Consider the following 72,089-nt stretch of genomic DNA (forward strand, 5'->3'; position numbering starts at 1 on the left):
CTCATATTGAACCCAAAATTTGCCAGTGCAGGCTACTGAACATTTGGCCCCTGTATGACTAACCATCCTGCGAGATGGGGACTTTTAGTATCACTGCTGCCTTATTCACTCTTGTGTTGATGATATCCTCATAATGCACCCAGAGTCTGCCAGTGCAGACTACTTATCACATGCCTCTGTATGACTAACCATCCTGTGTGATGGGGATTTTTAGCATCACGTAGCTAGCTTTTTGACACCCTACTCCCCTTCATGTAGTCTAAGGTAGCTGCACAAATGTAGATGTACCTAAATGTGTTAATAAAAAAATGGTAAGGTTCTACTCGAGAAACTAGATTCTAAAACTCGAACTAAAAATAGGATAGCCTAACCTATTTTCAGAGAATGATAAAACCTGTTATTACTATGGATGGACATATAAAACATTTGACTTTGCAACCCGTCCTCCTAATAGAACGTCGCATTTTGACGTATACTTTACCTAAGGCCTAAAATTATTGTGCTAGAAAATGGTAGCGACTCGCGAAATTGACATACTCTCTAGTTTTCTGTTTTTGGTCCTCTGGTAGGTTAAGAAAGACCACTTTAGTACGACAGTTTCTTGACGTTGGGAAATCATAGGAGGACGGGCTACTGTTGCACTAAAAAAAATCCATGATCATCACTATTAATTTTGCAGAAGGCCCGAGAATGAAGGCTACAACCAGACTTGAAACTTTAAGCCTTAAACTAGGCATAAGATGGCGTATATTAGGCTTATTTGCTTATTATTTGTATATTGCTTAGTTAAGCCTACGAAAGCTGAGGTTTGGTTTATTATTGCTGTTCAACTTTTTTATGCGCCTCTTATAGTATTTCAATAAAACAAAACGTGATTTTTGTTTTGTTTTGGGTTACAACAGTTTGGTACAATGATTCACAGTAGGTAATATTTCAATCATTGAAGAGGATGGGTTGTATAGCCTGACTGAGGGCAGTCACTGAGATCAAGCTGACGCAATACCTAGCAATGTGCCAACCCAACCAGGAAGACTGAGCCGGTGACTGGGAGGCGAGCACCAAGGCCAAGGTTAAGGCCAGTCACTGGGCTGAGTGGGAAAGTGGTCAAGCAAGAGGTGATTGTGAGAGGGAACTGGTCGGGTAACACCTCATCTTGGCCAGGGAGGAAGTACGGTATCCACTCCTATATTGGAGGTGAACCTTTACCTATTATCTTTTCTAATTCAGATTTTAATTAAACTATTTTTTCGATTAGTTTTAATAAATAACAAATTAATATAATTCGTTGGGGTTAACAATATTAAGAGAAAGAGAGAGAGCGGAATATTACGGGATTCCAAAGCGGAAATAAAACCCGATTTATACCTCCTCAAGATATTATTTTTGCGGCAGCGTGCTAACCACCCAACTCATTTCCTGTCCCTGATTTACCGTAACCCGACTGAGACGCTCCTGCCTACACAAAAACCGTTTCTCCTGTATATTCAATACACGAATGAGAATACGGAACACCTTCCTTAAACTTACGAACACTGAGCTGATGAGAGACCTCCATATTCGACTCATAACAATACGAGCGTACATCTTGGGTTATGGATATGAAGTAAGATTAGAGGGAGGCAGTAGTAGGGCATAATTAACTCAGCTGGCTGGATAGGGCACTTTACGGGGCTTCGGCCGCCATAATGGCTGCTCGAGCCGCGATAAATATCTCTTTTGCGCAGCTAATGTTTTCAGGGACGGAGCGGGGATATTATGGCTGTTGTTGTTGTTTTAGATTCAGCTACTCGGAACAAAAAGTTGCAAGTAACACGGGCTATGGTGAGCCCGTAGTGGACTTACTAGTAAATATTATCCTAGTATTTGTGTTTATTATAGGTGTACTGTGTATGGGGTGTGGTGGTAGGTCGTATACCCACCTATTTGTGCTTGCGGGGGTTGAGCTTTGGCTCTTTGAGTCTGCCCACCCCTCTCTTTCTTGTCTGATTATTGTTGCCTGATCGTAGAATTCAATTAATCCTGTGAGGCAGGACTTGCCATCCCTGAAACCATGTTGGTGTTGTGACACAAAGTTCCTTCGCTGCAGATGTTCCACTAGCTTTTTTAGCACAATTTTCTCCATTAGCTTGCATGGTATGCAAGTTAGGGACACTGGCCTGTAGTTCAGTACCTCCTGTCTATCCCCCCTTCTTGTATATCGGGACTACATTAGCAGCTTTCCAAATTCCTGGCAGTTCCCCTGTTGCCAGTTGTTACGGACCCGAGTCCAGCGTCGGAGCACGGAGCAGTGACGACAACGCCATCTGTGAGTCCGCTCCCGAAACACCCTCCAAATGGACGACGCCATCTAGTGAGGACGGGATATACCGGCCACAGGTGCTGGATTCCCGTCTTAATCAGCTCATAACATAGCCGCTGCTGACCTCTGGTGAGGTGGCGCTTAGACAGCAACGCCATCTATGGAGCAGAGAGGTGGACGTTTGTGTCTAAGCCTGTAAGTGAGGTTCCCTAGTCCCAGTATTAATGACGTGTCTGATTACAGAGTCGACCTGGGACTGCTGTATTGGACGATGGATCAGTCTACCCAAGGCAGCCAAGGTCTCTTCACGAGTTTGCTCTGAAGAAGCTGTGAGTCACCCCTGGACAAACTCTGCTGAGAGTGTTAGCCTGCCTGTGACTTGGCAGTATCAGGAATCAACCCGTTCTCGCAAATTTAATAAGTCAATATTGACTTATTAAATATGTGCATAGGTAACATACTTAACATAATAGATACCCTTAAAAAGATTCATAGAAAACACCGACCTTACCTAACCTTGTTAGTATCTTAAGATAAGCATCTTATTGCTTTGTAATTACAATTATTACCTAACCTATAATAGGTATAGGTTAAGTAATAATTGTAATTACGAAGCAATAAGATGCTTATCTTAAGATACTAACAAGGTTAGGTAAGGTCGGTGTTTTCTATGAATCTTTTTAGGGGTATCTATTATGTTTAGTATATCACCTATGCACGTAGTTAATAAGTCAATATTGACTTTACGAATTTGCGAGAACGGGTTGCAGGAATTGCTTTATCCGGGGCTGGCTGGTGGAAGAGACTAGCCACTGTGGTGCTGAGAGAGGAGAGTGATCAGTGGAATCACATGAGGCTCCTGCCTAGGGCTCGCAACCCTAGTATCGGTCGTGGAGGGGCCTACACAGCGGAGCTGATCGGAACCTGCCAGCTACAGGCTGGACTGTGGTTGAAGGCCTCCACGACGGAGCACCCAGTGGGACTGTGATTTGGCTGGCCTGTGGCCAGGGTAGATTCGCTGAGAGAATCATAGAGGATTCATCGTGGGCCACGGAGGAAGGAACCAGGGCTACCCAAAGTGCGCACCGTGGAGCATCCTGTGTCTTCAGAGGAAGACAAGCTTGTACATATTATAGTGTATTCATAAACCCCGTGTGATTGTTATATATTTATTTATGGTGGTGGTGAAATTATATATATAAATCAAAACATTTGTATCCCTCCCCCTTTAGTTTACCTTGTGTTACAGAACACACCCCTTGAAAGCCTCTACTAACTTGGGGCCGGATTCCCAAATTCTAATAACACCAGAAAAGAACCCGGTTGCGTCCCAGTAGGGCCGTAACACCAGTGATTTGTTATACACTATGGAGAGTGACAGGCACAGTGCTTTTGCTCCTACCTTTAGTATCCAAGGGGAGATTCCATCTGGGCCTAAAGCCTTTGTCACATCCAACTCTAGTAAAAGCTTCCTTACTTCCCCCACCCCCTGGTAATCTCAAACTCTTCTAGTGGTTCCTGGTTAACTATTCCCTCTCTTATCTCTGAAATTTCTCCTTGCTCTAAGGTGAAGACCTCCTGGAATTTCTTATTCAGTTCCCTCTCACACTTCCTTGTCGTTTGTAGTGAATCCTTCTGCCCCTATCCTTAATTTCGTTACCTGTTCATTTACTGTTGTTTTTCTCCTGATGTGGCTGTGCAGCAATTTAGGCTGAGTCTTTGCCTTGCTTGCGATGTCATTTTCGTATTGTCTTTCTGCCTCTCTTCTCAACCTGACATATTCCTGGCACCCTGGTATCTTTCTCTGCTTTCAAGTGTCCTCTTATTTCTATAGTTTTTCCGTGCCCTTTTACTTGGCTGCTTAGCTAGCCTACATCTCTGATTAAACTATGGGTTTCTCGTCTTCATTACATTGTTTTCCTTTTGGACTGGGACAAACTTGTTTGCTGCTTCCTTACACTTCTGTGTGATGTAGTCCATCATGTCTTGGGCCGTCTTTCCCCTGAGCTCTGTTTCCCATGTTATATCTGTTAGGAATTTTCTATAGTTCAATAAACCTTCTTCAACCAGATACTCAAACACCAGTGTACTGTGGTCGCTCATTCCTACTGGGGCCTCGAAACCGATTTCCCTTATGTCGGATTCGTTCAGAGTGAAGACTAGGTCGAGAAAAGAGGGCTTGGGGGTGGGTGAGAGGGGGAGGCTTCGGTGGGGGGGGCTTTGGGGAGTGTGGGAGAAGGGGAGGAGGGAGGGCTTGGCGGGGGAGGTTGGGGGAAAGGGAGTGCTGAGGGAGATGAGGAAGAAGGGAGGGCTTAGTAGAATGGGGGGGAGAAGGGAGGGCTCAGGAGGGTGGGGGATACTAGAGGGTTTAGGAGGGATGGAGTTGAAGGGAGGACATGAGGGATTACGGAGGGCTTGGGGGGGGGGAGAAGGGAGATCCTGGGAAGGGGGAAGTGGGGAGAGGGTGCCCTAGGAAGGCACCAGGGGTTGGGACAGGTAGGGCATCTATTGGGTAGAGGATGGGGGTGGTGCTTCTCTCACTGTCTGTTGAGCTGCTTGTGGAGGGTTCCCTGCTCCCCTCTGTGAGTAGGGCTCGGGGTTGTGGCTCCCTGATTCCTTTCTTTCTCCTTGCACTCCCTCCTCGCGGCTGCTGCCCTCATTCTCTCGTCCCTTGTCATATCCCTCTGCAGGAATACTTTTTTGAACTTCTGTACATTTGCTAGTCTGCTCTTCCTTGCTAACAAGTCCTCTTTTGTTTACATGGGGTGTGGTGGTGGGTCGCTACATACGTAAATACATAAATACACAGATTTATGTATGTCTTACATAATTGCTAGTGGCTGGGGAGGATTGATTTTGCGCAAATCCTTAACTGTAGCCTCTGTTCACCCAGCAGTAAATGGGTACCTGTTAATTTTAATTAAACAATTTAGCCGGTCGTATTCCGGGGAATATTAGGATTAAAGACCTGCCCGAAATGCTATGCCTACTAGTGGCTTTACAAGAATGTAAGAACTCTTGTATATATAACTAAATAAATAAAAATATATATATATAATGTGTGTAGATATGTAATATGAAATAATTATATATTATTTCGCTAGATTAAGTGATATTAGCTTAGATTAGGCTAAGACACGTTTTAAATTGCCTCGACTAGGTTAAGATAAAATAGGTTGGGTCAATGTCGGAAGAGATTACAACCTCTGAAGGCTTTGGCATGCTGTGGAAAGGGAGTGGGAGTCCCTGTGCTACGAATGTTATACTTGAGTACTGTAAGATCTCTTATTGATTATGCTGCACCTGTCATTTCTTGTTTTGGTAAAGGTAGGATGGGCAAGTTGGAGAAGGTACAAAATGAAGCAATGAGAATTATCTTAGGATGCCCAAGAAATTCTATGATTGAGATAATGAGGATGGAGTTGAATCTGCAGAGTATTGGGGATAGAATTTCAGAGATAAATGTAGCCTCTGCCATTAGATTAATGAGAGGTGGGGGAGCTAATGAATTAATCCTCTCGGTTCAAAAGGTGGGAAGTAGTGAACAGTGTATGATGAAGAAGAGAGTATATATGAATAAATTATGTTATAATGTTATAAAGTATGATGTTATTACAGAGTGTATTGCTGTGCCCAAGAGAAAATTTACACCACCATGGGAGGATTGTAATGTAGATGTAGTAATTACTCCCTTGCATAAGAAAAAAAGTATGTATGAAATAGGAGAGCTGAGGGCAACATATGATTGTATAATTAGAAAACTGCCTACAGAAAACACTCTACATGTATATTGTGATGGGTCAGTAGCTAGAGATGGGAAGGCAGGATGTGGAGTCTTGATCAGGGAGTACACTGACATCGGCACTGTAGATACTGTTATTGGACGCCGCTTAACTGACAATGTCTCTTCAACGCAGGCTGAACTCCAAGGAGTATTAGCCGGATTACAGGAAGTAGTCAAATGTGGTAAAAATGCTTGCTTCTTTATTGACAGCAGAGGAGCGTTAGAGTCTTTAAATAGCAGACGCCCAGTATATCAGAATATTGTGATAGAGTGTAGAGAGAATGTTAAGAGACTAGAAAAAACTGGGTATAAAGTAAGATTCGTGTGGATCCCTTCACATGTGGGAATACTGTTGAATGAGGTAGTTGATGACATAGCGAAGAGAGCCACTGAAAAAACTCTTGTTGATGTTGTATGTCAGTTAACCTTGAAACAAATAAAAACAAGAACCAAGGTGATTCAAGAGGGTGAAGAAATGATAAAGAGAATGGCAATGGTGGACAGTAGTAACACACTTAAGAATTATTCAATAATAAATACAAATTCGTCCTTCACTTATGGTAAAGGAAAGTCTACTTGGAAGGATTCAATTTACATTAGATTACGATTAGGATATAAATATATCTGGCAATACGGTGTTGATGTCAGTGAAAAAGATAAGGAGTGTAAATTATGTAGTATGCCGTACGCCCACACCTTAGAACATTATGTATTAGAGTGTCACCTTATTGAAAAATATAGAAATAAGGAAATAAATAGTGTACCACATCAAATTGTTTGGATGTGTGATAATGGTATAATAGACAGTATACTTAGGAGCTACAAGAATTTTGCCCCAAGAATGTAACAATTATATGCTGTACTTGCTGTATTACCCTGCAATGTAAAATGGGATTCTTGTACTGTTATATGTCTATTTGTACTCACTGAATTTGTGCGCCCCTTGAGGGACTTGAAGTAGAGGGGGGTAGAAATAGCCTAAGCTACTCTATCCCTTTGAGATGTATTTATTGCTTATCTCAATAAACATACTTGAACTTGAACTTGAAGGTTTGTTAAAAAAAAAGTTAATTGGTATTAAATTTTACCTTTTTGACTCACTAAAAGTTTACTTTAGTCCTGCATTGATGTTTCAAAAACTAAAATAAAACTGATGGTTAGTGAGTAAACTAAACAGTGGGATTTATTAGGGGTAAATTAATAGTCATTAAGCTTTTTGCCCGAAACGCTATATGCGTGCTAGTGGCTTTATAAAAATGTAAAATCAACTTCATTTCTATGTGCTCTCTTAACCCCCAATGTACCTTCTTGTATATAAATAAATAAATAAATAAATAAATAAATAAGTAGATAAATAAATAAATAAATAAATAAATAAATAAATAAATAAATAAGCTCAATTCCAAAGATAATTTAGTATCGTTGTCCATCGTGAGGAGAGTTGGGCCCACATGTCAACACAGCTGCGGGGGACGCTCGTCTTCCCCCCTACACAATCATCTACTATACCACCCATATATCAACAACAACAACCTTCTACTCCCACGATCGTCGTCGCCCCTAAATCAACACAACAACAACCTTCTACAATGGGTCCAAAGAAGATATTGATGGCATCCGATCCCTCGATCGTCGTCGACTCCCAAGCACCAACAGAAGAGAAGATATACTTTATTCCTGGACTCTTCAAGTAAATAGTCGTTCCCTGTATTATTATTATTAGTATTATTCTAAATAATGCTGTATTCCAGGAGCATTTCGATGAAATCCCTTGACAATACAGTGTAGGGCACCGGGTTACAACACCAAACTGTAGCTGCAATGTAACACACAAGCGAACATTTACTCCACTATAAAAACAGAAATAGATATTATAACAATGACCAACCAAACTGTGGCTGGGACACACCAATCTAGCAGCATACAGCTGTAAATATAAGGTAGACATAAATGAACTTTGTATCCATGGCCATGTTCCAGAGAAAAATGAACATTAGTCCCTTTCACTATTTCAGCCATCATAGCACCAGAATTAATTTCAGACTAGTACTTATCACTCTCAAAAGTGCCTTTTTAATATCGAGCACATATTAAGGGGAGGAGATGTCTCACTACATATAGAGTATGAAGTATACTTAAGTGAAGGAAAACTTTGCCAACTCAAAATGAAAACAAACTATACTGTAGTTTAAATATCCTCTTTCCCAAGGCTTAAACTGTTTTTTATAATATCGAGTCCATCAACATTAGTCATCAAAATAGTACAAATCCACAAGGGCCGTGACGAGGATTCGTACCTGCGTCCGAGAGCATCCCAGACGCTGCCTTAATCGACTGGGCTATGACATGGTCAAAAGGAGTTGAAACAGAAGTTCTACTGAACTTACTGGATCCTGCAGTCTCTCCGAGGCACAAACCCAGGGTTTTACATAACTCCCCATGCACTCGAGCTATGTCAATAGGCCGTTCTCCCTCTTCGCCCTTACTTCATTACACACAGAAATCACAATTGCGTGATGCATCAAATGAACAAATCCACAAGGGCCGTGACAAGGATTCGAACTAGCGTCCGAGAGCATCCCAGACGCTGCCTTAATCGACTGAGCTACGACATGGTCAAAAGGAGTTGAAACCGAACTCAGAGTTTCCAGGTAGAAATAGCTGGGAGGCAAGGCCTAAATTGCTAGATCTCGCTCCTTGTAGACATTGATGGGTACGCACCTTTAACACAGCTGCATCCCTAACCATCACACCGTCACTACAACCATAACCACAGTAACTGCAATTACCACTGGAGCCATCAACATGATTACCACTACTGCAGTAACTATCACCACTGCACTCACAACACATGAGTCACATGTCCAGGAATGAATGGTTTGTATTTTTTACATTTTAAACTAGCAGTACAGATATTTCATAATGTATTGTAAGCCTGCTTGAATCGTGAAGAATATTGACATATTGGATAAGTATTCAGGTTTATGGTATGCTATCTGAACACATTATACTGTACAGTAATTCATAATACAGTATGTATTGTTTGTACCTATTTGGGATATGGGGAGCATATTTAATTTTAAGATTAAGGATATTTTCTGTGGAGAGCCCCTCCAACTCCCCAGAGCTTACTGGGCTGATATGTATTTATTAGACCGTGGCATCAGTAAATTCAATTGAAGCGCTTGCCTCCTTGGGGACCACGAGCCAGAACCTGGCTTCCCTCAGAGTGGCATGATGAGCAAAGGCCAATAGAAACCTCCACGTGGTTGGAAGCATTCCATATCTGTTCAGACAGCGGCACGGTGGCGGTTGTAATGTCATGCTTGTTTGCTTGTTTTCGAATTGAGGAGTTCTGCTTGATAGTTCGGTTTTCGGTAGCAATGCTTAACCAGGTGGAGTTTGTTTTGGGACGCCTACCTTTCTGAATGCCTAACCTGGTCGATGGTAGACATGAAATGCTTTTAACCACATGGAGGGGTGGGGTTCCATAGACCATTGCTCCTGGTGCCTCTCTGAGGGGGGCCAGGTTCTGGCTCGTGGTACCCAGTAGGCAAGAACTCCAATCGAATTGACTGATGCCATGGTCTAATATAGTACAGTACATACATATTAGCCCGGTAAGTTCTGGGACTCGCCCAGAAAATGGCGATTCATTACATTCAATGCTGGTTATTTATTCCATTTGTCATTGGGTATGCCATTACAATACAGTATTGGTGAACCAGTGATACTTTACACAATCCCTTGACTATTGCTAATACAGTATCTAGTTATACAGCATTTTATTAATGATTATTTATATATATATATATATATATATATATATATATATATATATATATATATATATATATATATATATATAATATAATATAATTTATTCCTTTCAGGCCACCATCAAGAGTTGTTGTACCAGTTGCTGAAAATGATCCATTCATACATCTTGACATACTACGAGAACATTCAAGTCTGTTTGCCTCAGATGAATCAGGCATCCCTAACTATGTTTCTAAAGACCCCAATGTGTCTAAAATCATTAATTTTTCTGATGAAGTTTGGAATAGAATAGCAAAGGTAAGAATGATTTACAGAGATGTCCTATGGCAGTGGGAATAACTTTTTTTTTTTTTTTACATAGGTGGTATAGAAGCAAACAACTTCTGATTCCTGTTAGCAGGCTGAAAGGCTTTCCTGCCCTTAGTTCATCTTAAACCTTATCCTACAGGTTTTTCCTGGAACATGACCCACCATTCAGTTTATAACCAGGTCCCCAACTACTGCTGGGTGAGCAGGCATGAATTCCTAAGGATCAGCGCCCCCAAACAATCCTCCTTGTCCAGGGATTGAACTTGGGTGAAATATTAGATTGAAATAGGGAATACAAATGCTCAGTGCACGGCATGCACAGAACAGAACTGCACAGAAGCCATAGAGTACAAGACGAGCGGAGAGATTGTTCTCTCTCATACCCATTCGTGAACCACCCTAGGAGATAAACCACCAACTCCCATGGCTAAGAAGGGAACAGGGTGGCACTGGGAGCTACAATGTTATAAATCAGGAAGAGGCATATCATTACATTCAATGGATTTCTAGGAGGGCCTCATCAATAGCTCCCCAATGTTGTACCATTATGACACCTCAGTTAATCCTTAAATGGCTTGGCTAATTAAAAGTCCCATCTTATAGTGTGCATGATAAAAAATTATCTCACAGAAATAATGTAAAGAATTGCATTTGGCGATTCAAGCACAGGGGGTAATTGCAGATAGGGATTGAAGCCATTTAAGGGTTCAGGAAGCTAGTCATTCAGAGAGACCCACCCATAAAAGAAAACAAAGTATGACCAAGGCTGACCCATTAGTCTAGCAATGACAAAAGGATAAGCCAAAAGGCTGAAGAAGCATACCCATGCCACATTGACACTGAGCTCAGAAGCTGTCAAGCACAAAATGCAATCTTGGCCATAGAATCCTCTGAAATGCCCTCACAGCAAAAGCATTTGGCAGGAACCAGCCAAGATCACACAGCCAAGACAACAACCAGCAGTCTCCGTGGTGTAGTGGTAAGACACTCGCCTGGCGTTCCGCGAGCGCTATGTCATGGGTTCGTATCCTGGCCGGGGAGGATTTACTGGGCGCAATTCCTTAACTGTAGCCTCTGTTTAACGCAACAGTAAAATGTGTACTTGGATGAAAAAACGATTCTTCGCGGCAGGGGATCGTATTCCAGGGACCATAGGATTAAGGACTTGCCCGAAACGCTACGTGTACTAGTGGCTGTACAAGAATGTAACAACTCTTGTATATATCTCAAAAAAAAAAAAAAAAAGCCTAGCGCAACTGCCAGGGCAACACAGCTCAAAGACCAAAGACCTGCTCGGCTTAGAGATTGCTTGTTAGTACACCGTAATTACAAAAAAGAAGTAGACTAACGCAGCCTAGTAGACCAGCACGGTCTGGTTGACCAATGCAATCGCCAGAAGAGATACATTTCATTACATGCAGTAGCAGTGCAGTAGTTAGTACAATCGGCTCACAACCAATTGGAGCCACAATTGTTTTCAGGCCAGGGTGATATGTTTGGGCATGTTTTCTTACTCGTGATGCTTTAGTAAATGGGTACCTAGAAGTTAAATGACTGTTGATGTTTGCATCCTTAGGATGGTCAGTCTTTGACCTAGCTGGGCCTTTGGCCTTGATAAGACAAACAGGGAAACAATGAACAATGACAATGGGAAACCAGACCGAGTAATGCCTGCTGGGAAAGTAGGAGGGCTTCAGTTATTATCCACAATTGTGTATGTATATAATAATAAATTATAATTAAAAAATGTACAAAAGAAGATGATAGAGGTTAAATCGGTTACATAAATACATATGTAATGAAGCTATTAGTATGAAAAGAATTTCAGGCATCATGTACATTACTTTCCTTAGGCTTTATAAACAAATAGAGTTCAGTGCTGACCTATCAATGATTACAGTGAAGTGAAATTTAGCCCTTTATTACCCCTCTCAACAATAACATTTTCATCATATTTCTTTTTAAAGTTGTGGATGGAAATAGCTTTGACAACCTCTTCTTTCAATGCATTCCACTTGCCTAGAGGTATCTGGATTGTTACAAAGCTTCCAGCTTTTGTGTGGAGAGTAAGCTGCAATAACATGGCTGAAAAACACGCAATCCACAAATATCATATGAATTACTGTATATGAAAAAGGAAATGATGTTTTGATCTGTCCTGGATCATTATAGTCATTATTACACAACTTGAAAAGGATCCAGGACAGACCAAAATGTTGTCACTTCCTGTCAGTTCATATTTGTGGGTGGGTGTTTAATTTTCCAGATTTTATCATTACTGTACTGATTTCAACAAGATGATAAATGCTGTATGACTTTGCTGGAGAGGACAATCCCCTAACCTCTTCAACTAACTTTGAAAGACAAATTTAGAACTTTACAGTTTTATTAAAGAAAGAAAAAAAAAAAGGAATGAGCATCAACTTTAAATTGAAATTTGTTTAGGTTCAGTTGCAACGGGAGAAGAAAGACAAGGCGGCAGACAAGGCGGAGTCAGCAGTTGTGAAAAACCAGCAAGAAGATAAACTAAAAAGTACACGTAGTTTGGATCATAAGGTATGTTGTATACAGTATACGTATGTATCTTTATGGTATTTTACTTTTTCAAACTTAGTTTTCATAGTATCTTGAGAACATTTCTTCACATTGTAATGTGGTGTTTCCTTTTCTAATTGGATAATTCTGACTGCCAGCCATTTGAGGTTCGGGAAATGGTTGGGGTCTCACGTTACACACTTTAAACTACTTTTGGACTCTTCCTTGTGGGTTTACACTGGTGCCCATGATGTTTTTCGATGGTAGTCATTCAAGAACTTCAGCTCCTGGTGATCCACATTCTGACCCATCGTGACAACTTTGAATATAGGTTCATACATGGGTATACATGGAGGCAAAGGGAATGGGAGGAAATGGAGCAAATTAATTTGATTATAAATTTGTAATTAGAATATTTAAATGTGGTGTGAAAGATGCAAAGGTAATGAGAGAAGATTTTGTAGTCAAATCTGTATGAAGTAGTGTGCAAAATTATGATAAGTGAAAGATGTCTTTTTTCCAACTAGAGAAAGTGTTTAAATGTCGGGAAGACGGTGGATAAAATGCTTAAAATTTAATGGGAAATTTGGTAAAATATTGGTGTCTATTATTGGTGAGACAAAGCTGTAGGAAATGTACTAGTAATAACTGTAGGTAAGATGGGTCCACAATGGTTCAGTGAAAATGCCAAGCTATTGAAAAGAAATGGAATGAATAGAAAAGACTACTGCGGCAAGATCTGCCAAGTGTTGTGAGATAAAGTAGATAGAGTAGGTGTAAATAGTTAGGAATAAAAAAGGTCAAGAATGAGGAGTTTGGGAGAAAGTAGTAATGACTTTGTATAGAATAATTATTTATTTTTCAAAGGTTAAAAATATTCAGTGGAAGGTGCTAAGAAAATGTAATGTGAATGCACTTTATGATGAGCCAGTGGAACAGAAGAGGATAGATTAGGAAAATATTAAAGACACTATGAATAGGTTAAAAAGTTCCTGGTAAAAATGTAGTAACCTTATATATGTCGAGGTATGGATGTCAAATTATGATGGATATATTAGATGTACGTACCTTGTATGTTGTATGATGTGGAAGTAGAGTAACATGTCTGATGATTAGACTAATGTCTTTTGTGGTCCCTACATATCAGAAAATGTAATATGGAAAACTGGAAATTTTAAGTGAATTAGTTTTACTGCACATTTGCTGATCACAATTGTCTTCACAACTAAATGAACAGCATTCTATGGTCATAGTTCTAAGGGTCCGGGTTTGATTCCCAGTTGAAGCAGGAACAAATTGGCAGTGTGCCTTTCACTTAATGCCTTTGTTCACAGTAAATATGTACCTTGGAGTCAGACAGCTCCTATGGACTGCATCCTGAGGATGTATGTATGTGTGAGAGAGAAATATGTAGTAGATATGATAATGGAAAATAGGTCATGAGTCGGTTCATTAGACAACCGACGGTTAGAAAGGAGTCATCAAGAAGCTAACATTACGATCCTGCAGGCCCAAATAGTAAATATTTTTCTTGGCTTCCTTACCTTAGGAGCATAGTCAAGGCATGGAAGGTATTCTGTTTTTTGAAGCCTGCTTTTCTTGATTCTTTTTCTAGGCACAGCATCCTGATATTTTACAGCATAGGTTAGCCTTGCCTCCATGTTGATGTGTGTGTTTTCTTTCATTAAGAGACTACAACATACCTTTAGGAAATAAAGGTGCTTAGGAGTAACATACCTTCGGAGATATTTAAAAAACATTGTAAGGTATTACTGCCATATGTCAGTTCCGCATGATACATAGATCATGAACAAAGTGAAATTTATCTACTCGGAAAGATGCTTCTCATAAGTTTAAGTCCAACTTTTTGTTAATGTAGAGTATAGTATGCCTTTTATATGTTATGGACTAGAATATTTTGTTTGGCTGTAATTTTTTGGTTAGGGCAAAACATATAAAAAAAGTTCATGGTTTTATTATGAGATTTTGTTACTCTGGTATAAACATCTGACTGTTTTGTAGAAGCTGCTTATTGTTGTTTCATTGTGGAACCTATATTTCAGTTTCTATTGGTGATTTAGTAATGAAAAAGTGAGGATAGTCGGTGCTCAGTTGTTTTTATAATTATACTTGATATGAGTAATGCCATTATTTTAGCCCAGAAATGGTCTAGTTTGACAGGATGTGTTTTGGTAATTCTGGTGAACTTTGTACTGGAATGTTGGCAGATGGGTCATAGATAGTTTCCCCCCCACCCTTTCCCATCTAGGAACCCATCCCACCCTCTACCCAACCAGGTAGAGACTGAAGGACTGTTAGGTAGATCTTATTGAATATGTTTTTAATTACTACTGTATATTGTTTAGATCACTGGTCATATTAGTTTTGAGTATTCTCCATACTTCTCCAATAGTTGTCATTTACATTTTGTAAACATTTTACTGAATTAAAATATTTAGCAATTATATATAAGAAGCATAAGTGTACTGTGTGTGAGGATGATGTGTACATTTCATGTGATGCCCATATTTTTGTAGTATTCATTCTTACTTTTACAGGTGGACCTCTGTTTTAAGCAGCAGGGTTTTTTTCTCAAGAAGCAGTGTCCTGTTGCAATCCCATACAAGTCTAACCTTAATCACGATGAACACGAGACTTACCTTCGTGCTTTTGTCAAATTCAGGATGAGGGCCTCCGTAACTGCAGCTGATGGACTGGAATTTGAAATGTACTCGGTAAGTTCATTTCAGGGTACATAAAGACGAACTACTTAGCATGTGTGGAGCACGAACAAGGAAACACGAGTGCAAACTGAGTGCCCGAATGAGTCGCAGAAACATTATAATTTTTTTTCAGTGTCAGAATAGTTAGCAATGGAATGCACTAGGAAGTGGTGTGGTAGAGGCAGACTCCATATGCCGTTTCAAATGTTGATATGATAAAAGCCAAATAGGGTCATGAACCTTGTACACCAATTGATTGACAGTTGAAAGGTGGAACCAAAGAGCCAACAAGCACAACTAGGTGAGTACACTCGCCCACCATACCCACACTCGCCCACCATTTTACACCCACTGTAACTTACACCTGTCCACTGTATGCCTACACTGATACCTCAAATTCCAGTTTTGCCAACCTGCAGCTATGCACCCCTTCTATTCCCCCCCCCCCAACTCTTTCTCTCCTCTCATTCCTATCCCATTGTTCAATAAACCCTTGAACTATATGTTTAACACATCTCTAACCCTGTCCATGGAGGACAGAAGAAAATGTATATATGTTGGTTAGCATTGTAAATGTGTGGCCACGTCTGTGGTAGAAAATAATAATAAAAAAAAAAATCCTATCCCACCACTGACACTTGTTCTCTCCTTACCTCTGTTCATAGATTAATATATATTTACTGGACATGATGGGGAAGAGGAGAATATTTTCTTTAAGAATATTCATAATATTATTTATCAGTTATTGTGAAATATGTCTGGCTTAGGCATTGTGGATGCTGTATTTAAGACCTTAACGTTTCGACTCATTGGCATGTCTTTCCCGTCTGTAAATGTTCCTGGCATCTCGGAAACCTGCTCAACGACACTTAATAATAATAATATGTTAGGGGAGTATAAACATTTTAAGTGTCGTTGAGCAGGTTTCCGAGATGCCAGGAACATTTACAGACGGGAAAGATATGCCAATGAAGAATGTTAAGATACACTTGAGAATATTGAAATGTTCATCAAAATTTGTATATTCAGCATCATTATCGAAACTATTATAAAATTACTTTTTATTTTGCATCTATACTCTAGCAAATTAATTTGCAAACATTTTGACACAAAATTTATACAGGGTAGTAATAAAAAAAATAATAATAATAATATGTTAGGGGAGTATAAACATTTTATTTTTTTTATTACTACCCTGTATAAATTTTGTGTCAAAATGTTTGCAAATTAATTTGCTAGAGTATAGATGCAAAATAAAAAGTAATTTTATAATAGTTTCGATAATGATGCTGAATATACAAATTTTGATGAACATTTCAATATTCTCAAGTGTATCTTAACATTCTTCATTTGGTTTTCAACATCAATAAAAATAAAACATATGGAAATGTGCACACATTATTGGTGAATGTTACTGTGAAAAGAAAGAAACATACCCTTTATACTTTTCTGTTAAGTAATGTGTAAAGCATAGTGAAAATTCTTAGAAGTAGAGCAATTATTGACTTGAGTGATAGCTGGTTGAAATTATCTTTGGATGGTCCTCTGATATGCTGTGCCCCATACTGTGTTCTAAACAAAATGAAGGATGATGCATTTTTGCTTCAGCGGAACGCATAAATAAAAGTTCACGTGACTGGCTACAGCTGAAAAATATCATGTTTTACTATACGAGCAGCAGCATCGGCAGCACTGTTCCTATCATGGACCGCGGGTCCAGGAATAGTTTTCTTGATTGCTGCCGTGTGATCAAACCATTTCTAGATTTAAAGTGTTATAATTTATATGTAAATAATAATAAAAAACTAATTTATTTATTTATTTATTTTCTTTCAGAGACTGCAAAATCGTGTATATGAAGAACAAAACTGTTTCATGCAGTTCTCACAACAGGTTGCAAGGGCACAGCTACCAGCTTACAATACAGTTCCAGATATTGTGCAAAATTATGTAAATGAATATGTACAGGTGAGTAACAATATACTGTACTTATAACTTATGAAAACATCCTGTACACCAATATTTTCCAAACTTCTTTTAACATGATGCTAAATACTTTTTTTTTTTTTTGTCTGGTCTGCTGGCCCAAAGTATGTGTAGCTTTAATTGTCTATTATTGCTGTGTAAAAGTGTGGTAATTATTAAATTAATTAAATAGAATAACAGTACTAGTTTAAATAATCAGATAAATATCAAATAATTAAATAAATAATAATAAATAATTAAATAATTAATTATTAATTAAATAATAAATAATAATTTTGATCAGAATCAAAATGATGAATATTGGTAACTTTAATTAAAGTGAAATAAACAAATAACCCTTGACACATGTGGAGGGGTTGTCTTGAATGAATGCGACTTTGGATGGCTTAGTCAGGCATGAGAGAATGTGCACTTGTGGCTGACAAACATAGAAGCTCCATGTTGACCAACCACACACTAGAAGATGAAGAGACGACGACGTTTTGGTCCGTCCTGGATCATTATCAAGTCGATTGTGATGAGAGGAGGGAGGCACGGTCATTAAGTAGTGCAAGAGAGAGGCGAGGAGGAGGAGGAAATCTTAGAGGAAGGTAATAGGAAGGCGAAAGGTACGGAAAGAAAAGGTGTAAATAAGGGGGTGTAAGGGGGAAATAAAAGGAGTAAGAATGGGAATGTGAGAGAGAATGGGAATAGTTTGTGATCAAAACGTCATCGTCTTTTCCTCTTCTTGTGTGTGGTTTGGTCACCATTCTTCAGCCACGTTATTGTGACTCATCATCTATATAGAAGCCCATTATTTTTAACAATGAGTAAGCGTAATTAATAGTGGAAACAATGAAAATCACTGCATACTACCCTTCAGTGATGCAGCAAATGGTGCAAGAATCCAAAGCCCTCATGAGTTGGACATGCACTACAAATACACACTGCACTAATTACTGCAACAGCAACCAAGCTCTGCAACAATTCCTTAGATGCAGCTGGCTCAAGAGGAGTCTACCCAAAGGAGGAACCCCAAAATCCTCAGAAGATAACTCTGGTTTTTATTGAACTTCACCTGTGGCTCTAGAGAAGGGAACCCCGAAACACATGCCAAAACTGTGCAGATATCGGAGAATACTGAATGAGACTAGCTTACGCACTCATGAAACATACATATCATGTATCCCTAGTGCTAGGACTGAAGTCCAAAAGGAAGGCTATCCAACTTAATGATAAATCGGTGTCCCATGCAGGAACAGTCTGTTGAAAACCAATCCAGACAGGAAAGTAAAGGGCCCACCTTACCGAATTCTCACATGTGGCTAGGTGGCACCTGGTGGCAGGGAGGGTGACGTGTTGGTTGAGAACAGTTAACAGGTTAATTTTTTTTTAGTTTGGTAAGTTATGGTTTTCCAAAGACTTCTCTCATGAGAGTTGTTGGCAACTTATCTCAGTCGTGAGTTGATCTGTGGGCCTCATATGCTCTCCTGTTTTTTTTTTTTTTTTTTTTTTTTTTTTTTTTGAGAGAGAGAGAGAGAAAGACAATCATTGGAATGCCATTTGCAGCCAGTGGGCAGAGATTGTAATAGGAGCCTGCATGTTAAATGAGGTTATAGCAACAGTGTCACAAGCTGAGGGGAGCTACATACAGAACCTACCCAGAGAATAAAAAATGAGCTAACCATTGAAACAAATTTAAGAAAAGAAACTAGGCTTTGAAATCATCAGATGAATGCAGCAACGAAAACAAAATGGTTCTGGACACGGAACTAATAAGATATAACTTAACATGGGAAAATATCTGTAAACAAAGATCCCAGTCCCTGCACAGTGGTGAAAGGTTTATATCATAAGTTTTTGAAAGGTTATGTTCAAATCCCAAATATATTAACCTTGAGAGCTTGGAAATACTTGTTAAACCAGAGATTATAAATTTAGCAATACCCTGACCTACAACAAATGATGTATCTATACTGTACTGTACTTGCAGATCTAAGGTACAAATAAATATCCAAGAACACTGTTATCATGGAATTCATCAAAAACACACACACTAAAGGCATTGCTGATGCAACAGAGATTCCACTCCCACCAGTAGATGACAAGAAACCACTCGAGCCCAATTATTAAACTCTGGTCCTGTCATCAAATACAACATGTATCAATAAACACAAATTTTGCTTTATTGTATATAACCAAACCTTCCAATTATTTGAGTGAGTAAATTAAGATATTTAACATAGAAACACTCATATTAACTTAGAACTCCATATGCAAATTCCTGATATTGTTGCTATTTTATTTTGCTGATAGACAAATATAAATGATTAAGAAGGTCAAAGTAACTTAACTTTAAAATTATTTATCTTTATATTTATCACTCATTTATTTTTAAATTATTATAATATATTTTTAATCCATTACTATGCAAATGCCAAATGCTCTGATATGTGTTTCAGCACCGGTGTAAACGAAGCTCCAGGTACAAGAGATTTTATGTTCATGAACTTCAAATACCGATTTGCCCACAAGACACAACTGGAAGATACAGCTCTCTCTGCTTCACACATGTTGGCCACCTGCTAAGTTTGGTAAGAATACTGTAATTTTGTTTCCGAGTGCATAGCCCCCATTTGTTTGTCCAAAACTTAAATATTACTCGGTGTGTTAAGGGAGTACAGTATGTGCAATTTTTTTTTGTCATCATGTCCCATGATGACAATTTGTCATCAATTTTGAGGAAAAATTTGATTATTTAAGAGCTGAACTAAAAAAATATTATAAGAGGTCGGTTAATCACTGGATTAATGCAGAAAATTGTGGAAAATTGTTTTGAAACTCTGGAATTCCCTTCCTGAAACTTTCATGTTTGAAAATGGCAGTACAGTACTGTATTAACAGCATTATCATTGCCACATTCATGCAAGTCATTGTTTTCAGTGAAGAACTTTGTCAAGTGTAATTATAGGGGTAGACTTACTGATGAAACTAGTTGTGCATGCATAGCTTTCACAAGAACCAAATGCAGTTTTGATATAAAATAAATTGAACATATATCAGGTATCAAACATTTTTATAGAAAGCCTAATTTTTCTTTAATGGAGTGATACTCACATTTAACAGTTTATTTTGTGACATAATTAAGTCTTTAGTACTTTTTATACATTTGAAATATGTTTGACAAGTGTAGGTCTTTAAATCCTTGCCTTCCATTGTCTCTAACCTTCATAAACATTCTAATTGGCTCTGGTGATCTGTTGTTATTTGCGTTCCTTCATAATTGACCAAATTTCACTCAAATAAGGGAAGTTCTTAAAGAATCGGGTATAAAAATATAAATGGCCAAATTTTTGTTTCAATATAACTTTTACCAAAATGCATCTGATTGTGCTACAGGTAGTTGTGAAATAAAATGATACTGAACAGAAAAATGCTTTGAATAAGGTCTACTGTCATCATTAATATTATCACATTAAACTATTCTCAAGGTTTCTTTTAGGGTAGCATAAACTTGATGAAACCTCGAAGGCAATATAATGCAGTCATACTTCCACTGGATGAATCTGTATCAAAACATCAACCTCCAGCACAAGATGAAACAAGCGAGTCCAAGAACACCCTTTTCAAAACTCCAGGTTAGTTTCCATGTATTTGTTTTTTGTTTTATAATTTAACACTTTGGCGGCCCCACTCCGCCAGCCCTCAACTAGGCTGAGTGGGCCCCAGCGTTTCACGGGTGCACTCGGAAATTCTGAAAAGTGTATACTCTCTTCAACTTTGTCACCTCAATTCTCGTCCAGGGTTTTTCAATTTGGTATCATTGTCATTATCATTTTAATGCAACTAATTCTGGAATTGTGTGATACTGGAATAATGTCCATATTTGAGAACAGAAAAGTTATTAAAATGTTATATTTCAGTGAGTGAGGACCAGAATGCTAAGTATCTGGCTACAGAATATCAAGCAAATATTGTCATATCATCTGGTGCCTTGAAGATATTAGCTGACAATTATGGTCCAAGTTTTGATAAGGAGTGGGACATTCCTGTTAAAATTGAGTCACGACAAATTACAGGTAAGTTGAGAATTAGAAAATGTACTTTGTATGAAGGTAATGTGAATGTTTAAGATTAGACATATTGACTTAAGTGGCACATTGCAGAGCATCTGCACTAAAGTCAGGAAAACACACTCATTCACTCACAGTATGTTTAACTCAGGAAAATGTAAAGGAATGAAATTAGGTGAAGGGAGCAGGAGGCTGAACACAATGCACCATCTGGGAGGTGAAATCCTACAAGAGTCAAATACAAAGATCTGTTATAGAATGGAAATAGAAAAATATCACACCAAACTTGTCCCCAGAAGCCCACATCAAAGCATGTCATCAGTGGCATATGCTAGAATGGCCAACATAAGAACTGCCTTTTTGAAACTTGTGTAAGGAATCATTTGGGACCTTGTATACCACTTATGTGAGACCAATCCTAGAGTATGCAGCTCCAGCCTGGTGTCCATACCTAGTTAAACACTTGCATAAAGATCAGGTGAAGTATGGTGTACTGGCTGGTACAACATGTATTGTATCAGCCAGCCTCACTTCTTTTCTTTATAAGCGCTTGGCTTCAAGTAGCCAGTATCTTGTCACCCGTGCCTAAGAAGCTACAACATATACACCAGTGAATATAATGAAACCACAAAAATATAATGTACCTCAGAGTCTTGATCTGTGCCAGGGATACTTTCCTGGAATATTCCAAGCTGCATGAATTCGCTTGAAGTGAAGTTAACAGCAAACAAGAAGAATAAAGATAGGTTTAAAAAGAAAAAATCCACTCCTCTCTCAATATAGCATAAACATTGGCTATATGTGATGTGATGTGGAATTCAGATGCATGGCTATAGTCTTTCCTTAGTTTATATATAGGTAGCACAATAGTCCATCTTCAACCAATTGAGGAAACTCCCTCTTTCCTTATTCTGTTACATATAAGCTTAGAAGTAAAGTTAGTGACTCAAGCAAGGGGGAATATCCTGAGGTTATCTTGAAGATTTCGGGGCTTAGCGTCCCCACAGCCCGATGATTGGGTGACTTTTCAGCAAAACTTTGCGGTTCTTCCCATACTGCACACATTTTCTTAATTAATGAGGAAGGGACATCCTCTACTGCCTCCTCCTCCCCTGAAGATTTGTTATACTGCCTAGCTAGTTCAACACGTGTACCATTTTCATGTTTACGAATGATCTCTTGTTTTTCCTTTATGCTCATTCTTTCATGTGTTTTCTTGCCTTGAACCTTACCACTGGCTTTCTTGGGACTCATGGCAAGATATATAATACAGTAGCAACTTTTATGTTCAAATAGCCAAAAATCCGAAAAGAAACTGTAAACCCTTGCAAAGAATTCAGGCGGGGATAGTCACTAGGCAGGAGGCACTGGGAAACTGATGCGCGATTGCTGTACCACCACACGCTAGGTTGGCCATACGGGTATCAACAAACTTGTATCCCGAGGTAAAGTTCGTAATCCAATTCAAATTTTCCGAAGAAATCGGGCTCGTAACCCGAAAAGCTTGTAAAGAGGGGCATTCTTAAACTAATTCACTTTATACAGTGAGGTACCACTGTATAAAGAAAACAGTGTTGTAAAGAAGAAAATTGAGATATAAGAATGGAATTAGATTTTTAAGACTATTTCATGTTGTTGACATCATAAGATATGCTGGTATATGTAGCCAAGATACTGAACCTTCATCTATAATAATATCGTCAAACAACATTGTAGGTATATTTTATTTTTGTCACATGTGACTACAATATCTTTGATTAACTATAATTTATATTTTTAACAGATGCTGACGGACATGAAAGCAGCTTCAGAACTGTATATATTGACAAGCCTATGCCCAAAAAAACTTGGACCCCTTTAGAAAAGAAGCAGTTGTTCTACAAAAAGTCAGCTTTGGCATCACTGACAGAAATTAGGAAATTGCAGTTTTTAAAGTGAGGAATACTTTGTGTGGGGGTTAAGGGGGGCATACATGCATTTTATTTTTCCCTTGGGTCTAAGGTTTATAGAACTTTACAAAGGTTCTGCTTTGTAGTAATTGTTTATCACAGGTGTGTGGTATCCCAGAACCCCTGATTAGTGTCATGTAAGCATGTAATGCTAGAACTAGGCTCAGCAGTTGCTTGAGTATCACCGCCCTCATTAGTATTCAAACAGTATTCAAACTATTAAATAATACACACAGAAATCACAACAGCGTGATACATCAAATGAACAAATCCACAAGGGCCGTGATGAGGGTTTGAACTTACGCCCGGGATGATCCCAGACGCTTCTTTAGTCGATTGCACCGCATGTAAAAGAATTGCAACCGGGAGTTTTACTGCCCTCACTCGGATCCTGCAGCGCTTCTAAGACACTAACCAGGGTTTTACACAATTCCCTCATGCACTTGGGCTCTGTCAATAAGCGGTTCTACCTCTTTGCCCTTACCTCAATACACACAGAAATCATAAGGTCAGTAGAACTGACCTGTTGAATATCAGTAGAACTCCCGGTTGCAATTCTTGTACTGTGGCGCAGTCGACCAAGGCAGCATCTGGGATCATCCCAGGTGTAAGTTCAAACCCTCATCACGGCCCTTGTGGATTTCTTTATTAAATAATGTTATCCTTACAGAATGAACAATTCGTAATTGGTTGCCAAACTAATAGAGAATGATTTTAATGTATTTTGTGAGCATTAAAATATTTTCCTAATCAGCAGGACTAGGAGGTGGTTAGACGATTGGTTTACCCATGATATTTTTTGCCGTTGATCATAAATAGGCAAAGTTTGGTATGGGTGTCCTGATTGCAGTTGTTGCTATAGCTCTTAAATCAAAATTTTTAGTAGTTGCAATTAAAATGAAAAGTCAAAATAAATTGGATGTTAAAGATGATCATTCCATGATCATCAGCCATGTATATGGCTGATGAAACAAAACTGCTCAGAATTGCTTTTATGTTGTGATACTTTGTGACATGGCTCATGGCAACATACCAATATAGCACTAGGGGCAAAATGTTGTCTTGCGTGCATGTATAAATGTGTGTGTATTTCTGAATTTTTATGAGTGGTGAGGAGGGGCTTGAGAGATGTTCGTATCTTTTATCAACGTCTCAGAGGCGTCTGTGGTCCCCCCAAAAAAGGTTGAAAACCACTGTCATATATAAACCAAAATCTTTCTTAGTTGCCTCATTAAATTTCTCCAAATCACTCAAGCAGGTCACACATGTATGAATCGAAGTGAAATGATACAATCTTTGCATTGAATTACATAGTAGTGAAGTTATTAAAACTGTGTTGACTATCTACGTATACCACCCTGCTTTAAATGGGGGAAATTTATGTAATATAAATATTACTTTAAATTATTAATTTTGTATTTTGTTTTATCAGAATGAAATACCCTTTGATCTTCAATTGGGAAAGGAAGGATGAAGAGTGCAGTGATACTAGAACGAGAGATGACGATGGGAAGAGAAAATATGACGATATTTTTGATCTGACGTCTACTGCCGATCACGATACTTTTGGAGTTGGGCTGCCAAGTGCCTCTAGGCATTCTGGAGGCTCGAGAAAAAATTGTACAGAAGAAGAAGAAGGAGGTAAACAGCAAAAACCAGAATGTAAGAAACGAAATAAAACGAACTCCGTTGAGCAAAACAGGAATTCCTTGTCAAGTGAAGATGGACAAGAACCAAAAAATAATGAAAAAGGTGTTTACGTAGACCTTAATACCAGTAGTGAGGACGTTGGAACCTCAAAGATGAAAAACAATAAAGCAATGAAAATGAGGCAGAGTGCTTCTCCAATGAAAACAAGAGCTTCTAATCATCAAAAATTTTGTAGTAATGCTGGCTCTTCAAAGATCAATAGTCCCATTGAACCTCAAGAAATTAGGCCTTCGGTATCTGACAGTGGCAACAATGTTTTAGAAGAGCTACTTAGCATGCAAGATTCTTTGCTGAAGCCAACACAGACAAACTCTCCTACTATGAAATCTGAGAAATGTGAAGCATCTCCTACAACACCTACGAAAACCCCATGGTCGAATACACTGAATACCAATTGGCCAGCACACATGCAGGTTTGTGATATAATACAGTATTGTATAGTTTTGTGTACTGTATTGTATATGTATCAATGTAATATGCAATGTAACTCCATGTGTCCAAATCACTGAATGCTTAAGGACGTCCAAATGAGAAGACTGGATAAAATAATTTCATTGGATTTTTCTGCATGCATTTATTTATCAGAAATACTGTAGTATGAGTGTTTATACACAAGCATTATAATTTGGTATTAATGCTTTCATATTCCAACGATGCTAAAACGTGTCATCCGATTGCTATTCATTAACATTCATATGTTCATCGCTGATGTGCATAATCTATTAAAAATACACTTTTGTTTTTGCTCTGTTCTCAAGATAATTCATTTGCAAACATTTTTACATAAAATTTATAGTTATAATCCAACAAATACAGTAGTTTAGAAAATGTAAAGGGAGCTGGTCGGCCGAGCGGACAGCACGCTGGACTTGTGATCCTGTGGTCCTGGGTTCGATCCCAGGCGCCGGCGAGAAACAATGGGCAGAGTTTCTTTCACCCTATGTCCCTGTTACCTAGCAGTAAAATAGGTACCTGGGTGTTAGTCAGCTGTCACGGGCTGCTTCCTGGGGGTGGAGGCCTGGTCGAGGACCGGGCCGCGGGGACACTAAAAGCCCGAAATCATCTCAAGATCTCAAGAAGATGTAAGATGATTGTAAAAAAATTTCTCATCGCTGAGTGGCCCCTGAGCAGTTCAGGAAGCCCAGAACATTTATAGTCAGAAACGTGCAGAGAGGCCAGACTGCCAAAGTGTTATGAACTGGCAGGGCAAGGCTGGGCTAGCTAAGTGCAGTTCCTCCCTTATTACTTTCTCCTTTTCCCTCAAGTTTCTTCCGTGCCCTTCCCTTAATTTCCTTTCCCTTCCTTTCAGTTCCTATCCTTCCTCCCCTTACCTTTTGACCCTTCTGATAAAGTTCATACATACTAGACAGCTACTGTTAGTGGGTTTGTTTTGCCTATCTTGAGTGTTCATGATGTCACTAAACTGATGGATTGTATGGTACTAAATTACCTAACCTAACCTAGCTGAAGACCCATGAATAGAAAACAGAATATCACATCAATTTTGCGACCTACCATTTTTAGTACAGAAGTTTTTGGCTATTGGAGATTTATGCATAAAAATGCAATGTATTATTCAAGATGATGGGTTGGCCAGTTTGCTCCCACTCTTTTGCAGGATATAGGCTTGCTGCAGCTCCATGCCTGACTGCCTTTGTTGTTGGCTGCCATCGGGGCAGAGGACTTTTGTGCTCGCTTTCACCTGTCCTTGGATTTCCGACTTCTTGACTTCATGGAGCTCCATTCTGATTAGCTGTGCGAGGACGTTGAGGTGCTTGGCTCTAAGTTTATTGCAGGTCTCTTTCTTGAGGGTGTTGCTTGATTCTTGTCTTCTGAGGATGTCTCCTGTTGGCCAATTTCTGACATGTTGTGTTTACATGGTTTTTGTTCTTGTTCCTGGAGGCAGTTAGGTAGAGCTGGGGCTGCTGATGCTGTTGGTTGAGGTAGGCCATCTGTGGAGCCAGATTCTTCTGGGCCATATGTGCCTCAAGTGGCTGGGGGTGGGGGGGACTTCATGTTCATATCCAGAGGTGTGGATTTTATCCCATGACTCTTGTGGGCACTTTGTTTGCAGCTGGCTCTTTCTTTTCTGGCAAAGAATGAGTCGGCTGGCTTCTTGAGGGGTCCTTTGGTTATCGATGCTTCGTTGGTTCGGCCTGGGGGTGCATCACATGTAGTGCCCATTGGTGGCTCTGCTGCTACCTTCATACCACTGTTTCTCTTATTGTGGATACTTTTTAGGTGGTTCCTGCTTCCTTGGTTTCCTGTTCCAAGGCTCGTGTCTCTCAGGGTGTCCACAGTTTCATTAGGTCTAACCAGCCTGCAGTTTACCCATGTACCCATAATGCTAGTAAGTTTGCTGCTCCTGCAGCTGTTTTTGCTAATATGTACTGGGCTGATATGGAAGTGTGGGGTTTTGGGGGGGTTGTTGCACATGGTACTTGCAGCCCGGTACTTGGTTCATGTTCCTGGGTCTCATTGCTCTGTGTTGCTTTGGGTCGTGTCTCGACCTGCTGTCTCAGCCTCGTCGTGACTGCCTGAGATTCCTCCTCCTCCTCTTTGGAGAATCGTTGTTTTTCTTCTCCGTGGACTACAAGGCGCTACTCCCAAAAACCAAGCGTTGGATGTAATGAAATGCCAATTTCTGGGTGAGCACCAGTGGCTCCCTGATTCCCTCCCTTCCAGGTTGTCAGTTGGGTATGTTTTGTGTCTGCATGCATTTGCTCCAGCACTGATTGCTCTAGCTATTAGACAGCATGAGCCTAGGTCCCATCCCCTTCCCAAACAAGTGTTAGAGGTGAGGTGAACAAGTGCGCGCTTGTTTTGAGAGATTTGATTGTTCATTTACGTTGTTGGGGGAGGTTCACTCAGCGGATTGTGTGGCTTTGGTTTCTTTTCACTCAGCAGTGGTATGGATGCCTTTCCCGGTGAGGTGGCACCTATATACACTGTATATAGAGTTCTGTACTGATATACAGTGGCTCCCTCCCTTCACCATTCCAATCCCCTTCAGAACTACCTTCCTGCCTTCCATGCCTTCTCCCATCTGACCTTCCTGTCTCTTATTTCTACCCCCACCACCACACGTGTTCTTTTATTTCAAGTACTGTACAATATTGTCCTCTTTGGAGTGGAGTTGATGTTACATAAAGCCTTGTTTACTTATTTCAGGTTCAAGAGTGTCCTCCTTGGACTGGAAATAATGTTCACTATCAGCTGTTTTCATTTGGATTTAGCAGTAGAAAACCCAGCCAGTCTTTGCAGCCACTCCGGATCATTGTTCGGCATAACATTCATGGACTTTCAAGGAATAAGCAGCAGAAGGTGAAATTAATATATATGTGAACTTATTTGTGATTTGATGAAAATGTGTGACTTGGGTTTTAATGCAAATAGTAATTAGGTATCCTCAAAATGGATAATTTATGGGTCTATCCTGTTCAATTATTTTATTTGTTTCATTTCTTTTCCTTCTAACGTGTTTCTCTATTCAGTCTCTTGGGTACCTCGTTGTTTTGACGAGAAACTTAAAACAATTATGTAAGATCATAAAACTATTGTTCTTAAGGAAATTTTTTCTTGTATACAAACTGCCAGAGGCAACATTTGAGGAGTTGAGAGAGCAGATAACCACAATTGAGTATAATCTTAATAATCTTACCAGGCTGGGAACACCTTTATCAATTTCCCACCGACAGTTGAAACAGATCTAGTTTAATCATTTTACTGGGAATGTAAATAAAATATAAATTATGAAAAGTACAATATTTTAATAAATGTATAATGCATTTTTTTTTTATCTTTCCTGCAGATACCGACTAAAGCATACGTTATATATCCCAAACTAGAAAACCAAGCATTTTTTGGCTGTGAAGTTAATACTTGGTCTGAGATAACACACCAATGGATTCAGCTGTTAGTTCGCCCCAATACCTCTCTCCTTCAAGGTGTGTTGCCTTTGATATACAAAAATGTATTAAATATTTATTTTTGTATTTCAGTAGAGGTCTTTGTGGCAGTGTTCTGATGATTACCATCATCTGTGTTTGTAATTACCCAAGAGTAGTTAAAGGAGAGCTATGCTTAGGGTTCTTTCTTATGATAATCATAATCACTTGTCATTTATTCCACCTGTCTGCCACTTGTTTTCAAATGATCGGCCTCTGAGGGCGCCTGACAGCTAAGTGGACAGCGCTTCAGATTCGTAGTGCTGAGGTTCAAGTATAATGCCACTTGTGTATCACATTTCACACTACTTGATTGGAAACTTACCTGGACCACATTATTAAATATCCAAGTTTTCGCACTACCCCTTTTCTTTATTGGCATGTACAGTACATACATGTATTTTTCTTATTAGCTACAATGAACAAACTTTTTTGTAAGTAATTATTAAATATCATTTCAGTACGCGTGTGTGAGAGTACCGGTGAAGTTATGATGACGGAGGAAAAGGATTTAACTACAATTTTGAAGGAAGGAAAGCAACCACATATTGCCTTTTCGCCTCATCAACCACTCGCAACTCTGTACTCTGTGTTTTCTGTGATGTCTACTATGTCACCTGGACAGTATCTCCTTCATCATGACCCTAATACAAATGCATTTATCCAGCTGCTTAGGGCAACACAATCAGACCAGTAAGTTCAGTCTATTCAGTTTTGTCACATATTCATGTTAAGTACTTGTATTCATACAGTTTTATTACTGTTAGACCTGTCCATTTTCCGAGCCAAAGCCCTGTTCTTCGTAGGGTCTTGCTGCCTCATGCCAGGGCCAGGAAAATCTTATCACCTTAGCCAGTAGAAAGCTCTGAAAAATGTTTTTGCCCAAGGACGAAGGGAAACGTTGGCAAAATCTCAATCCAGCACTGAATGCACATCAGAGGGTACATTCCTTTACACTACAAAACCTCGCCAGAGCAGTATTTGAAATCAATTAAATACAATATCAAAATAAGTTCTGCACAAAAATATCATGGCCATTACTCACCTGGTAGCCACTACCACCTTTCTGTAGTATTGTGCCTATAAAAAATCCCAGTTGGTGATCATACATCACTTTCTTCCTGGCTCTTTCTCTGTGATGACTAGCTGGTCAGTGAGCTTCGTGTCATCTTTTGCAGCCGACACAAAAATCGGCATGAAAATTACTTTTGTAGAAAACATTGAAAACTACAAGCCGACATTAATAAAGTTTTCAATTAGACAGTGTTCTCTGATTGTGCCTATGGCACCCCTGCTCTTCGTTGATTCTATTCTGCATTTTCTTCCATATTGTTCACTCCAGTATGTTGTTATTTTACTGTGCCCTCCAGTATTTTCCATGTATTTATTTTCTGGGGGGAGCCCCATTGGCTCCCTGGAGCTATCCAGGCTGATATTGCTAATGTCAGACTTTGGCATCAGTCATGTGTATGGAGTTCTTTAGGCCTAACGGGGACCACGAGCCAGAACCTGGCCCCTCAGAGGCATGAAGAGCAATGGCCTATAGAAACCCCCATGTAGTGGGGGTTTCTATAGGCCATTGTTCATTTCATTGAACATCAAAAGTGTTCATTGTTGAACACTTTTAGGTGCATTCATTTCATGTACAGAATACGTGTACAGTATTTTATAATTGTTAATTTGTCTTGCAGGGAGGGTCATTTGCAAACATTTAATCTTCATTCGTCGTATTCAGCTTCTGCTCCAGTCTCAAAACAGTATAGTGTACCTCCTTGGCTTGCCATTGACACCCATGTCCTTACACCTTTTCATCTCAAGCACTTCAAGATTCCTGCAACTTTTCCCATGAAATATCGTAAGTGGTCCTTCTCATTGTAAGGTGTGATACAGTACATTATTTATATTTTCTATCCCTAAAAATTGTACACTTACAAAAGTTATCATTTTCTTGTTGTCATTTCTTAAGTGTTTCATATTATCTTGGGTTTAGTGGTGATATAGACAAAATAGATGCATTGACATCACAGAACTATTTTTTGTATTTTCGTTTTGGATGTCAACTCAACAGGCTGCTAGTGAGCCTTCATCATGGCAAATACAGCTTTGTCATACAAAAGAGAGCAGGTGGTGAAGCTTTAAATTCAGTTCAGATTCAAAGTTGTATTTATGGATGGTTATTCATTTAGAATTACCTTTCTCTGAAAAAAATCATAATACTGATGATTAATGTAGTGTTGTTGTTATTAATCAAATTAGCTTATCAAATAAAGATTATGACCATCCCCATGGTAAAATACTAGAAGACATTGACAGCCAAATCTACAAATGAACTCCACCAGATGATATAAGAGATGCGTGTAACTCGTGGAAAGTAATAATAACTTGGAGAATGCTCAGTATGTATTCAACAACACAGAAGGGAAGCCTGGTACTGTATTTCAATTTTTGCTGTATAATACTGTAATGCCGAAATTGGTAGCACTACTGACACCCGGTTAAAAGTCATATTTGCAGCAATTAGGATGATCTAACATGTGGCACCCACACAACTACATAATATATTCTTTACTCATCTAGTTGAGCTTCGGTTCTTTGGTCAAACCTCTCAACCGTCAATCAACAGGTGCACAGGTTCCTGAGCCTATTGGGCTCTTATCATATCTACACTTGAAATGGTGTATGGAGTCTGCTTCCACTACATCACTTCCTAATGCATTCCATTTATTTATTAACTACTCTGACATTAAACAATTTCTTTCTAATGTCTTTATGGCTCATTTGGGCACTCAATTTCCACCTGTGTCCTCTAGTGTGTGTACCCCTTGTGTTATATATACTGTCTTTGTCTACCCTATCAATTCCTTTGAAAATCTTGAATGTGGTGATCATGTCCCCCTAACTGTCTCTCAGCGACGTGAGGTTTAATTTCCATAGTCTCTCCTTGTAGTTCATATCCCTCATTTTGGGCACTAGTCTGGTGGCAAACCTCTGAACCTTCTCCAATTTAGTTTTATGCTTGACGAGATATGGACGCAATGCTGGAGCTGCATTCTCTAGGATAGTCTGACGTACGTGGTATACAAGATTCTGAATGATTCCTTACACCAGTTTCTAAAGGCCGTTCTTATGTTGGCCAACCTGGCATATGCTGCTGATGTTATCCTCTTGATGTGGGCTTCAGGGGACAGTTCTGGCATGATATCAACCCCCAGATCTTTCTTTCTCTCTGATTCTAGAAGAATTTCGTCTCCCAAATGATACCTTGTATCTGGCCTCCGGCTCCCTGCACCTATGTTCATTACGTTACATTTGCTTGGGTTAACCTTAACTTTGCTTCCATACATGTCCTATTAAACCATGGATTCTTCTTTTGCTTCTTTTGGGCCAGAATAAACCTGTTTACTGCCTCCTGACACTTTTTGGTGACATAGTCCATGTCTTGTACAGTCTTAGTTCTGAGTTCTGTGTCCTATGGTATTTCTCTTAGGAATTTTCTCATCTCATAATTTCCCTTTTGATACACCATCCCCTTGTTTGTTAGTTCTTTTTGGGGGGAGATTACTCCTAGCTCTACAAGGTACTCAAATATCAATACACTGTGATCACTCATTTCCAAGGGGGCTTCCAACTTAACTTCTCTTATATCCAACTCATTCAGGGTGAATATCAGATCAGGCATTGCTGGTTCATCTTCTCTCATTTTTGTTGGTCGCTTGATGGCTTAGAAAGTTTCTTGTTGCCACGTCCAGCAGCTTAGCTCTCCATGTGGGTCTCAGTTCATCCTCCCTTGGTTGAGGATGAACTGAGGCCACTGCCAGACAGTAGGTCACGCCTACATCCTGCTATATATCACTAGGAATTGGCTTCATTTTCCCCTTAGCACCAGTATAGCCCTAATGCTACACATTTTGACAGCTTGCTTTATTCATCATCATCATAGCTAGCTATGTACACACTGACTGAATGTGACTTTGTAACTGTGGCGGCAATAGTGCCTGTTGTGGCACTGATGTTGTACCCCTGGTTTCTTGACTAATTAGCACTATCAGACACAATCCCTGAAATTGCTATTTTCTAATCTGTTTGTTACACTTTGTAATATTACTATGCAACAATTTTCCTTCGTATCAATCAGATCTCCCGAATTATGAATACTTTTTGAGGAGCGCAGCCATACGTGTGCTCCCCTCCTAGTCCCTACCTTGTGTGTATGATGCCCGACCTCTGTTTATAATACTTTTATGATCTGTGAAATAAATAACTTGTTGTTTTATTTACAGCAACTAACAAGAAACTTTCCAAAGCTGAAAAGCAGAAACTGAAGAATAAATTAAAGAAGAAGAAGAGATTAGATGACCTTGACAAACCGAACGAAAGAGAAGAGAGTAAGGAGGAGGAAGATGGCATGTACTTTGGAAGAACAAGAAGACAAAGAAAAAGTTTCTTCAGCCAAGAGGGTGATAATATGTATTAACTGGATTTAACATGTTTAATAAAAGAAATTTTGCGTATATTGGATTTTTAATCCGTTAATTTTAACTGGAAGACACTATCATATATAGTATCTACCTGTTATTAATCCTTAAACTGCTCATGTCATCCTTGGTGATATGGGTTTGCTGCACCTATCGCCTGTGGGAAACTTGATGTGCACTGTAATATACCAAAAATCGTAAAGATTCTAAGTGGACGTCATTTGAGACTCAAGACCTCTGGCAATTGTTTGCCATATTGGGAAAAACAAAATCCTGTAAGCCTCAGTTTCCTTCCTGGTCCTTGGGAAAAAGATAACACCATAATTTGGTTCATCACCATCCAATGATTGACACTCATGCTACGAACCATTGATTCCATGCAAAATTTCAAGGAATTTTATTGACATGAAATATATAATAAATCTATTACAAATAGTTAAATTGAAAATTATTTTGCAGAATGTCAAAATTTCCTTTTACAGCAAGTAAAACTAAAAACTAAACTATAAAAGAATTTTTTTCATATTTTTCCCAACATCAGGGTTAGTGTTGTACAGATATTGGATTGAAGCAAGTACTCATTGCCAGAATTGTTTCCCAGTAGTTTTGTAATGATGTACTGTATTACTATTTTTAGTATCAAACATTGGTGTCTAGCACCATCATCAAACATTGTTATCTTGAGATGATTTCGGGGCTTTTTTAGTGTCCCCGCGGCCCAGTCCTCGACCAGGCCTCCACCCCCAGGAAGCAGCCCGTGACAGCTGACTAACACCCAGGTACCTATTTTACTGCTAGGTAACAGGAACATAGGGTGAAAGAAACTCTGCCCATTGTTTCTCGCCGGCGCCTGGGATCGAACCCAGGACCACAGAATCACAAGTTCCGCGTGCTGTCCGCTCGGCCGACCGGCTCCCCTATGAGGAGGAGTATCTCTGTATGTATGTATCTATTGTATGAGGAGTATCTCGCCTGCCAATAATCCTTAGGCATTTCTACAAGTTTCACGTTTACTGAGGTTGGCTTCGAATACGTATATCAGGCCCTTCTAATATATTCTCCCATTCCAAGGCCCTCTTTTTTTTACAATGCTCCTCTTCTACTTCTGATTCCGATCACGATCCGGTTCGATCCCGGGCGCCGGCGAGAAACAATGGGCAGAGTTTCTTTCACCCTATGCCCCTGTTACCTAGCAGTAAATAGGTACCTGGATGTTAATCAGCTGTCACATGCTGATTCCTGGGGGTGGAGGCCTGGTCGAGGACTGGGCCGCGGGGACACTAAAGCCCCGAAATTATCTCAAGATACTTCAGTCATTTGAATTTAAATTACTGTATATCATTAAATTACTTACTGTAATTACAGAATAAAGTAACATATTTTGTTTATGAAATTGAAATTAAATTTTAATCAATTATTCTGAACCAGCAACTTCTTTTTTTTTTTTTTTAAGAAGACTGCTGTTCTATTTTTAATTAATGATTTTTATTTTTTTAACGTTTAATGCCCAATGTTTTCTTGGTAAAGAACAGGGGTCACATCTTCATATTCATAATCTTCATTATTGTGATGACCTATGGTAGACCCTCTGATGCCCAGGGTCTTTTGAGCTGTAAGTTAGTGGATTACAAGGGCTCTTTTCCTTCCCTACCAGTACTGACTACTATACTGCCCCACCACCAGTACTGATCACTACACTGCCCCACCACCAGTAGTGACCACTACACTGCCCCACCACCACCAGTACTGACCACTACCCCTGCCCTACCACCAGTACTGATCACTACACTGCCCCACCACCAGTACTGACCACTATACTACCCCACCACCAGTACTGACCACTACACTGCCCCACCACCAGTACTGATCACTACACTGCCCCACCACCAGTACTGACCGCTATACTGCCCCACCACCAGTACTGATCACTACACTGACCCACCACCAGTACTTACCACTACACTGCCCCATCACCAGTACTGACCACTACAAAGAATGGAAAAGACTATCAATCTTAGTTTGTTTCATTGGACAGTTTTTTTTTTTTTTTTTTTTACATCAGCAACATGCTTCAGGTCATCTCTACAACTGGATATATTTTATCACAAGCTGTTTTAGCTTTATGTATAGTATCACTTTAGAAATTTAGAATTACTGCATAGAGATGAGTGCCAGATCAAGGCACTTATTAGATGATCTTGATGATGATCAAGGCACTTATTACTGCTGGATATTTGCTTTGATTATCATATTTTTTAACTAATTATTTATATACTATACAAGCATTACATTAATTACTTTTGTTATTGTTCTCTACCTTGATTTTTTCGTAAATTTTAGAGGTAAATTAAATGGGGTTAATATAATTCAATTTTATTTTCATCCCATAAGGGTTTTGTATTATAAAGAATATAAAATATTACATCTTTGGATGTGATTTCAATCACATGTATAACAGTAAACATGAAATAAATATATATTATCACAATAAATTTGGTACGCTTTAGAAGAGCACAATAGACATGGACTGAAAAGTTTGAATGTGACGAGGCCATTTTAAACCGAAAAGTTGTAAATAGCAGCAAAATCTTGACCTAAACATGTTTTACACCTACACTTCACATTTCATACAAAAAATACAAACCACATTTCTTTTGTGTAAATAAGGTAATCTTTCACTTGATTGGCATGCATTTATAAATATATAAATTGCATGATACAAGCATCATCATCCACACTGGAATTGTATAGAAAAGTCACCTGCTCAGTCATGTACCTCAACTATTATAAATTTAACAGCAGTGTGTCAGACCTTCTCCACTGTAACTTTATAATTCAACAAAATCTCATGAATACGGTAATGAAATTATATTTCACTTTTAATACTAAATATTTATCATCAATTAAAGCATTCATTTGACCTTCAAGCCCAATTTAAACCACAGAATTTGATGGCTATTACAAAACATACATCATAAAGAAAACATATATATTTGTTTTTTGTTAGTCAATAGTAATATCCAGTTACTGTACAGGTCTTATATACTTTGCTGCTTGAATATCCTCACAAGCATAGCACAATTTAAATGACATTATTTTTTATGTGATTGAGATGAGATCAGGTCACTGGGGTTGACTTGGCACTGCTATGAAGCTGATAGCAGGTGCCAAGGTTGATACTTTTGGAGCCACGGGAACCCCAATCCGTCGGCGAGTGTGTCTCTTCATGTGTTTAGCCAAGTGATCAGAGCGCATGAACTTTGTGTTGCACGAAGTACATTCAAACTTTTTCTCCCCTGTATGTGTTCTCTTATGACGGGATAATTCATCTGATCTGGCAAAGCGTCTTTCACAGCCTTCCCATGAGCATTGATAAGGTTTTTCCCCTGTGTGGGACCTCATATGGGATTTGAGATGAGACGATTTGTAGTACGTTTTATCACAGCCTTTAAATATACACTTAAATGCTCTTTTTCTGTCTTCCTGTGGAGTTTGTGATGCCGCTGTCGATACTAGGATCGGTGACAGAACCTGGGAGACAGCAGCACCCCCATTAGTTCCCGGAGTGGTTACAATTAAGTGAGTAATACCAGCACCTGTGGTAGGGATTACAGCAGGAGACCCATTAATATGTGCCAGAAATACTTTGCTACCAGTGCTTACTGGAATCACAGACGGCATCTTTGGTGCAATTGCCACAAGCTTATTGCTAATGCTCGGTGCTCTAGAGACCGAGGCATTTTTATTTGTGGCTTCATGAGGAGGTTGTTGAACAGGTACTATGTAGCGCTTATTGTCGCTGGCAGATGCTGCCCCTTTAACTCCACGATCTGTGTCTTTGTTGTGCACAAAGATTTGTTCCTGAGCCGTGTTAACACTGCGAGGAGGAGGACAAAGTTGGCCACTGTTGCTGCTGTAAGTTGGAGTCACTGACAATGATTGGCTTTCATCCTCAAAACCCCATTTTTCCTCTTCCTCCTCCTTGTATTCAAAATCACAGTTATCGTACATTTTACGTTCTGCCAATGTACGGGTTCTTTCACATCTTGGTTCCTGTAGCTGCCATCTATCTGCTTTGACGATGACGGAGACGGGGACCCCGGACACCAACCCAGGCGTGGATGCTCTCGAGGTGAAGCTACACAGTGCAGGACTGGGGGAGCGGGGTGGCGTACACGGTGTGTGAGGCGGGGTCTCATTCATGAACATCTGAAATATGAACAAATTAATAATTAGTACAAAAACTACATATCATTTATATATATAGGTCTAATTCTGACTGATATATTCTGTTTTTACAGGCAATAGTTTATTTTATATATTATGTGTCCCATACAGTATCTATACTGTGGGTAATGGTACAAGGGCTACAGACATAACTTATATTGTAAATTACATGTTATTTCCCAATTGTTGCTTAAAAGATTAATTATGGGTTTCAGTTCTTGAGCCCACTGTGTGCTTCTGCAACATTTCCCACTACTACTACTCACAGGATGGGTATAGGCTTCATAATAAACTAACAAAAAAAATATTGTACAGCCTATACTGTCGTCAGTCTAATTGCAAAGTTTAATCATTACAATATCAAATATAAAGAGTTTACTCCATTTACCTTGGCAAATTCTGGCTCTTTCAAAATTCTTTTCCTGGTAAATACAGGTGGATCACAAGACTCCTCCACGTCATACTCGAGGGGATGGCGAGGGGAGATGCCTCCGTGTGAGGATGGCGGCGAGGGGGGCAGATCCAGCACGCCGCTCCCACACACTGAACCGTTCCATCTCATTTCATGTTGTGAGAATGAAAGGAGGGTTTCCACAACTTCCAGGTCTTCGGCACCTGTCTGACCGAAGTTGTTCTCCAGCCCCAATGGTGTACGGTCTTTAGATGCTGAGCTTATGTAGTCTTCCAACCCGGCTTGTCTTAGTCCCTCCCGAGTGATGACTTCGTTTTCTTCAAAGTTTCTTCGACTATGGTCTTCTAGGTTTGTGTGTGTGTATTCTCCCAATGTTGAGTGCCTATATCCTTTTGCACGTTTGCAGTCTTGCAAGTCTGTGTGTTTGTAACTTGAGTATGGGTATGAATTCAGTGCTGTAGTTGACTCTTCATGTTTTTGCAAGCCAAATATTCTCACGTCTCTTAACTGAAAAAAAAGAATGAATGAGTACCTGAGAAAGATAACTTAATACAACATATTCAAGCAGGATTTATTGTTTAGTGTAAAACATTGCAACATATGAGTGGTCAAACTTTATAACAAATAAATAGATCAAATATTGTCCCATATTACAGGGAAGATAGTATAACCAAAGCTGTGAACCTCAAATGAGGGGATAAAAAATGGCAAGTTGGTTTAGGTCAGTTAAGTTAGATTGAAAATCTAATCAAAGGTTGAAAAATCAAATCAAAGGTTGAAAAATCAAATCAAAGTCTGTACCATTACTTTTGGGAATTACTTCGTAACAAAATATATGTCTAGATGATCCCAGAATGAAGGAATAATGTATACTTAAAACCAACAACCCAGAAACCCTCTTGAGTTTGTATCATATACTGGTCGACCCGCAACCCTACCCACCCTCTCTCTCCTCAAAATGCTATTGAGGTAATAGTAACAACTCTACGCACGGGTGATCCCGGATTGAAGCCCGGGGCTGCCCTAGTGAGTGTTGCCTGCCAGACGGCACGGCGCCTGGTCCGCCCCGAGGCTATAGTCTCTCCCATTATCTCAAGCGGCAACTCTTTCTCTTTTCCTCATGGTTAAGTTTAAAGTCTCCAAACCTACAAGTTCACTCAAATGCTATTCATTTAGCGTGAATATACAATATTTTATAACATGGGTATTTTAACTGTGCAGGCTTAAGTGAGGTAGAGAGAGGCAAGTGTGAGGAGCGGGGGAGAGCACGTGATCAACATGTGCAGCGCTCGTGTACAGGTCGGCCACACCTCCCATCACCGGTGACGTCACCACTCTTGCAACACCACGCCTCTTTTTTAACCTGAATTCAAACACATTATGTATCTTTCTTAATCATGCATAGAACAAATACGTAGACGAATTTACATCACTTAACAAATTAACAATTCGCTTGGCTATGTGCGGGAGCTGGAAAATATACAAGAGACAAGAGGGTGGTGTGGCAACAGTGGACCACTTCCTGGCCCTCTTTGTGTGGCGCGGAGCTCAGTACGTACCATTTAAACTCTCCCTTCACCAAACTTTTGCCTTCATATATACAACGTAACTTGTATTTAAAGTTCGTATGGAATTCATATCTTTGTCTTTGGTCTATCACGTGTTAATTTCTTGGTGATTTACACAAAAGACATTTTTGTTTTATCGTAAACTACTCGCACACACACACCTGGGTGATTTATTTTGTACCATTTGCTGGAACTCTAAGACGGGTCGTGACGTGAGAGTACTATTAGAGTACTGAATCTTGTCGCTAACTTAACCTAAAATAGGCAAGAACGGCTAGTCAATTTTCAGCAAGAGCTCATTTTTATTTTTGAGTTGGGGGTGCGATGACCCTTTCCCACCCTAGTTGGGTTACAGTGAAGCTTTCCCACCCTAGTTGGGTTACAGTGAAGCTTTCCCACCCTAGTTGGGTTACTGTGAAGCTTTCCCACCCTAGCTAGGTTACGGCGAAGCTTTCCCACCCTAGTTGGGTTACAGTGAAGCTTTCCCACCCTAGTTGGGTTACTGTGAAGCTTTCCCACCCTAGTTGGGTTACTGTGAAGCTTTCCCACCCTAGTTGAGTTACTGTGAAGCTTTCCCACCCTAGTTGGGTTACTGTGAAGCTTTCCCACCCTAGTTGGGTTACAGTGAAGCTTTCCCACCCTAGTTCGGTTACTGTGAAGCTTTCCCACCCTAGCTAGGTTACGGTGAAGCTTTCCCACCCTAGTTGGGCTACTGTGAAGCTTTCCCACCCTAATTGGGTTACGGTGAAGCTTTCCCATCCTAGTTGGGTTACAGTGAAGCTTTCCCATCCTAGTTGGGCTACTGTGAAGCTTTCCCACCCTAGTTGCGCTACTGTGAAGCTTTCCCCACCCTAATTGGGCTACTGTGAAGCTTTCCCCACCCTAATTGGGCTACTGTGAAGCTTTCCCACCCTAGTTTGAGCTGTAGTGAAGCGTCCCTATCCTAACTTCTCACTCTTAATCACGTAAAAATCTCTCTATAATCGACGTAGTCTTGCACACTGCTATATGGAGATGAACACAACAGCCAAATGGCCCTTGACAGCGTCACTGTAATGTTCTGGTCACGTCACAGACCTTCACCAGTGTTCTGGTCACATCACAGACCTTCACCAATGTTCTGGTCACGTCACAGACCTTCACCAGTGTTCTGGTCACGTCACAGACCTTCACCAGTGTTCTGGTCACGTCACAGACCTTCACCAATGTACTGGTCACGTCACAGACCTTCACCAGTGTTCTGGTCACGTCACAGACCTTCACCAGTGTTCTGGTCACGTCACAACCTTTCACCAGTGTTCTGGTCACGTCACAGACCTTCACCAGTGTACTGGTCACGTCACAGACCTTCACCAGTGTTCTGGTCACGTCACAGACCTTCACCAGTGTTCTGGTCACGTCACAACCTTTCACCAGTGTTCTGGTCACGTCACAGACCTTCACCAGTGTACTGGTCACGTCACAGACCTTCACCAGTGTTCTGGTCACGTCACAGACCTTCACCAGTGTTCTAGTCACGTCACAACCTTTCACCAGTGTTCTGGTCACGTCACAGACCTTCACCAGTGTACTGGTCACGTCACAGACCTTCACCAGTGTTCTGGTCACGTCACAGACCTTCACCCATGTTATAGTCACGTCACAGACCTTCACCAATGTTCTGGTCACGTCACAGACCTTCATCAATGTTCTGGTCACGTCACAGACCTTCACCAGTGTTCTGGTCACGTCACAGACCTTCACCAGTGTTCTGGTCACGTCACAGACCTTCACCAGTGTTCTGGTCACGTCACAGACCTTCACCAATGTTCTGGTCACGTCACAGACCTTCACCAATGTTCTGGTCACGTCACAGACCTTCACCAATGTTCTGGTCACGTCACAGACCTTCACCAATGTTCTGGTCACGTCACAGACCTTCACCAGTATTCTGTTCACGTCACAGACCTTCACCAGTGTTCTGGTCACGTCACAACTTAATATAACTGATGCCTCAAAAGTAAAGAATCCCCCACACCTTTACCTTCACGTCGTAAGTACATATATTCATCGCAACACATTGTCAAACTCACAACAAATTGAACACCGTGTTAGAATTACCGCCACGAGACTTGCTGGGTTAAACCTATCACTTCCAATACGATTAAAACCTTTGTAATTATCACCGTTAATCATCCAATTATCACCGTTATTCATCCTATTATCACCGTTAATCAACAAACTGTTACCGTTACGTCACGCTATTGTCGCCGATTTAATCGCAAAATTCACTATTTGAATTACATCAAATAACCGATCGATCTAAAACAAAAAATCACTGTTAATTACATCAACCATCACCGCTAATCCTCGAGTGCTCACCGTTAATCACCAAATTGTCACCTTACTTCTCCCTCCCAATTATGACCGTAGCATTAATTACCTTGTGGTCCCTGCAGGGAGACTGAGGTAACGAGTGCTTGAACATAATTTGTTTCTTCATGGTGAAGGAGTATAGTGAATAATCCCGAGGTGTGTTAAGAGGGGAGCCACACTTAAGAGTGGCACACGCACTCTCTGCAGGAGTGTTGGAGGGGCACTAAGAGTGGCACTGTCAGGTGTTGGAGGCACTAGAGGGAGACTGACACACCCGCCGCCCTCACTCTGCAGGTCACAATTGAAGCCGTGAGCAGCAGCCCTCTGCGGCCAGCGGCCCTCGGCTGGTCCACGCCGATATCGCCATCCACCGCCACTTTTTCCTCTATTTTCACCCTCGTCCGCTGCTTTAATTGCGGCTTTTTCTCTGGCGATCGATCCAATATGTCAGGTAGTTTCCCATTTTGGAGAAAAGTTGGATTTATTAACTTGCAGAAGGTTGTATAATTGAATAGAATAATTCCCACCAACTGCAAATGTGCGAGGGGACGGAACGAAAAGGGCGGGTGTTGGAGAGGCCCAATGAGCGCGGGGGGCGCGGCCTGGCCAGCCAATGGCAGGCCGCCGCAGCCGTGTCCACGTGCACACCCCGTGGCCGCCACCCTCACCATCCCCCCCTCAACAAAACCCCATCCACGCCCCCCCATCCATCCTTGTATACCTCCCTTCCTTCAACCCTGGACTCCTGACTACCCCCTTCCAGGAACACCCATGGAAACCCCCCTTACCCAGTCCCACCCCTCTAGAGCCACCCCCCCCCAGCTCTTCCCTCCCTTTTTCAAGTCCCCCTCCCCCGCCCCCCCCCCCCCTCGCTGATCACGTGAACACCCAGTGACGCCGCAACATCCAGGCTCCTGTAAAATGTTCACTGATCTTCGTGTTTATTTTGTTTTAGCTCACTCTTGCGTCGAAACAGATTGTCTTCTGTGTTATACTTCAGCTCTCAGAAGACCATTTGGTGAGATAAGTAGATATTGAATTTAGTTTATTTGCTTCACTGATCGTGAATTATGTGTAAAGATGATGCGGATTGTATTACCATAGCGGGAGTTAATTGTAAATAATGAAATTTCCGTCCCTAGGTGCAGATGTATCGTTCAGAGCGTGCGTGAATCTTGAGTCATGAAGAGTGGCGGGCGAGGGGACGGCAGATACCACTATTTTGGTGCGTCTTACCTGCTGGCTTAACATTAAACTGCCATATCATTAACAATGACTTCTAATCCGTAACGGGTCGAGTGCAAACTCTATTCCCGTGAGGACATGCACTCTCCACGGATCAACTTCCCTTCACATCCTAAATGTTTTCTGTGTGTATATATATGTATTATTATCTACAAATCAGAACTTCCTGTAGATGAGTTAGGTTGGGGAGCTGCCCGAAACGCTGTGGCTGAATAGCAAATCTCCTTTCGTAACTTCTCTCGTACAAATCTTTTCTCGTATCTTCTTACGGCGTTTATAAGACTGTGATGTACTCAAGACGACTCTCAGACTCTCAGACCACATCCTACTTGTAAAGTGAACTGCTTACGTGGCTAACTTTCTCAAACTCTTACATAAGGGCGAATTGTTACTAAATTTTTATTTATTGATTTTGTTTGAGTTAAAACACAAAAATGTTCAAGGCATCACGTATAGCAATGTCTGTATGGATTTATATTCGCCAGCAACACATTGCAAGTCTTAAGGCTAACACAGTAGTTAAGATATATATTAAAACATTAATTTGTAAGGTATAAAAAGATCAGATCATTTTAACAATGTACCTAGAAACTAGTGGCTGAGGCATACATTTAGAATTTGTACCAATGTGGAAGTTAATATAAGTATAATTAATATTTAGAAAAGTATACCAAGCTAGTGAATGAGATATGCAGCGAGATTATGTAGACTCAATAGGTGGACAAGGTGCTAGGGACGGGAGGTGTAAAGGGTTCCAGCGGTCAGCGTCGGCGGTTCACAATCCTGGGTTCGATTCCCGGCCCAGACGGAAACAATTAGGCGGATTTTCTTTCACCCGATGCCTTTGTTCATCTAACAAGTTTACAGTTTTGCTATTCGTCCATCAAGTCGATGAAGAGATGAGATTGTTGCTCAACCTTGGATTTATTGTTCACATACGGCATAACAATAACAGAAAAATTACACAATGAAATACAAGTCGATGAAGACCACTCAGTGTCATTAGTTTGTTTAAGAATATGTTCGCAGATGGCTGGTTTGTTTAATCCCATCCCGGAATCCCTGTTCGCAGTAGGGACATGGATGTGTGGGCTCCCGACAGTGGGAGCCGTCAGCCCGGGATTAGCGAAGAGACCGTTTCTCTGCAGCCTCATTCAGCCTCCTTTGTTCGCAGGCGGCTGCTCCAGCGTGAACTCGTCTGCGCCAGACAGACCCATCCTCATCGATGGTCTCCAAGCTTTAAGGGTCTGCCTTGCCTTGCGGTTACCTTGCCTTGATTTAGGGGATCAACGTTCCCGCCTGGTTGATGGTTTGGTCAACCAGACTGTTGGACGCGGCTGCTAACAGTCTGGTTGATCAGGTAGCCTTTGGATTTTTTTTCCAGGGATATTCCTGCGCGGGCCCTAAGCCTCTGGCTGGCCCACTAAGTGTTGCTTGTTTCTGTTTTACTTGGGCGGAGTATAAGTATTTATGACTCGTATGGTCGCTTCAGTAAGATTTTGTCCCATGTGTTTAACAACTTCTGCTCTGTTGAATCTAAGTTGAAATCTTAATGAGTTTGTAACTGTGCACTGTGTTAGATAATGTTCCAGTGGTCTGTCGGGCATTTTTCCACAATGCTTTTGGAACTTGTAAGCCTATTTCCCATGCACATGGGTATCCAAGCCTGATGCGATGTAAGTATACTTCTGTTGTTCTACTGCTCCCTTTCATCAAAAATAAGTGGTTCGTATTTGGTTGATTTATTGTACCAACCCACAGAGCCTGATGTTGCAACTGCTGTGTTGTGGTCACTGTACATCTTTTTCATTGCTCTATTTCTAATTACTTTCTTAATCTGTGAAAGACTCTGTGGTATGTAAATGTCTATATTTCTTCTCTTAGTAGCAAGTTTTGTAGCTTCGTCTGCAATGTCATTTCCTATTATATCCACATGACATGAGCACCCAGTTGATAAGTACCCGTCGGCCTTGACGTTTGAGTGTTTGCGTTAATGATATGACATTTGTGATCAGATGGATGTTGTCACGTATGTGTTCTTGTTGCAAGGTTTCAATGGCAGTTCTCGAATCTGTATGTATGATAAAATGTTGTCGGTGTTCAGCAAGAGCATGTTCCAAAGCCTTTTGAATGGCTAGCATCTCTATTTGTAAAGTTGAACACCCATTTGAGAGTCTCCAACTATTTAGTTTCCTGCTTTAACTGCAGCTCCGGTTTCTTGTCCCTGCTGGTCTACTGATCCATCTGTGAAGTAAGTGAAGCTGTCAGATGCCAAGTTTGCTTCTATATGCATCTGTGCAATATTATGTAGCAGATGAGGATTAGTCTGGTTCTTTTTTCCTTCAAGAGCCATTAACTTTAAGTCTGCTGGCAGAGATTCCCAAGGGGCTTGCATAACGAAGTCTGCATTTATTTCGTCGACACTGTATTTGCTATATCGAATGTATTGATAGTGTTTATCGCACAATGGGTCCACCTGTTGTTATTTGAGGCTCTTCTGTCCAGAGTTAGTGCTCCAGTGATTATATCTTTAAGTGAACTGATTCAATGTCTAGTCAATATCTTGGTCAGCATGCACGCAGCAATCCCTTTTACCCTTATTTTCATCGACGTTAGCTTGGTTTCTAGTCTTAGGTTCAGTATTTTAGTCTATCTGAGAGCCCTATGTTATGACTCACATTGCATCATTTTGAATAACCTCAACGTTTGCTTAATGGCCAGGAGATAGAGTGACGGGCCTCTGATGTTGATGAGAGAGTTCTCTCTCAGAGTACCTATTGCACCTCTGCTTTTCAACGGGGGTATTCTGCACATCCTGCCATGCCTTCTGATCTCATGTGATGTTATTTCTGTGTGCAGGTTTGGGACCAGCCCCTCTAATATCTTCCATGTGTAAATTATTATGTATCCCGCCTGCGCTCAAGATAATATAGATTGAGGCCTTTTAATCAGCCCCAATAGTTTAGATGTTTTACTGAGTGCATTCTAGCAGTAAAGGATCTCTACACGTTCTCCAGGTCAGCAATTTCTCCAGCTTTGAAAGGGGCTATCATTGTGCAACATATTCCACTCTAGAGAGCACTAGCTACGCCAGTACTCTCTAGAGTAGAATATTGTTGTACCAAAATAATGTGGAGGATCATGGACGCCGCATCCCCCAATATTTACACCCCATTACTGAGCTGTTTACAAGTTATTCCTATTAGTACTGCTGAGTGTGAGAGGAGATTCACTCACATGAACCTGATAATAATAACAACACGCTCAAGAATTCTCATAAATCATGTATCAACGCTTATGTTTGTTAAACTACATGGACCTCCTCTAGGTCAGTGGCCTCCTGAGCCATATGCCAAATATCATGGCTCCGGTGCCACAGGTCAGCAGATGACACCGGGACAAGAGGTGCTTCACACTCCCGGAAACATCTCACATCTGACCCTTCTTCTTGAGGTTATCTTGAGATGATTTCGGGGCTTTAGTGTCCCCGCGGCCCGGTCCTCGACCAGGCCTCCACCCCCAGGAAGCAGCCCGTGACAGCTGACTAACTCCCAGGTACCTATTTACTGCTAGGTAACAGGGGCATTCAGGGTGAAAGAAACTTTGCCCATTTGTTTCTGCCTCGTGCGGGAATCGAACCCGCGCCACAGAATTACGAGTCCTGCGCGCTATCCACCAGGCTACGAGGCCCCTTTGGACACTATTGTGTCAAACCCCTTTGTGGACACTATTGTCAAACTTCTCACTGGTTGTATTTTGTGAGCACTAAGTGTTTTAATTGATAAATACGTGATGTTTTGTCTTTATTTGTTTGATAATTATATTTTATGATAATTAGTGAGTACAAACACGAAATACTTAATCGTGTAACATATATTGAAGCAGGATAGGAAATGACAGGCTTTTGCCAGGTTCACCAGAGCTCCGGCACCTATAAAATTGGCACTGCACCCCTGATCTTTCCCATCCGATCACCTGGGATCTTTCCCAGCCGATCACTGAAGGCTGATCACCCCAGCCTTCCAAAAGCTGCACTGGCTCTGGCGATCCTGGTGTTCACCTGCTGGTCGATACTGACTGCCTGTGATAGAGTACTGCCGAGGTATGTAACCTGGTCCACGTTGTTGAGCTGCTGACCACTGACGGTGACCGAGGGTTCACTGTGGCCACAGCTGGTGCAGAACCTCGACCTTTTTTGGTGCAGATGGTGGGGCCGAAGTTCAAGTAAGCCGTGGAAAAAAAGATCCATTGTATTTTGAATGCCAGCCTCCGTACTGAAGTTTAGAATGCAGTTATCCGCAAAATATAAAGCAACGAATGGTTTCAACTTAGTTCTATCCTGAAGCCTGAATGAACAGCTTCCCGCCTGAAATGGTAACGAAGGTCGATTCTAACATCAATGTCTCTAAAAGCATCGATGATTAACACCCAACTATCGTCCTTAACACGACAAGGGAGAGACCAGATCCCGTTAACAAATAAGCATAAGTGATCCACCACTTATCTCGCCTGTTGAGAGGCGGGACCAAAGAGCCAAAGCTCAACCCCCGCAAGCACAACTAGGAGATACCAGCACTATGTTCTCACGGGTGTATTACCTCGTCCCGGTATAGTTCAGGCTACTCAAGCAGGTAACAGAAAACGATTGACTTTACAACTTATTTACATATATATGTCCTGAAAAGGCTATAGTGGACACCCAGCTGACGTCATTCACGTCTAGAGACTACCTGACATTATACCCGGGGGGCCTGGGCTTGAAGCCACGTGACGTCAATCAGGGCTCTGAGTTTCGTCAATGAAATCAGGTTGTGGCGCCTTGCAGCATGAGAGTCTACAGCAGCATGCAGCATACCAGTCTACAGGAGCAGGGTCCAAGACCTGAGAAAAGTATGTACGTCATCGCTACTCTTTATTATTTTAAAATAAACAAAACCTAACCGAACCCAACTTAATCTACTCCAATCCTAACGTAACGTATCGAAAATAATAGGTTAAGAAAATTAATGAAGGTTAAGTCCCCCAAGGGTATGAATTGCCCGTAAAAAAATAATAGATACAATTTGTGTTTATATATATATATATATATATATATATATATATATATATATATATATATATATATATAATATATATATATATATATATATATATATATATATATATATATATATATATATATATATATATATATATATATTGGTGTATACTGGCAGCAGGTTTTCTTTCAAACATGTTTCATTGAATATGACCGCATATTCTGTATTTATTATTTTCTGGTTTAGGGCTTCTATCCCTCTAACTATTTTCTTAGCATCAGGGCTTAATTGAAATAGGAGTTCTCCAAAACTCATTTTCGTACTTTTAAGGTGAAGAAAAGAAGTGATTTACTATAGAGTGTATTACACTTATTTGTATAATTTGCACGACGTTTCGAACCTCCATGGTTCATTCTCAAGTGAACAGATCTTACAATACTAGTTGATTTTATACCCGCATTAGGTCAGGTGATAATACAATGAAGGTGAAAACATGGGGGGATACATAAGGGATAAATGTGAGGTGAAACATAGAGGCTGCAGAAGGCTTATTGGCCCATACGAGGCATCTCCTATCTAAACATAAAGATTAATCCAGTGTAATTGGCCTGTTATGTTGGACATTGTCTTCTGTGTTGGCATCGATATGTTCTTGTCTTGTCCTTACTCTCATGGTGGGTAGAGTAAATAGTTCCGTGATTTGGGTGTTCATGGTAGGTCGCTCTATTCTTATGTGAATTGCCTCAAGAATTTGTAATCTTCTTGAATCTTGGGTTTTGTCTATTATGCAAGTATTCTTGTTCAACATTTCTCTTGTTAGAGTAATGTCATGTGCTTGTCTCATGTGATTCCTAGGGGCACCAGATTGAAGATGGCATGTCAAACGCCTCGTCAGCTTGGTCGACGTCATACCTATGTACTTACATTGAAGGTTACATCCTTCGTGGGGGCAAGTGTACATGTATACAACGCTTGACTTGAACCATGGAGGTTCGAAACGTCGTGCAAATTATACAAATAAGTGTAATACACTCTATAGTAAATCACTTCTTTTCTTCACCTTAAAAGTACGAAAATGAGTTTTGGAGAACTCCTATTTCAATTAAGCCCTGATGCTAAGAAAATAGTTAGAGGGATAGAAGCCCTAAACCAGAAAATAATAAATACAGAATATGCGGTCATATTCAATGAAACACATATATATATATATATATATATATATATATATATATATATATATATATATGGTGTGGACGTGGTGTGACGTCACTGTGACGTCAAAATGTTGATACTGGCTCAGGTTTTAGAGCCTAGTGTGGTAGGCTGCCCTGTGGCGTGCGGGCGCTCGGTCTCACCCATGGAGCACCTCACGACACTACTCATAATATATTTTTACAAACAAACTTTCCGGAGGCCTACAATACATGAAAAATTTTATGATAAGTTTGTTTGTAGAGAAATTTTAAGTTTAGGTTTTATTGAAGATAACTTTTCACTTGAAAGAGAATCATCAGCTCGGACTGGTTGGTAGGATGAAGAATAACGAAATACAACAATACAAAACACTGATATAATTGTCAACGAATTGTAATGTATAATTGCCTTGTAAAACTTATGTATATGTGATTTATATTATATTTTCTTAAATAAAGATAAAAAAAAATATAGAGGCAGTGGAGATGTATAGTAATTATTCTGGCCTGTACAGACATACAGTTAGATTATTTTGTCAACCCATTTATAATGGTAAAAGTAGATGTGTTTATGTTAATGGCAGTACATGAGCCTCAGCTAATAGGGAGAGTATGTAAGCTTATGTTAATGGTAATATAAAGTTCAGTTGATAGAGTAGATAAGCTTCGGTTAATGAGTAAAGTAGATAAGCTTGAGGCAGCCATAGTGTATTAATTAGATGCGTCAGCTGTACATGTAGTGTGAGGTGGTCACACCTGAGCATCCAGCAGTGTTATCAGCGGACATGATGGAGGAGCATGTCTCCCCCCGGGGTACTGAGACGCCGCTCATGTTTGCCTCTGTGACACATCCTTCATGTCTTCCTATACTGATATAAATTGTTAATAAAGATAAGTCAGTTCAGGTGCTAATCTCTCATACAAGCTGGGTCTTATCATGCTTGTGTACATAATACTACCAGTTTATAAACTTACGCTTAATATGTATTTGGTTTTCTGAACTCAGTGACCTAGAGCTTAACAAAATAAAACACCTTTGGTATTATGTGGCCTAAAATTATATAGTCATAGTCATGGTTGTACACATACAGAAGGGTAGGGCGGATACTTGCACACTGATAAGTTCCAGAGTCACGTTGAGTTATCTTTGAAGTTTGTAGTCAAGTTCGTAGTTTATTTCGCGTCAACACTACCTCAGTTTTACCTCCAAGGTTAACTTGTGTGGTCATGTTCATGGTGCAGGCGTGGCTGTGTTTTTGACAGGAGACTGGAGGAGTGCGTACTGGAGGAATGTTTACTGGAGGAGTGCGTACTGGAGGAATGTTTACTGGAGGAGTGCGTACTGGAGGAATGTTTACTGGAGGAGTGCGTACTGGAGGAATGTTTACTGGAGGAGTGCGTACTGGAGGAATGTTTACTGGAGGAGTGCGTACTGGAGGAGTGTGTACTGGCAGGACGCAGCCTCCGGTCAGTCGCCACACGTGACTAACCATACAGTCATCTTGGGTATTTGTGGTTTTGATAAGGTTTAGGATATTTTAAAGTCGTTGGTGTGCGAGAAGTGTATGAATATACAGTAAATGTAAAGAATAAGTAGGATGAATAAAATATTGCTGAATGTCGTACAATATATCTTGACGACTATGACAATAAATTTTGGTAAGCGTTAAATAGAGTTGGTGACGTGTGCACCGAAGCTTAAGTGGAGATGATAACTTGTGCACCGAAGCTTACCGAAGAAATTTCCGAAAGACGAGTTCGGCACATCTCCTGTACCAGGTGAGTACAACGGGCTCACCATAGCCCGTGCTGCTGCTACAACTTTGTGTTCAGAGTAGCTGAATTTAAAAGAGCAAGACGAGGTTATTGGGAGCGTCACTCAACTTGTGAGTAAATATACCACCATAGCAGCGGGTAATAGGAGAACCACCCGCTGAGTTGTTCATCTCGTCGCGTGTAACCAGACCCACCTGTTGTTGTTCTAGTTAAAGATTCGCTACCTGGAACAAAAAGTTCCAAGTAGCACGGGCTATGGTGAGCCCGTAGTGGACGTTTTTTTACCTACTTAGACCCACCTGAGACTCACTTATCTTAAGCGAACACATCCTAAGACATTAACATTAACATTTACCAACTATCAAGCTTACGTTATCTTAGGGGTGTATAATGGGGGGTAATCTGTTTTAGAACAATATCTGTGTCTGATAAATAGTCTTGTGCTAGTTCAAACAATGTGGGATTTAGCCTACTATACATATATGTAATGTAAGTGACAAACAAGATTGACAGTCAAGCCTGACTGACAAGGGTTCCTGGAGAATCTTTAAATTGAAATAAATCTCGCAAATAAATGGAGAAACCCGTAAATTGTACACGTGTAGAGCAAGGGGGCGAGCCAGAGCCACACACCACAACAGTGAAGGCAAAGTGGTGATGTGGCCAGACATGTGGGTCAGGGACGCCCATGTAATTGTTGGGATCCTGTACAAGGACCCTGACCCCTCTCCCTCCTGAAGGAGTGTCTGAAAGGAACATTATTTTACATCTTCTTGTTCCTAGCCTCACTAACACCGTTCTTGACAGGCGTGAGCTAGGCTGGTCTATGCCGGCCGCCCCAGACCTTTCTCGCTACACTGTTTCACCGTCAACATTGCTTCTTTGTCCTCTTTGCTCGTTCCCTCTTTAAATGTTGTTATTATGTTGCGAATTTAATGCTATATATACCAAGATTGTTATACAGGTTAAAATTATTTGGACTACTGCTATATTATTTCTTATATTTGTTAAAACTGTTGTATCCGTCAAACATGCCACTGTAAATACTGGCGTAACGATTAATTCAAGGTACCAAAAGCAGTTGGAGTAACAACCATTAGTGATAACCTCCTTCCTGTGTGTCATTCCACCCAGACCTGCTGAATGGCGGGGAGGTGGGATGGGTGGTGATTGTGGGGAGAGGGCTGTCAGTCGAGCCCTGCCGGACCCCTGCCGAGGGGCCGTGCTGGGAATGAACAACCTGTTTGGTTCACCTGGAACATTATCTCTGCCAGCTAAGTCCTTTATTTATTGTTCTAGTGTCTTAGAGGCCATCCAGAGCGGGTCACTTTTGATTATAACCAAACTTAGATGTTATATAACTTGTTCTGTGAATATTACGGTAAAAGGTAACTTGATTTATGTTTAATACAAGTTGCTGTTACTCGTATGTTTGTGTTATTTAGGGTTTAATATGTATATTGTATATAAGCACCTTGTTATGTGATTCCTTAGTTGTTAAATTAGGGTTAAATGCTTATATATTATATATATATATATATATATATATATATATATATATATATATATATATATATATATATATTTATATATAATATTATATATATATATGCCTATCAAGATTGTTTCATTTATATGAACTTTGAGATTCGGTTCCTAAACCCATTTAGGAATGGGTTTAGGCCTCTGTAACCCTTTCCAATGCCGTCCACAGGATGGGTATGGGGTCCACTGCCGCCCACAAGATGGGTATGGGGTCCTCTGCCGCCCACAAGATGGGTATGGGGTCCACTGCCGCCCACAAGATGGGTATGGGGTCCTCTGCCGCCCACAAGATGGGTATGGGGTCCACTGCCGCCCACAAGATGGGTATGGGGTCCACTGCCGCCCACAAGATGGGTATGGGGTCCACTGCCGCCCACAAGATGGGTATGGGGTCCACAATAGGTGGCGGTGTACAGGACGCGTGGAGCCGTGACTCACCCGGATAATATGACGCCTCGCCCATAACTTCCATTATTTCATTTACCGTAACTTTATAGATGTGGGTAAGGAGGGAGGTAGTTTTCTAAGGGAGGGAAGGTTTAGAGACGAGGTGGGGGGGGCATGCAGGCAGGGGTTGTATAGAGGGGAGGGGAGGTGTAGAGAGAAGGGATGTAAGGAGGGGGAGGGGTTTTACTTTGGAGGAAGGAGATGTAGATGGAGACAGTAGAAGGGGGGGGGGAGGAAGGGGAGTGAAGGTAGAAGGCAGTGCTTGAATGAAAGGGGTATGTGTCATATTTATCCCTCACCCCTTCCCCATCCCCCCGACCCCCCACACTTTCCCACACTTGTACCCACTAGTCTTTCAGGTGTGGTGGTGGTGGTGGTGCCTGTTAGTTGTGTCCCCACCACCAGTCACTGGCGCCAGTCTGCTCCAGTTCCCAGCTTCAACACAGACAGGAGCGCCGGCCTGAAAGGTTTGGAGATCCAGGAACATCTGGACGAGTGAGCAGCTGAATGGCCGCTCAGCTGCTTTGTGTATACTGTGTATACTCGCCTACCTGTATGTGTGTGGGACTACTCGAGCTTTGGCTCCTCAGCCCCGCCTCTCTAACTGTCGGGTATCACTACTGTCACCAGCATCACATGTGTGAAGCGTGAGAGTTCTTACCTAAAATTCTATATAAGGAAGAGATGCTGTGCTCCTTGTTTCACCTGTTGTCCGGTACAGTCACTCTCATACTTTGTCACACTTATATTTAAGCTGTGAATTAACTCGCCCTTTCCCTTACTGCCCGACCTCCAGCCTAGCCCGCACACTCCCTACGGCGCTCAGGAAACATCACTAACTTACACAGCTGCTTACTTTATTTGATTCTCTTATTCTTTAATTTTCACTGATTCTAAACTTTTCTTTTTTTCCTACCTTTCATCTTATTCTTACCTTTTTGTTCCTCTTACCTGCTCCTCGCCTTGCATATCATTTTCTTGTCTTATTTATTTGTCTCTTCCGCTCTTTCTAATTACACGACTTAATAATGGTCCAGTTTCTTCAACAATGTGTGGTTTGGTCATCGGTGCCTCACACGTCTATAACTCGCGTGTTTCATGCATTTGTCCACTTCCATATAGTCAAAGTGGTTGGGCACAGTTGTTTCAATACGTCCTCGTTAATTAAGGGATCTAAAGACATAATTATTATCGAAATCTTCCTTCCATGGCCAAGTAGGCTGTCTAGCTAATGGTCTGCATCAATAATTTTGGCAACTCTGTCCTTATTGTGAGAAAACAAGCATAGACAAATATGAAAACTATTTAGAAAAATGAAAAGAAGTAACCGGTAAAATATTGTTTGAGCAAAACTTGACAGCCAGTAACACCCTGGGATGCAAAATAGCGTTTAACAAAAATAGTGCTTAATTATGTTAATCAGGGAAACTAATAATTTTATAATTTTTGGTATCGTTAATTTCTTGCACCTTTCGTTTAATTAAGAATCGTATCCTATCAATCGTTCTCGACACAGAATTGGAGATCTGGAGTTCAATTCCGGGGCGGGGCAGAAATGTCTGGGCACGTGTTAACAAGCTCCTGGGTGGGTAACTGAACAACAAAATGACAATATGAAAAATCAACAATTTTCCTCCAATATGTTAGCAAGACTTCCTTGACCACTTCCCGTTCCTCCCCCACCGATCCGTACACCCCACTGCCCCTCTACCCTCCGATAATCCCCCCCCCTCCCCTGCCCCTACCATCTCTTACACCCCCCTGCAACACAGGTGGGAACATTCCATAACGAGCCGACGGTGAGAGTCTGACGACCAGACGATACCAGGTAGACGGTGGCCGAAAAATATGAGACTAAGAGTACTGCATTCTGTACCCTTAGGCCTCAGGGCCTTTCTCCAGCGTGACTTTCTGCCCCGGCGTCGAGCCCAGATAGTACCCCTAACCTAGAGCCCAACTGTACATCATATGTGTGCGTGCGTGTGTGTGTTTCTGGAGTGCTCTCGCGTGTTGGTGTGTACCAATATGTGTAATGACAACCCTGAATCCAGTATTTAATTCTGATTCTTTTTCTACTGCTATACCGGCTATTATTATAATTGTAATTATTTTTTATTTTTAAAATGATTATTATTAATGTTATCATTAGTATAATTATAATATTTTCATTAGTATTATTAAGAATTATTATTATTATTAACAACTTTATAATATTAATGATGATAATAATCAACTTTATTGTTAGGAGCAGTAGCTAGGCTTCTCACCCGCCCGCGTCTGAAGTTGAATGCATTGTCAGGAGAAGGTAGTGTGGGCCGTCCACCCTCCGGTAGCCCTCACACCCTCACACCTCACACCCTGACAACTCTCATGCTCCCACCATCATAACTTCCCCCACATAGCTCACAACTCGCACCTCACAACTCACAAGAAGGCATCTGGCTCAACAGCCTGGTGATAACATCGCCAAGCACTGCGTCGCGGTGCGTATATGCGCGGAGTGTGTAAACGCAATGTAACACAATGTTAACACGATGTTTGTATTCGAATACAAACAATTTCAAAATCAGTAGGTGCATTTTGGGCTTATATGGCAGAACTCCAAGCACTGGTTTCCTCAAATTTTAAATTATAAAAATTTGAAATTCAATGCAGTCGCTGGTGGCCTGCCCACGCGGCCAGGCGGTTGACGGTCCCGCCACCTGGAGGCCCGCGGCTGCATTCCTCGCCCTAACCTCCCACGTGGTGGGCTGGACCACGTGGTGACCCGTACCCATGGTGGTGTACTCACCTAGTTGTGCTTGCGGGGGTTGAGCTTTGGCTCTTTGGTCCCGCCTATCAACTGGTGTACAGATTCCTGAGCCTACTGGTCTCTGTCATATCTATATTTGAAACTGTGTATGGAGTCAGCCTCCACCACATCACTTCCTATTGCATTCCACCTGTTAACTACTCTGACACTGAAAAAGTTCTTTCTAACGTCCCTGTGGCTCATGTGGGTACTCAGCTTTCACCTGTGTCCCTTTGTTTGCGTTCCACCCGTGTTAAACAATTTATCTTTATCTACCCTGTCAATTTCTCTTAGAATTTTGTAGGTAGTGATCATGTCTTCCCTTACTCTTCTGTCTTCCAGTGTCGTGAGGTGCATCTCACGCAGCCTTTCCTCGTAGCTCATGACTCTTAGTTCTGGGAATAGCCTTGTGGCATACCTCTGAACTTTTTCAAGGTTTGTCTTGTGCTTGACAAAGTACGGGCTCCATTCTGGAGCCGCATATTCCAGGATTGGTCTTACATATGTGGTATACAAGGTTCTGAATGATTCCTTACACAGGTTCCTGAACGCTGTTCTGATGTTAGTCAGCTTCGTGTATGCCGCAGATGTTATTCTATTTATGTGGGCTTCAGGGGACAGGTTTGGTGTGATATCAACTCCTGGACCACGTGATGACCTGTACCGCGCTGAATATTAAGTCCGTTCTCTAGATTTGTCACTCCGTAAAAAATTCAACCTGTTAACTTTAGCAGAAACGAATGAACCCAAGCAACCCACTATCGAGTCCGATGCATAGAGAACGCGGAGGTTCGTGAGCAGCGAATTTTCTTAATTAGTTGCATTTGCAACGCTCGTTACGAATGCGTAAAAAAAGTTGAGGACAAGTTTCAAGATTTTCAAGGACAACGTGTTGGTCCAACAACGTCAATAAATGGGATGCTAATGAATTTTTTGTTGCAAAAAAAGCTTCCAAACGCTATGTCAATGTTGCCATGAACTCCTCTCACTGCTTCATGGCTGCGGACATCTCGCTCTGCAAGTGGGCCCTGAGGGGGCATGGGGTCCACTCCAGGCCAGCTACTTCCCCGTCTCCTTTAACTTGTGTGTTTCGGTGACGTGGGCTGGGCCAGCGTGGTCTTCATGATGCACCCAACGAGCACCAGTGCAGGTGACGGATCACCCGCACCGCTGACTGTGATGGGGGAGGTTTGAGCGGCACGGGGCCCTGACACACCTGTAACCCCGTCATATAGTCTAGGGCAGCGGCACGGGGCCCTGACACACCTGTAACCCCGTCATATAGTCTAGGGCAGCGGCACGGGACCCTGACACACCTGTAACCCCGTCATATAGTCTAGGACAGCGGCACGGGGCCCTGACACACCTGTAACCCCGTCATATAGTCTAGGACAGCGGCACGGGGCCTGACACACCTGTAACCCCGTCATATAGTCTAGGACAGCGGCACGGGGCCTGACACACCTGTAACCCCGTCATATAGTCTAGGGCAGCGGCACGGGGCCTGACACACCTGTAACCCCGTCATATAGTCTAGGGCAGCGGCACAAGGGCAGGTGTAGGTACATGTGGTAGTAAAAAAGCCGCCATGCAGGATTTTGTGACCAACACCGGCTAAGAGAGAGAGGAGGAACCAGTATTGTAATTAATGTTTGTGTAGAGATTAATGTGTACGTTTCTCGGATTTAAAGAGCTCAGTCGGCTCATGACCTATTGGTCCCGGGTGCGAGTCTCGGGCAGGGCGAGGCCTATGGGCACGATTCATTTCACCTCATGCCTCTGTCCACCTAGCAGTAAATAGATCCGGGGAGTTACTCAACTGTTATACGCTGCATCCTGGGGAAGATCTATGGATATAAATTGGATAAGTTTACATTTTGGTTAAATACTAATTTGGAAACAAAGTGGTAGACTTGTGGAACAAATTACCGGGTAACATGATGGACGGGGACTTGCTGGATTGTTTCAAGCGTAGGTTAGACTTGAGAGTTTGGAGTGGGGGGGGGGGGGTATAAATAGGAGCTGCCTGGCATGGGTAAGTAGGAGTTGCCTGGCATGGGTCAATAGGAGCTGCCTGGCATGGGTCAGTAGGAGCTGCCTGGCATGGGTCAATAGGAGCTGCCTGGCATGGGTCAGTAGGAGCTGCCTGGCATGGGTCAGTAGGAGCTGCCTGGCATGGGTCAATAGGAGCTGCCTGGCATGGGTCAGTAGGAGCTGCCTGGCATGGGTCAGTAGGAGCTGCCTGGCATGGGTCAGTAGGAGCTGCCTGGCATGGGTCAGTAGGAGCTGCCTGGCATGGGTCAGTAGGAGCTGCCTGGCATGGGTCAGTAGGAGCTGCCTGGCATGGGTCAGTAGGAGCTGCCTGGCATGGGTCAGTAGGAGCTGCCTGGCATGGGTCAGTAGGAGCTGCCTGGCATGGGTCAGTAGGAGCTGCCTGGCATGGGTCAGTAGGAGCTGCCTGGCATGGGTCAGTAGGAGCTGCCTGGCATGGGTCAGTAGGAGCTGCCTGGCATGGGTCAGTAGGAGCTGCCTGGCATGGGTCAGTAGGAGCTGCCTGGCATGGGTCAGTAGGAGCTGCCTGGCATGGGTCAGTAGGAGCTGCAGCTGTTTTATTCTGATATACAAATCTCAGTCTGCAATATAAGAACACTTTATATTACTTTTTGACTTAAGATTTGTTGTAATCATTCCTCGGAGATCTCTTTCCATTCAGATTGGTCAATCATATATTTTTGTTATGATCTGAAGATGTTCCAATGTTGGAGCTCAATAAAGTGATATAAGTCGATGAAGTATTCATGGTAAACAGGAGAGGTCCCAGGACGGGTCTGGGGGTCACTCCACTTGCAGCGGTTGCCCACTTGGACTTGGCTAACGCTAACCCTGAAGTGGTCAGGCCAGGTCCACGTGGCCCGCCCGGGCCAGTGAGAGCTGTGTGGCGCCAGGCGCCTTCACAACACAGCCTGCCACTGCCACATGTGTGCCTGGCGACCTCTACGCCTCAGTTCTCTACCTGGCGACCTCTACGCCTCAGTTCTCTACCTGGCGACCTCTACGCCAAGGGTCCTGTACCTGGCGACCTCTACGTCTCAGTTCTCTACCTGGCGACCTCTACGCCAAGGGTCCTGTACCTGGCGACCTCTACGCCTCAGTTCTCTACCTGGCGACCTCTACGCCAAGGGTCCTGTACCTGGCGACCTCTACGCCTCAGTTCTCTACCTGGCGACCTCTACGCCAAGGGTCCTGTACGTGGCGACCTCTACGCCTCAGTTCTCTACCTGGCGACCTCTACGCCAAGGGTCCTGTACCTGGCGACCTCTACGCCAGCAAGAAGCAGTTACTGTAGGTGGCTTATATGCACGAGCGTCTTCCTGGCAAGACAATCCAAGCCAAGTGTTCGGAGGGCTGTGCGGGGTGTCGACGACAAGTAGCAGAACGAACCTTTCAGCCCTGACGCCTCGACCACGTAGGAATGCCTATGACGGAGCCTTTCCTTTGGCAGTGAACCTCGTTTTGACTCTATGATCCGTTTGTACCCTGTTTGTTTATGACAAGCCAGGGAGGCGCCGCCACCGCTCGATGCTGGGGAAGGATGTGTAGGTGGTTTGGGGGGGTGAGGGGACGGTAATAAAATTTAATGAGCATTACCATGCGAAGGGAATAGGGTAGGGAGGGATACCTGGTTGATACCTGGTTGATACCTGGTTGATACCTGGTTGATGGGGTTCTGGGAGTTCTTCTACTCCCCAAGCCCGGCCCGAGGCCAGGCTTGAAGGGGTGCTTCCTCTTTTGTTTTGTTTAAAAAGTACAGCCCCAGTGCGGCTGTATCCTCCTGCAGTCAGGGACAGTGACTGTAAGAGTTCATTTGAAATGGACTTAGTTGAAGTCCATTTCAAGGAGCTCGACGAGGTCTTGATTTGACAGTGGAAAATGATCTTTGATATTTTGAGCTATTGGATTGTTTGTTAGGATCCAAACTATCTGCCTCTTAAGCCAATTTTGTGAGGCTAAAAGGAAGAAAATGCAGAATAGAACCATTGAAGAGCAGAGGTGCCATAGGCACAATCAGAGATATATATGAATATTTGAGTTACACTGAAGATAACGAGTACACTACACACTCACGACTGTTGATGGACCCACCGAACCTCATGGATTTAACATTTGGAATTTTTAAGTGTGTAAAATGCAGCCTGTGTACCTTTCAGGTTTATTATAATATATGATAAACCCCGATTTACATATATGTATGTAAATTAAAGAAATTAACACGTGATAAATAATGAGAAAATATTTAAACACGAAGGAAAAATGAAACCAGAATTGACTTGAGCGCTTTCGTGTTAATCAGCAGATTATCAAGAGTACAGATCAATGAAATGAAACTAGAATACTCAGGCATGAAGGTGGCGAGTGAGCTGAAGAACAATGTAATATTGGTTCATGAACATAAGAACAAAATAAAACTGTTATGGTCATGACCCAGTGGTGCCCGAGGCCGGTGGTGCCCCAGACCGGTGGTGCCCCAGACCAGTGGTGCCCGAGGCCGGTGGTGCCCCAGACCAGTAGTGCCTCAGACCAGTGGTGCCCCAGACTAGTGGTGCCCCAGACCAGTGGTTCCCCAGACCAGTGGTGCCCCAGACCAGTGGTGCCCCAGACCAGTAGTGCCTCAGACCAGTGGTGCCCCAGACTAGTGGTGCCCCAGACCAGTAGTGCCTCAGACCAGTGGTGCCCCAGACCAGTAGTGCCTCAGACCAGTGGTGCCCCAGACCAGTAGTGCCTCAGACCAGTGGTGCCCCAGACTAGTGGTGCCCCAGACCAGTGGTGCCCCAGACCAGTGGTGCCCCAGACCAGTGGTGCCCCAGACCAGTGGTGCCCCAGACCAGTAGTGCCTCAGACCAGTGGTGCCCCAGACCAGTAGTGCGTCAGACCAGTGGTGCCCCAGACCAGTAGTGCCTCAGACCAGTAGTGCCCCAGACCAGTAGTGCCTCAGACCAGTAGTGCCCCAGACCAGTAGTGCCTCAGACCAGTGGTGCCCCAGACCAGTAGTGCCTCAGACCAGTGGTGCCCCAGACCAGTAGTGCCTCAGACCAGTGGTGCCTCAGACCAGTGGTGGCTCAGACCACTGGTGCCGGCAAGGGCCACTCAAGACACAAGAGCCTGGGATAACCTTTCATGCTTCCTGTTAGCTCTGGCGGTGGTGTGAGAGCGGTGGTTGTGTGGCCGGTGGTGTACATGACTGCCCTCATAGCCGGAGCCTGCTGCTGCTGAACACGGCTCGGGTTTCCCTGAGATGTTCTGCTCTAGAACACGCTCGTGATGCTTGCTTCAGCTGATCCTTCTTAGCACCGGCCAGAACATCTTTATGTGTGTGCCTGAGGAGTTCATCGACGCAGGTTCGATCCCGTGGTACGGCTTAAATATTTTCTCACGGGTTAGCCAAGGTAATTATGAAGATAAAGCGCCAAGACAGTGGTTATGTGACGAGTAATGTGCGTTTTAATGGTTTGGTGACCTTAAATATTTTGTATATAGGTGACCAACATCAGACTGGCTTCACACGTTACTTCGCACGACCGAAATTCTGTCCCTGGTCCGAGGTATGAACACTTGGCTGACCTACACACCAGCAGTGCCGCTGGTGACACCTGTTGGAGGGTGGACGGCACATGGTGACCACGACAGTCTAGAGGAACACCATCTTAAGTGTATCTCATGATGACATTAGGCCTGAAGGGGCTTCACCAGGTGTGATAAACATACAGAGGCCCGGGTGTGGTGACGCTGGCAGTGGTCAGTGAACACTAAGCCCTGTAACATGTGTGACCCAGTATACGTGTGTGAGATTACCAGCCCGATAACACACACACACACACACACACACACACACACACACACACACACACACACACACACACACACACACACACACACACACACACACACACACACACACACACACACACACACACAGAGGAGTTTGAGACATGTTTACAGGAGTAGAATCCTATATGTCGATGTTCGCGGATGACGCCAAGTTGATGAGAAGAGTTGTGACAGATGAGGCTTGCAGGATCCTCCAAGAGGACCTGAACAGGTTGCAGAGATGGTCAGAGATATGGCTACACGAGCAAATGTAAAGTTATGGAAATGGGACTAGGAGATAGGAGACCAAAGGGACAGTACACAATGAAGGGGAACTGCCTACCTGTGACGACACGAGAAAGAGACCTGGGTGTTGACGTAACATCTAATCTATCTCCTGAAGCACATATAAATAGGATAACGACAGCAGCGTACTCTACAATGGCAAAAGTTGGAACATCATTCAGAAACCTAAGTAAGGAGGCATTTAGGGCGCTTTACACTGCCTATGTGAGGCCAGTTTTAGAGTATGCCGCCTCATTATGGAGTCCCCATCTGAAGAAGCATATAAGGAAACTGGAAAAGGTTCAGAGGTTTGCAACGAGACTCGTCCCAGAGTTACGAGGGATGGGGTATGAGGAGCGCCTGAAGAAAACGTCTTACGACACTAGAAAGAAGAAGGGAGAGAGGGGGGGGACATGATAGGAACGTATAAAATACTCAGGGGGATTGACAGAATGGACATAGACGAAATGTTCACACGGAATAGTAACAGAACGAGGGGACATGGGTGGAAGCTGGAAACTCAGATGAGTCACAGAGATGTTAGGAAGTTTTCTTTTAGCGTGAGAGTAGTGGGAAAATAGAATGCACTTCAGGAACAGGTTGTGGAAGCAAATACTCTTCATAATTTTAAAACTAGGTATGATAGGGAATTAGGACCATAGTCATTGCTGTAAACAACCGATGCTCGAAAGGCGGGATCCAAGAGTCAATGCTCGATCCTGCAGACACAATTAGGTGAGTACACACACACAGGGAGCAGCAGCAACGCCTCATCAACGTCACAGATGCTAAACTCATCACAAAAAGAAGAAGAAGAGACTAGCGGCCGGCGCGTGCAGCCAGCAAACACTACAACACCATTGAACACAATGAAACAAAATTCAACATTATTTCCTCCCGTGTTGTAGTCACATTCCGTAATTGAAACTGAACCGTTTTCTCTTCAGACAAGACAACTGTTGTGAGCAGCAAGAGGCAGGAAGAGTAGGTTCAGAGGCAGGAAGGGTAGGTTCAGAGGCAGGAAGGGTAGGTTCAGAGGCAGGAAGTGTAGGTTCAGAGGCAGGAAGTGTAGGTTCAGAGGCAGGAAGGGTAGGTTCAGAGGCAGGAAGGGTAGGTTCAGAGGAAGAAGTAAAAGCTGGGTTGTAATATGAGTGGCAGTAGGAGTCCAGTGTTGCCTCACACACATATGAGACAGTGTTGCCTGTCTCACACACACACGGGACGATGTTGCCTGTCTTAAAATGTGTAGCCAGCAGGTTAGTTGTCTTTTAAAGAAGTTCGGATAGTTTGCCCATCTAGATATGCTTGTGTAAGGAGCAGAGTGCCGTATACACACTCGCAACATCTCTAAGGCAAATGATTTTGTTGATGTTCATATGAAACACTTGAGCCGCATTGCTGTTTCTGCAACAGGCGACCTCTGCCACGCCACCTGATGGACGAGAACGCTGTGTTGCTAATGACCAAAGGACCGTGACGAGGGTTCGAACCTACGTCCGGGAGCATCCCAGACGCTGTCTTAATCGACTGAGCTACGACATGGTAAAAGAATTGCAACCAGAAGTTCTAAAAGAACTTCTTTAAATGAAAAGAAGGATGTGTTTATTTGATGCATCAATCTGTTGTGATTTCTGTGTGTACTGTGTTGCTAGGTTGTTGCTGGACGTTGTTGAGTATTCCTCGTGGCCAACTTTGGTAAAATCCCCGTCGGTCCCATCGAAGGTCGAGTCGAACTGCGTAGTAGTTGAAGGCAGAGATGCGCAGCGTGAAGAGAGTCCTGGCGGGGCTTGCTTGCGCAGGCGGTGGCGCAGTAGACAGTATAGTGGGGGGACCCGCTCTTACCCCAACTTCAACAACCACCACTGGCCCCCCACCACCACCACTGGCCCCCCCCACCACCACCTACACCACTGACAAACCCCACTGCTGTTCCTGCTCCGGCGTAGTTACCCAACCAGTTACCGTGTGGACCAAGTATAGAGGGCGCTGCGCGGAGATCATCAACAAAGGGGGCAATGAGGAGCCCGCAGTGTTTCCCAACAGCTCACTGCCTGTGGATGTTATTTCTTAACATTAAGCTACATAGTCGGTTTATAGTGATTCTTCCTGATAATGACCTTCCCTTCCTCACAGTTAGCTTGGTCTCAAGCGCAGTGAGTCTGTGGCACAGCTAAGCTACAGCTAAGGGGGCTCATTTCGTGAGTCACAGGATAAATCGAGCAGCAAATACAAAATACAAGACGCAAAGGAAATGCCGAGCAAAAGCTGTTGCATAGCTACATACTGAGGATGACAGCAGTACGAGAGCAGCTGTTGTTTGTGTTTTGATACGATATCAAAATATCTTTTTTGATACGATATTCTAACATTGGGCAGTTACGATAACCTTGTGAAGTTATGGAACACAAACCCTTGTTTTTTGTGTCTATATCCACAGGGTTACCAAGCTGGGTCACCACGTGTCCAAACTGGGTCACCACGTGTCCAAACTGGGGCGCCACGTGTCCAAACTGGGGCACCACGTGTCCAAACTGGGGCGCCACGTGTCCAAACTGGGGCGCCACGTGTCCAAACTGGGGCGCCACGTGTCCAAACTGGGGCACCACGTGTCCAAACTGGGGCGCCACGTGTCCAAACTGGGGCACCACGTGTCCAAACTGGGGCGCCACGTGTCCAAACTGGGGCGCCACGTGTCCAAACTGGGGCGCCACGTGTCCAAACTGGGGCGCCACGTGTCCAAACTGGGGCGCCACGTGTCCAAACTGGGTCACCACGTGTCCAAACTGGGTCACCACGTGTCCAAACTGGGTCACCACGTGTCCAAACTGGGGCACCACGTGTCCAAACTGGGTCACTACGTGTCCAAACTGGGTCACCACGTGTCCAAACTGCAGCACCACTTGTCCAAACTGCAGCACCACTTGTCCAAACTGCAGCACCACGTGTCCAAACTGGGTCACCACGTGTCCAAACTGGGTCACCACGTGTCCAAACTGGGTCACCACGTGTCCAAACTGGGTCACCACGTGTCCAAACTGGGGCACCACGTGTCCAAACTGGGTCACTACGTGTCCAAACTGCAGCACCACTTGTCCAAACTGGAGCACCACGTGTCCAAACTGCAGCACCACGTGTCCAAACTGGGTCACCACGTGTCCAAACTGGGTCACCACGTGTTCAAACTGCAGCACCACTTGTCCAAACTGGAGCACCACGTGTCCAAACTGGAGCACCACGTGTCCAAAATGGGTCACCACGTGTCCAAACTGGGGCTCCACGTGACCGACCTGTATCACCACATAACCAGACTGGGGGAGGGGGGGGGGTGAACACGTGACCTACTAGCGGTCCTCACACGACGGTAATCGCGAATAACGCGGCCGGACCAGAAAATAACGTTTACCTATAACTTTTTTTTTTGGTACATTTTTACGTGGTTGTGACGTCGTATCAACGTAAACGTAGTTAAGAATAACTTTATGGATACGTCGCTTGGGGGAGTCTGGGGGAGGGTCGAGGGGTTGGGAGGGGGTGGGGGAGGGAAGGGAGGGGGGGTGGGGAGTTTAGGGGAGGGGGGGGGAGGGGCTTCTTGGGTCAGGTGTCAGACTTAATGTAATCTTTTTTATCTCTAGACTTATCGTTATAACTGTCTTTACTTGGTGAGTCTTAACATGATAGGTATAAATATACTGTTACATCTACGGCCAGTTGTGTGTGGTATTACATCTACGGCCAGGTGTGTGGTGTTACATCTACGGCCAGGTGTGTGGTGTTACATCTACGGCCAGGTGTGTGGTGTTACATCTACGTCCAGGTGTGTGGTGTTACATCTACGGCCAGTTGTGTGTGGTGTTACATCTACGTCCAGGTGTGTGGTGTTACATCTACGTCCAGGTGTGTGGTGTTACATCTACGTCCAGGTGTGTGGTGTTACATCTACGGCCAGGTGTGTGGTGTTACATCTACGGCCAGGTGCGTGGTGTTACATCTACGTCCAGGTGTGTGGTGTTACATCTACGTCCAGGTGTGTGGTGTTACATCTACGTCCAGGTGTGTGGTGTTACATCTACGGCCAGGTGTGTGGTGTTACATCTACGGCCAGGTGTGTGGTGTTACATCTACGGCCAGGTGTGTGGTGTTACATCTACGCCCAGGTGTGTGGTGTTACATCTACGTCCAGGTGTGTGGTGTTACATCTACGTCCAGGTGTGTGGTGTTACATCTACGTCCAGGTGTGTGGTGTTACATCTACGTCCAGGTGTGTGGTGTTACATCTACGTCCAGGTGTGTGGTGTTACATCTACGTCCAGGTGTGTGGTGTTACATCTACGTCCAGGTGTGTGGTGTTACATCTACGGCCAGGTGTGTGGTGTTACATCTACGGCCAGGTGTGTGGTGTTACATCTACGGCCAGGTGTGTGGTGTTACATCTACGTCCAGGTGTGTGGTGTTACATCTACGGCCAGGTGTAACATTTGTTCTCTATAACTTTTCTACTCCTGATATTTCTTGAGTTATTCCTTTATCTCTTTTTCAGGTTGTGTGCATCTCGATTTCACTTGATCCATTATGTCTTGATCAGTCTTATCCCTCTAAGATTTGGATAAGATTGTCCTCCCATCTCCCGTCTTTAGTGTTGACTCAGGCCCCCTGCACCTTCCTTCAGCACCCAGGGTGACAACTGGTCTGGTCCTACTGCTTGTGTTACAACCAGTTCCTCCAGATGTCTTTTGACCTCTTTTTACATTAATTTCTGTCTAGTGATGTTTCTGGTCATGTGTTGTCACTCCTCCTTAGACAGTAATCTGGTTCCTGTTTATAGACTTCATGGAATATCTTGTTGAGTTCTTCACACACACTTCTTTGTCATTTTCCAGGAGTGTTCTCCCTATCCCCATAATCTGATTACAGGGTCTTAATTACTATTGTTCGCCTCCGTGTATGGCTGTGCAACTGGTAAGTCTGGCGCTCTGCTTTTGCCGCAAATGACATTTTCAAATGGCTGCTGTTCTAATTCAGTTTACTCATTTCTGGCGCTCTTAAGTGCGTTCCTAATTGCCTCTGTAATCATGTCCCTATACCGTTTCCATATCTTTTTCGTCTGCTCCTTTTCACTCTTACTCTTACACTCTTTGTTGAACCATGGTTTTACTGGTCTCCTTTCCTCCAATGAACTGTTCCGTTGCTACTTTACATTTATGTGCCACAAGTCCCATCACCTCATTTGCTGGCTCTCTTTCCCATTCAGTCTCATTCATCTCAGTCATTCATCTCTCCCTGTGAGCATCTTTCACTGACCAATCTATTTCCCAGTGGTTCAAATCCTTAAGTATTAGCATCTTTACTCAGGCGCTTCTTGCTAGACATGCTTCGTTACATACATCACATTTCTCTATTGACCTTCCTGTAGTTCATGGAAGGTTGCAGATGTCACCTGGCACTATCTTCGTGGTCGACGCACCTGGTACGAGGTCCTGCTGATTGCCTGCCTCCGGAATCTCTTAGTTCCAGTCTTGTTGCATGATTAAGGCTCCTCCTGATACCCTTTGTTTATCATTTCTTATTCTACTCCTGCGAATATTGACTCATCTATAACGTTCGTCAGCTGTTTCCGTAGCTGCGATGATGTACTCACCTAGTTGTGCTTGCGGGGGTTGAGCTTCGGCTCTTTGATCCCGCCTCTCAACTGTCAATCAACAGGTGTACAGATTCCTGAGCCTATTGGGGTCTATCATATCTACACTTGAAACTGTGTATGGAGTCAGCCTCTATCACATCACTCCCTAATGCATTCCATTTGTCAACCACTCTGACACTAAAAAAGTTCTTTCTAATGTCTCTGTGGCTCATTTGGGCGCTCAGTTTCCACCTGTGTCCTCTGGTTCCCCCCCCTTCCATCTGTGTGTGTGTACTCACCTAACTGTGCTTGCGGGGGTTGAGCTCTGGCTCTTTGGTCCCGCCTCTCAACCGTCAATCAACTGGTGTACAGATTCCTGAGCCTATTGGGCTCTATCATATCTACATTTGAAACTGTGTATGGAGTCAGCCTCCACCACATCACTTCCTAATGCATTCCATTTACTAACTACTCTGACACTGAAAAAGTTCTTTCTTTCTGTGTGTGTGTGTGTGTGTATGTGTTTACTAGTTGTGTTTACTAGTTGTGTTTTTACAGGGGTTGAGCTTTGCTCTTTCGGCCCGCCACTCAACTGTCAATCAACTGTTTACTAACTACTTTTTTTTTTCTCTACACCACACACACACACACCCCAGGAAGCAGCCCGTGACAGCTGACTAACTCCCAGGTACCTATTTACTGCTAGGTAACAGGGGCATTCAGGGTGAAAGAAACTTTGCCCATTTGTTTCTGCCTCGTGCGGGAATCGAACCCGCGCCACAGAATTACGAATCCTGTGTGTGTGTGTGTGTGTGTGTGTGTGTGTGTGTGTGTGTGTGTGTTCCGTAAGGGCTTTGACCCAGAGGTGTTGGTAGGCCCACTGAACTATACCCTCGAGTGCTGTGATAAAGACGACAGAGGTCTCCTTCATAACATGCGGACAACTTGTCTAGACTCTGTACTCACCTTGTTGTTGTGGTTGGCCAGTTTTGGTGTTTGGTGTGTGTGTGTGTACTCACCTAGTTGTGCTTGCGGGGGCTGAGCTTTGGCTCTTTGGTCCCGCTCTCAACTGTCAATCAATTGGTGTGTGTGTGTGTGTGTGTGTGTGTGTGTGTGTATGTGTGTGTGTGTGTGTGTGTGTGTGTGTGTGTGTGTGTGTGTGTGTGTGTGTGTGTGTGTGTGTGTGTGTGTGTGTGTGTTGAGGACTGTCTCACACGTCTTCGAAAGTTCAACTGCTTCGTTACCTTCATAGCCCAGCCCGTCCTCTAAACAAAGACCCCAAAGTCCATTCCATGCACCCGCCAAACCCCTTGTCTATGAATGAAAAACGGCTTACACACGACTCACAACTGATTTCGTTCGAACACTTCCGGAACAAGTGCTTCGCTGACAAATTTTGTTCGAACCACAACGCTGTAAATGCTTCTCCCACGTACTACAAATACAAAACAGAACCTAAACACCTAACTTAACCAGTGCTTAAATATGTACTATATAGTGATATATTATAATATTAATTTATACTTGAAACAATTCCTGTTTTGAATGAACTATCACATGTATTGCACAAGAGTACCACAATAACGTGAAATATCTTTGAGAATAACTTGGGAGCAAGACGGGAATGGCGCGTCTGAGGTCATCCTGGGTGACCTCAGACGCGCATCTTGACCCATGGAGCACAATATTGCAGCATATCTGGGGCTCCCAAGATGCTGGGGTCCATCCCCCAGCCTCCTCCCGAGATCTTCTCGTCATGTTTACTGTTTATACTGCATGTAAACACAACATTTACTGCTTATAGTGGATGTAAACACAACATTTACTGCTTATAGTGGATGTAAACATACCATTTACTGCTTATAGTGGATGTAAACATACCATTTACTGCTTATAGTGGATGTAAACATGACATTTACTGCTTATAGTGGATGTAAACATAACATTTATTGCTTATAGTGGATGTAAACATACCATTTACTGCTTATAGTGGATGTAAACATACCATTTACTGCTTATAGTGGATGTAAACATAACATTTATTGCTTACAGTGGTTGTAAAAATGACCTTTACTGCTCTTAGTGGTTTTAATCATAACATTTACTACTCTTAGATATTTACGCATCCAGATGGATTCGCATTTGTATTCAGTACGAGGTCTTGATATCCAGTAGCCCACGTTGGATGATATCTTATCTACACAACGATGTCTGCCTGAAAGCGGTTCTTGGGGGTGAAGAAGTGCCGGAGCCGCCGGGTGGTGAAGGATATGTGGGCCTCTGAGCCGCTCCAAGTAACAACCGTTTGGGCTAAATTATCACCAAGTCAAGCCTGGTCTCAGGCCGGGCTTGTAGGAGTGGAAGAACATTTAGAACTCCAGGTATATTGCAGGTATACACCAGGTATACTGTAGGTATTCCCTGGGTATACTGTAGGTATACATCGGGTTTAATTCACTCTCACACTTCGGCTGGCAGCAGATCGAAGTTCAGTAGAGAGTTTTCTTTTTCAGTGTCCGTCCACTTGGACTGGTTGGTAAAGCGGGGCCTCGCTTCTCGCTGGGGCCGTGTTCGATCCCCGATGTGGTTGGGGATTAGTCCGACTGTAAAGGTGGGTGTGGAGCATGACTAGTAACTGTGTGACTCACCACAGATGTAGAGTGCCTTGTATAGTGACTGTTGTGAGCCTCTTGTTGAATCACTTGTGATGTTAAAAGATTATTGATATGTATATGTATTTGTGTAAATGATTGTATATATATGTACATTTTTTGTTTTTGTTTTTTTTGAGATATATACAAGAGTTGTTACATTCTTGTACAGCCACTAGTACGCGTAGCGTTTCGGGCAGGTCCCTGGAATACGATCCCCTGCCGCGAAGAATCGTTTTTTCATCCAAGTACACATTTTACTGTTGCGTTAAACAGAGGCTACAGTTAAATAATTGCGCCCAGTAAATCCTCCCCGGCCAGGATACGAACCCATGACATAGCGCTCGCGGAACGCCAGGCGAGTGTCTTACCACTACACCACGGAAACTGTGAGATATATAACATTATATATAACATTAACTTTTGCATGTATATATAGCATTAACAATTGTGTAACTAGCTTCACAAGATTGTCACTTGCTTAGCTAAATGAACTATGGGGTTCAGTTCCTGAACCCCATAATTAATTCAGGAACTATGCTGGGGTTTACATTATGTTACAAAGGCACATAATGGGTTCAGTTCCTGAACCCATTATCTGCCTCTGTAACCCTTTCCACCACCGCCCACGGGATGGGAATGGGTTGATATAATAAAGATAGAAATTGAAGAAATTGAATTGTCCCCCCTTACCCCAGCTCCTTCCCTGCCCTCGTACCTCTCCCTCATGTTCCATACTCCCGGGTCAAGGCTCCCTTAGGGAGGACTCAGGCCTCCCGACCGCGGTAAAGATTATTATCACAACAAAGATTTTAACACGAGACTTTTATGAGTATAGTGTTGTGGTTAACACCCCTTACTTGCCCCGGTGGGCCTCCGGGTGGGCCGGGTGGGCCTCCGGGTGGGACCACTGGTCACTGCTCCTGTAATTGGGGACCTGGATGTAAATCAGTATTTGGATCATGTTCTAGGGAAAACATGACAGACTTTTCTGTCACCGGAAAAGCCGGAAGACTTTTCCTTTGTCTTCCGAGTTCGGGCGGAAGACATGGAATTGATGCATAGCAGGCCGGACGGAGCCTGGTCGTCCACCTGCGCCTAGTTAGCAGGCCGGACGCAGCCTGATGCATGAGGGGAAATGCGTGAAACCCTGATTGCGTTTCAATAGAAGCCTTAGGACCCCTTAGACTAGATGATTCAATTGAATCCCTGGCTGCATTGCTTTTCACATGTCCTGGTGTCTGGTCTGGTAGTGGAAGCCCTGGTCTAGGGCTTCTACCACCACCACCACACAACCATACGCCAGGCCTAGGGAACTAACTTGGGGTTAAGTAGAGTTTCTGGATATACCAAGTGTCATAACTCGTGTCAGAAAGATGTCATAATTGGCACGATCAGTTAGCTCGGGTAAAGTTACTTTGAACACCGCTGCAGGAAACAGCGCAAAGACCTTCTTATAAACACAAGTACGACAAAGAATTCCAAGAGCAACAACATACCAGTGTGAGTACCCAGGACACGTCG

At 42.5% G+C, this 72,089-nt stretch overlaps 2 protein-coding genes across 2 annotated transcripts; one reads left to right on the forward strand and one right to left on the reverse strand.

Moving 5' to 3' along the window:
* Positions 1-7,507: 7,507 nt before the first annotated feature.
* Positions 7,508-33,585, forward strand: Ice2 (Interacts with the C terminus of ELL 2). Its single transcript, XM_045741685.2, has 15 exons — positions 7,508-7,773; positions 9,977-10,160; positions 12,618-12,728; positions 15,266-15,442; positions 17,267-17,398; positions 19,858-19,989; positions 20,898-21,033; positions 21,319-21,474; positions 23,252-23,402; positions 24,850-25,540; positions 28,299-28,451; positions 28,939-29,074; positions 29,536-29,767; positions 30,766-30,929; positions 33,355-33,585. Exons 1-15 carry the CDS (start codon positions 7,535-7,537, stop codon positions 33,546-33,548), a joined length of 2,988 nt encoding a protein of 995 aa, XP_045597641.1. The 5' UTR covers positions 7,508-7,534; the 3' UTR covers positions 33,549-33,585.
* Positions 33,586-35,910: 2,325 nt separating this feature from the next.
* LOC123757827 (uncharacterized) lies at positions 35,911-42,590 on the reverse strand. The gene is made up of 3 exons (XM_045741686.2): positions 42,179-42,590; positions 38,165-38,695; positions 35,911-37,758 (listed from the first exon to the last, which is right to left on the reverse strand). Exons 1-3 carry the CDS (start codon positions 42,236-42,238, stop codon positions 36,673-36,675), a joined length of 1,677 nt encoding a protein of 558 aa, XP_045597642.1. The 5' UTR covers positions 42,239-42,590; the 3' UTR covers positions 35,911-36,672.
* Between the last annotated feature and the right edge of the window lie 29,499 nt (positions 42,591-72,089).

The sequence above is a fragment of the Procambarus clarkii genome, chromosome 40 (assembly GCF_040958095.1).
Source record: "Procambarus clarkii isolate CNS0578487 chromosome 40, FALCON_Pclarkii_2.0, whole genome shotgun sequence".
Taxonomy (NCBI): domain Eukaryota; kingdom Metazoa; phylum Arthropoda; class Malacostraca; order Decapoda; family Cambaridae; genus Procambarus; species Procambarus clarkii.

Coding starts and splice junctions, on each gene's coding strand:
- Ice2 (XM_045741685.2), top strand. CDS start 7,535: ATGTCAACACAGCTGCGGGGGACGCTCGTCTTCCCCCCTACACAATCA. Junction 7,774..9,976: donor TTTATTCCTGGACTCTTCAA/GTAAATAGTCGT, acceptor TATTCCTTTCAG/GCCACCATCAAGAGTTGTTG. Junction 30,930..33,354: donor AACTTTTCCCATGAAATATC/GTAAGTGGTCCT, acceptor TTTTATTTACAG/CAACTAACAAGAAACTTTCC.
- LOC123757827 (XM_045741686.2), bottom strand. CDS start 42,238: ATGAAGAAACAAATTATGTTCAAGCACTCGTTACCTCAGTCTCCCTGC. Junction 38,696..42,178: donor CTCCCTGCAGGGACCACAAG/GTAATTAATGCT, acceptor CTTTTTTTTCAG/TTAAGAGACGTGAGAATATT. Junction 37,759..38,164: donor AAGAGCCAGAATTTGCCAAG/GTAAATGGAGTA, acceptor TTCATATTTCAG/ATGTTCATGAATGAGACCCC.